We start from the raw sequence: 72,089 nt of genomic DNA on the forward strand, positions 1-72,089 counted from the left end.
ACAGAACTTTCACACTGTAGCCTGTCCAGTCACGAAATTGTTTTTCAAAGCTTCTCTGATGCGCACCATGCCCTCCTGTGCTCTTCTAACCGCCCTGGTGTCTGGCTGCGCATAACCAGCAGCCAGGTGATTTGCCTCAATCTCCCATCCCACCATAAACATCTCCCCCTTACTCTCACAGACATTGTGGAGCTCACAGCAAGCAGTAATAACAGTGGGAATATTGGTTTCACTGAGGTTTAACCGAGTCAGTAAACTGCACCAGCGTACTTTTAAACATCCAAATGCACATTCTACCACCATTCTGCACTTGCTCAGCCTGTAGTTGAACAGCTTCTGACTACTGTCCAGGCTGCCTGTGTATGGCTTCATGAGCCATGGCATTAAGGGGTAGGCTGGGTCCCCAAGGATAACTATAGGCATTTCAACATCCCCAACGATTATTTTCTGGTCTGGGAGTAAAGTCCCTTCCTGAAGTTTTTAAACAGACCAGAGTTCCTGAAGATGCGAGCGTCATGTACCTTTCCCGGCCATCCCACGTTGATGTTGGTGAAACGTCCCTTGTGATCCACCAGTGCTTGCAGCACTATTGAAAAGTACCCCTTGCGGTTTATGTACTCGCCGGCTTGGTGCTCTGGTGCCAAGATAAGGATATGGGTTCCGTCTATGGCTCCACCACAGTTAGGGAATCCCATCCACTATGGCAAAGCCATCCACTATGACCTGCACATTTCCAAGGGTCACTACCTTTGATATCAGCAGATCTTTGATTGCATTGTCTACTTGCATCACAGCAGTCCCCACAGTAGATTTGCCCACTCCAAATTGATTCCCGACTGACCGGTAGCTGTCTGGCATTGCAAGCTTCCACAGGGCTATTGCCACTTGCTTCTCAACTGTGAGGGCTGCTCTCATCTTGGTATTCTTGCACCTCAGGGCAGGGGAAAGCAAGTCACAAAGTTCCATGAAAGTGCCCTTATGCATGCGAAAGTTTTGCAACCATTGGTAATCGTCCCAGACCTGCAACACTATGCGGTCCCACCAGTTTGTGCTTGTTTCCTAAGCCCAGAATCAGCGTTCCACACCATGAATCTGCCCCATTAGTACCATGATGCCCACATTGCCAGGACCCGTACTTTGAGAGAAGTCTGTGTCCATGTCCTCATCACTCACTTCACCGCGCTGACGTCGCCTACTCGCCTGGTATCGCTTTGCCAGGTTCTGGTGCTGCATATACTGCTGGATAATGTGCGTGGTGTTTAATGTGCTCCTAATTGCCAAAGTGATCTCAGCGGGCTCCATGCTTGCCATGGTATGGTGTCTGCACAGAAAAAAGGTGCGGAACAATTGTCTGCCATTGCCCTGATGGAGGGAGGGGCGACTGACAACATGGCTTACAGGATTGGCTTACAGGGAATTAAAATCAACAAAGGGGGTGGCTTTGCGAGAAACTGAATGGCCCCCTCAAGGATAGAACTCAAAACCTCAAGGACAGAACTCAAAACTGGGGTTAGCAGGCTGTTGATTTCACAGAGGGAGGGAGGGAGGAAGGGAGGAGAAAATGAATACAAAACAAATCTGGTCTATTTCTTGTTTTGAGCCACTTCATCTATCTTTATACATCTTGCTGGCAGCAGACTGTGCAGTATGACCACTAGCCATCCTCAACACCTGGGTGCTCGGCAGAAGACGGTGCAGTATGACGACTAGCCATCATCTTCTGCTAGCTGGAGGTTAAAAGACAGTGCACTGCCGGTAGGACTCAATCGCCACGAGACGAAACAAGGGAAATGACCTGGCTGAGTCACTCCCATGTTTGCCCAGGCTCCCGGTTAAAAGAACACCCAGGACTACATCGACGACAGCTACCAGTCATACTGCACTCTCTGCTGCTAAAAGGCAATAAACTGCTGCTGTGTAGTAATGCAGTACCACGTCTGCCAGCACCCAGGGGACATACGGTGACGTTTAGCTGAGTGGGCTCCATGCTTGCCGTGGTATGGCATCTGCACAGGTAACTCAAGAAAAAAGGTGCAAAACGATTGTCTGCCCTTGCCTTCACGGAGGGAGGGAGGGAACGAGGGCCTGACAATATGTATCCAGAACCACCTGCGACAATGTTTTAGCCCCATCAGGCACTGGGATTTCTACCCAGAATTCAAATGGGCGGCGGAGATTGCGGGAGCTGTGGGATAGCCACCCACAGTGCAACGCTCCGGAAGTCGACGGTTGCCTCGGTACTGTGGACACACTTCACCGACTACATGCACTTAGAGCATTTGTGTGGGGACACACACAATCAACTGTATAAAAAGGCTTTCTACAAAACCAACTTCTATAAATTCAACCTAATTTCGTAGTGTAGACATACCCTTAGGACATTTACGACATGCTTATGTTGGGTGTGATGTAGAACTGCATGACAGCAGAGGGAGTTCCCAGAATAAGATTGCCTCAGAAGGTATAATCCCTCTCCCAGCAAACGAGCCAATGAAAGGAATGTACATGCTGTGCTTCAACAGTGGAGTCTGCTCCTTCCTGTGTGTTCAGCCAACTCAGTGGACTGGTAGCAAGATGGGGGAGGGCCCAGCTCAGACTCCACCACATTCCTCAGAGCCCTCTTTGGCTGTCTTGAGCCGCTTTCACCACTGTCACAAAGCAGTCCCTTAACACCACTGAGGACAAAGACTAGGATTTGACTTGCTCTTGCACAGAGAGCATACATAATGAGAGGATTATGGGTAGGCTTCTTGATTTGGCCTACACCTGTGTCATTCTATAACAATTCCATTGAATTCCATTCCAACACTTTTTAGTCAGGATTTCTGCTTCTTTCTCTGTCATGTAGTGCATGCTAAATAAATGTATTTAGAAATTAATGCAATTACCGGCTCACCGGTAACTCAGGCTGGGATTTTCAATGGAGTATAAAGAACTTAAGTGCCTATCACCTACTGAATTTCATTGGGAGTCGGATGCTTGACTTTTTTGAGGCTCCTTTGAAAATCCCAGCCACAGCCACTGTTTAACTGCATGGGTATTCACTGGCTTACAGGACACACACTGATCTCTTTCAGGTTTCAGAGTAGCAGCCGTGTATGTGATTTCAATTAACCATGAATAGCAACATATCCTTTTAATACAGTTCTTCCATAGTCAAAATGTGGGACCAAACGTATGGAGGATTTAAAAGCTGCTCTGAATGTTTTCATGTGTTTCCTTTTTGACAGGAAAAGTGTTTCCAAGGTATGTACACATAGAGCATGTCAGGGTCACCTGTATTCTGGCTCAATATTCAACTAATGAATGCCATTCAAATATTCTGTAGTTTTACAATGGCAGAGGAAGGGCTGTGTAGCTTGGAGCTGTTCATATCAATCCCTGTACATCCAACCTTTAATCTGATCTAAACAAGAGTTTCTTCCTATTTGTCCAACAATAGCTACTGGCCTGTACAGTGACAGCACAGTGGCAGTCTCTGTTGTCATTTCTTTTGGTGCCTTGCAATACTGGGGTTAGATCCTGCTCCCATTCAAGTCAAAGGAAGATTTGCCATTGGCTTCAAGATTAGAGGGCTGATCCAAAGCCCACTGAATTCAAAGGAAGGACTCTTATTGACTTCAGTGGGCTTTGGCTCAGGCCCTAAGCCCCGGTTTACTCTACATTACTTAGAATTAAAGGGGATTTTATATTTGCAGTGCTGATAATATCACTGTGGACTTTGTCAGATGTTTTATGTTCACTTCAGTTATCTTCCGAGAAGCCTGCGACCCATTTTCAGTTAGAAATATTAAGACTGATTCAGTTTTAAGTGTTTTATCAATTATTTGCTCATGAAAAATCTTTTACCTGATAGAACTCTTTTCCCCAGCAAGGTATAATACTTCTTAATTAGGTCATATAGATGTCTGACTACAATTCCTAGTTTTGAAAAATTTCATGCCTTTCCTCTGCCCTGACACTTTTAGATTTTTTTCTGCTTTGCATAATCTTAATTATACTACTTTTGTTTACAAAGATATACAAGAAAAATGACAGTTGTTTCAAATTAAATTTTCTCAATTAAATCAAAGAGATCAGATAAGATTAAGGAAAAAGCTGGCAAAGCGCTGGTCAAAGAGAATGAGCCTGTCCGTGTTAAATAACCTTCAAGTGAAAAAATGCTAAATGATCTCTGTTATGTTATTTATTGAATGAAATCCCATATCATATTTAAGCAAGCAAATAACAGGAAGACCCAGGTTTCACATAAAATAAACATGAAGAGATGATATTTTGTGTGACTATATAAATAAATAATAATGTCTTAGAATTTATACACAGTAAAATAAATACACAGTAAATAAATCAGCAGTTAAAGGTTGGACCTGATTCTGCTCTCACACCACTTTTAAATAAATAGATCTCAATTGACTTCATTGAAATTACTTCCAATTTACCCTGGCTTACAAGCAGAATTAGGTCCCTAGAGCTTGATCCAATGGGTTTTGGATTGCAGCCTTATGGTTCAATTATGACTCAAAAAGTCAGTTCCATGTATGCATGATGAGTATGGGGAAGGCAGAAGAAGTAGACAGTGTGAATGGTGTTGAATGGAGGCCCAGTGTCTGGACTGGGCAGAAAGGGGTACAGTGACTCTAGGGGATATGGGCAGAAAGCACATTTGCTATGTGTCTTTCCTACACCTTTGACCTTCTGCTTCCCCAAAGGCATCCTTCTAGCTGCAAGCTGGTGCCGGGAGACGGTTCTGGGTGCAGGAACACGGCCATGCATTCACTACCCCCAGTTTCACTCCCTGCAGGGTGTTGAGCATTATCGAAAGCACTAAAAGACCCCCTTTGTGCTCAAGAAGCACAGGCAATGTATTATATCTGCCTCGACTAAGATCCAAATGGGGTCCCACATTCCATTCACACAGAACCTCGCCTGCTTTGGGACAATCACAATTTAGTTCTGAGCAAACTGCACCAGTTTGTGTTTCTAGAGAAAGGAAGTGACTCAGGAACCCACAGCAAATAGCCAGATTTGACCAATTAATGAATAAACAAACAAGTAAAATAAAAAGGCACAGATTATATATCACAAAATATATTTTGTTCAACGAGTTGACAAGTGTAGTTCAGTGTTAATTATTCTTGGGAATTCTTCTCAGAATACTGCTTCTGTCAGTGTTCTGTTGCATATTTTATAAAAAGAAATGATGTTTTAGACTCAAATCCTGGAAGTAGCATGTGGGTTGAGTAGCCAGGCTACAGCTTGGGATTCTCTGTTGGAGGAAGAAAGGAAAGGCAGAATCCTCTTCCAGGTGTCAGTAAAGTCACCCTGCTGCCACTTGTGTGGATCCAGGTATATAGCAGTCCTGTAGCCAGTGAGCTCCCCCGCATCAGATGAGATGCACAGCCACAGCTCCATTGTCACCATTTAACCACCTCCTGCCTTGGAAAAGAGCCCTTGCACATACAGGAGATGTGAGTTCCCTGCAAAGAGTTCATGCATCCTGTCCCCATTTTTTACAGTGGAACTGTGGCAATTGGTTTAGGAGTCTCTGTGGCTAGGGACAGGGTCTGTCTCTAAGCCATATGAAACCTTACTACTATGGAAGTTTATGATTTTATGAGTCTGCTGCAGATGGACATGGAAGACTTGCTGGGTAATGGAATTAATATTAACCAGTAGCTCACTGAAACATAAAAACACTTCTAAGTGTAACTGATAGCAGCCAGTTATGCACATTATTCTGGGGACTCAGAACTGAATAGTCATTAAAACCAAGCTTTTGTTTGTTTTGTTTTGTTTCCAACAGGACGAGGAGACGATTTATCTTTACATTTAGGAGTTAGGGAACTCTTCATAGTTAAACTTTTCATTCTCAAAGGAATGGTTTAACACACATACATAACTTCAGCTATGTATGTAACGGAATCTCTATCCTCCATAACTTTGATTATTACTGGTGTACTTGGTGTTGTAAATAATAGTATCTGGGGAGAAGCATCATGTTAGAAAATGTGTTAATTAAACAATTATAACTAACATGATGCTAAAACAGCACTTAGCACTTCCTGTAGACCAGGACAAGTCATGTCTCTGTTTCCAGATCCCTGATTCCACTCAGGAAGTACAAAGCACAATGAAACTGGTTGCAACTGGCCAGCAGAGAATTCCCCTGTTAGAAAACTCCCTGATGGTTTATGTATGTGTTGGCTTTGGACCCACAGCCTGCAATGCCCTCCCACACCCAACACAGCAGAATTACACCCTGTTGAAGCAATCCAATCACGTAAGACAGTTGTGCAACCTCAAGCTCGCTGTTAGCAACTTTCATTGCATTAGGATTGGGGCTAGCCCTGACAATTAGGGAGCTGAATATGGCTCCCCATCCCACTCCCCTTCAACTGCATTGCAGAAGGTGGAGAGAGACTGGCCCAGTGATTCTGAATCTCCACTACCCGTACAGTCATTGACACCCATGCAAAGCGAGGGTAACAGGCATGTAAAATGTGACTATTCTGAGTTGTATGCAGTGTTGTAGCCATGATGGTCCCAGGACACGAGAGAGAGAGAGGATGGGTGAGGTGATATCTTTTATTGGACCGGCTTCCACTGGTGAGAAAGACAAGCTTTTGTGCTTACACAGAGCTGAAGAAGAGCTCTGTGTAAACTCGGAAGCTTGACTCTCTCACCAACAGAAGTTGATCCTATGAAAGATATTATCTCACTATTATTGTCTCTCTCCTATTCTGAAATTGATAAAGTTTGCAATTTGCATTCACTTTACACAGATGTAACTGACTACACAAGCTGCAAGAAGGCCATGGGGGAGTCAAAACCAATTGGAGAAGAGATACGTTTACATGACACTGTGGTTGGGTGATGAGATCCTGACTATGCACTCTTGTGAGTTGCTTCCTGGGTGTGTTGTCACACAGTGCCAACCATCCCATCAGAATGCATTTTAGGACAAGCAATGTCCCCAGCCATCCTCTAATCTCATGTAAAAACTGACAGAGCTAATATCTGAATTGTGTTGGTTAATTCACTTAATTCCTAATTTACAGGTTACTAAAACAGCAGGATGTGTTTCAGCACTAAAAAGATAACATGATATAAAAAGTGAAATACTTTGTTTAAACTATGAATGATGGAATTGCTGAAAAGTAGTTATTCTGCCCTCCCTTGTGATAACTTCAGCAATATTCACATAATACAAAAGGACATATACTGCCTACAATCTGTATGTACAGAACTCACATTGAGATCAACAGGGTTCTGTAGGCACCAAACAGATTCACATTTAAATGACTAGACTCTGCTGCCCTAATTCTGATGTGTCTGGTTATTATTAAAGTAGCATGTACTTTAATCTAAAATATGAAATGTAAAGGCAAATCACCAATGTTAAATACAATCTCTAATTATTGTGGACTGTCCTCATAGAAGTAATTTTGGAAGACTAGAACAGTTTAAGGGTCAAGTCATCCAATCAAATGAGCTTAGTAATGTTGCTGTGGGAATGTAGTCTCATGCAGGGAATTAATACAGAAGGTGCATCCAATTTAGAAAAAATATGTAATTCTTCTCTAAATGTGTATTGTCTGTGGACAGCATGGCCGAATAGCCAATTGCAGGAACTAACTGAGGACATGCAGGTCTCCAGTTAAGTTGACTCTTATATCTTTTTAGTTTTCGGAGTGCTATTTTGCAAAAACAGTAAAATGGGGGGAAAAGGATGGTCGGGTGGAAGTGAGGAAGAAAGAAAAAGAAAATGAAAAAGTAAAAAAAAAGAAATAATATAAATTGAAATATACCAACTTATTGTAACACAACCCATACATTAACATTTTAACACTAATTGAAGAAATAAAAGGAGTACTTGTGGCACCTTAGAGACTAACCAAGTTATTTGAGCATGAGCTTTCGTGAGCTACAGCTCACTTCATCGGATGCATACCGTGGAAACTGCAGAAGACATTATATACACACAGAGACCATGAAACAATACCTTCTCCCACCCCACTGTCCTGCTGGTAATAGCTTATCTAAAGTGATCATCAAGTTGGGCCATTTCCAGCACAAATCCAGGTTTTCTCACCCTTCGCCCCCCCCCCCCCACACACAAACTCACTCTCCTGCTGGTAATAGCCCATCCAAAGTGACCACTCTCCCTACAATGTGCATGGTAATCAAGGTGGGCCATTTCCAGCACAAATCCAGGTTCTCTCACCCCCTCACCCCCCTCCAAAAACCACACACACAAACTCACTCTCCTGCTGGTAATAGCTCATCCAAAGTGACCACTGTCCCTACAATGTGCATGATAATCAAGGTGGGCCATTTCCAGCACAAATCCAGGCTTTCTCACCCCCCCCCCAGCCCCGAAACACACACACACACACAAACTCACTCTCCTGCTGGCAATAGCTCATCCAAACTGACCACTCTCCAAGTTTAAATCCAAGTTGAACCAGAACGTCTGCGGGGGGAGGGGGGGAGGAAAAAACAAGGGGAAATAGGCTACCTTGCATAATGACTTAGCCACTCCCAGTCTCTATTTAAGCCTAAATTAATAGTATCCAATTTTCAAATTAATTCCAATTCAGCAGTTTCTCGCTGGAGTCTGGATTTGAAGTTTTTTTGTTGTAAGATAGCGACCTTAATGTCTGTGATTGCGTGACCAGAGAGATTGAAGTGTTCTCCGACTGGTTTATGAATGTTATAACTCTTGACATCTGATTTGAGAAAACCTGGATTTGTGCTGGAAATGGCCCAACTTGATGATCACTTTAGATAAGCTATTACCAGCAGGACAGTGGGGTGGGAGGAGGTATTGTTTCATGGTCTCTGTGTGTATATAATGTCTTCTGCAGTTTCCACGGTATGCATCCGATGAAGTGAGCTGTAGCTCACGAAAGCTCATGCTCAAATAACTTGGTTAGTCTCTAAGGTGCCACAAGTACTCCTTTTCTTTTTGCGAATACAGACTAACACGGCTGTTACTCTGAAACCTGTCATTACTTGAAGAAAGTATATCATGTCCTAAAACAACCTTTTTCTTTCTGAGGACCCCCCAACATGCTATAAAAACTCCACGGCCCCCTGTGCCTCAATACCTGGTTTTCTGCATATAAAAGCCAGGGCCAGCATTAAGGGGTAGCAAGCAGGGCAACTGCCTGGGGCCCCATGCCAGAGGGGCCCCCGCAAAGCTACATTGCTCAGGCTTTGGCTTCAGCCCCAGGTGGTGGGGCTCAGGGTCCTGGGCTTAAGATCCAGGGGCTTCAGTTTTCTGCCCTGGTCCTCAGGGAGTCTAATGCTGGTGATGCTTGGCAGACCCCCTGAAACGTGCTCGTGGCCCCCCAGAGGGCCCTGGACCTCTGACTGAGAACCAGTGTCCTAGAAGCAACTTGACAATGATGAAACTCCATAGTTTATCTTTGCTATTCAGCATCAGAATAAATACAGTAGCCACAGCAAACTGATATGACTTGGTGTCATGTAGTTTGCAGTGTTGTTGTATCTATGTTGGTCCCAAGATGTGAGAGAGACAAGGTGGGTGAGGTAATATCTTTTACTGGAGCAAATTCTGTTGGTGAAAGAGACAAATTTTCTAGCAACACAGCTCTTCTTCAGGTCTGGAAAAAGTACTCAGAGTGTCACAGCTAAATACAAGGAGAAACAGATTGTTAAACATAAGAAGTTAATCATGTTGCAAAAAACATTCAGAACGAAGTAGGTCATTAACTCTCCTTTGTCCTTTGATGCAGAGGTATCAGAGGGTTACAGGTGTCTGTAAAAAGACATAAAACCATTGTCATGTAGTATTGTCTGTGTTGGGGCAGATTTAAGAGTCAGAGCAAAGTCAGCAAACATGCAGCATGGGATCCAATGGTCATGTCACCTTAGGCTTCTTTAACATAAAAAGTTAAATAAAAAACATAAAATAAGAATCACAGGCCTCAATAAAGGTGGAATCTCACCCCAATTGTTGGCCTGTATATTTCCAATTATTGAAACCTCGCACCACAGAGACACTTTTCCTTGACAAATTGCTCTGTGATGCTGTCCAGCTCCAACTGTGTTGTCTCATCTTTCTCAGTTGCAAGGAGAGCAAAGTTACTCAGCCGTGTCTGTGATAGTGTTGAATGCATGTAGTTTTTGACACATCTTAATGTAGTCACTGCATGTTCAGCAGTAGCCACTCCAACTGGTATGGTGAGGCCATTTTATTTCTTTTGAAGCATCATCAGGAGAACCTGACACTATGAATTCAAGGAGCCATGAACTGCAAATGATAAACTGAACACCTCTGTGTACTTTGTAACACAATATACCTTGAAAGACATAATCTCATGAACCAAGTTTAAAGAAAAATTAGTATTTCCCATGAGTTTAAGATCTTCCTCCTTTGACTCTTCTGAAGTTATATTTTGAAGTTGCCTGGGAAGGAGGAAACCAAATAGAGTAGCTACCTCTTGAAATCACTCATAAAACTGAACCTTAAAAGTGACTTATCAGATGGGAACTTCAAACCTACTTCAGCAAGAAGACTGCTTTGACCTGCTTCAGTGTTGAGTTGCTCATCCACAGTGCCCTTGGTTTTGCTCCTTTTGCGTTCATCTACAGGGTCTTTGGGTTTTTCTGGTTTTAATAGGATCTACGGAATCTTTGGCTTTGTTGGTTTGTAGCTCATCTACAGGTCTTCAGTTGTGCTGGTTTTAAGCAAAGTTTCTCTGGAAATATCATCAACTACTACTACAGGTGCAACTTCAGTGGTGCACAAATCATTTTCCTGATTTAAACCATGAAACAATAACAGATTCATGCTTTCTGAATGGAGGTGCAGTTCTTCACTTTCTACTTCGGTCTGCAGGAGCTGATCAGGAACTTTATAAAATGATCATTTTTGCTGCTTAGGATCTTTGGAGGAAGTTTGTAATAACAAACTCTTTCTTTTCATTTTCTAAAACCAGGTTTGTATTTGTACTTCTGACTTTAATTTCCAGATACCTTCCAATATAAGAATAATTCAGCTGGAAGTATAGGCCTAAATAAAGTGTATTTTTGTGCTACTTAATTTATTCATCAGTAGTGGGGATAATCCTGAAAAAAATGTTGATTTTCTGTGCTGAATCTAGCAGAGATGGGCAGAACTAGAGGGGGGCTGGCTGGGGAGAACGCTTTGGGGCTCGGGAGAGGCAGGAGCAGGTAGATAGATACCCCTCAGTGTCTCATGGCAAAAGGAGGATATGGAGGCTAGCCCCTTTGGCACAGGAACATGCCCAGTGGCTGTGACCCTTGCAGGATGGGGTAGGAAACTTCTACTACTACCAGCCACTGCTGGGCTTGCTCAAATGTTGAGGGATTTTGCCAAGGCATTTCTGGACAGGTGGTGTGGATTCCAGGGGAATTATGGGCAGGGGCAGTCTTCTTCTTCATATAGCTGATGTAAATGTAGAGCAAGAACTATAATTTTATATTCAGATGGTTAAGCCAGATAACTTCATCAGGAGTAGTGCAGTGTATCACCGTGATACCTCCTTCATATTTGTGAATTGGGCATTGAGTTGTTATATGTTCCACGGCCTGTTCTGAGTGACCACAATCGCACACTGGGAGCCTTGAATTTTCCATTTGTGCAACAAGTATCTGCACCTGTCATGATTTGTGTGGTTGAGGCTTAGAGTTGCCCATGATCTTTGCAGGAGGTCAAAGTCAGGGATCTTCTGCGTCAGGTCTTTCACGAGGTGTTTGTGACTTCTTGTGAAAGCCATTCGGCTTTCCAAGCTTCATCAGAGCTGAAGTTGGATTGGCGAAGGTTAAACGTGTGGGTCCCAAAAGGGCTTACGTGACTTCAAGCAGTGGCGAGTGGCAGTGTTGGACACATACAGCCTGTATGTAATTTCATCAACCCTGAGGCAGTAAGGGGGCCCTTGCCATGGTGACTGACTTAGTTATGTGTGAGGGTGGGACCCCAGAATTGAGCAGGGAGAGGGGGAGAGATGGCAGTGGCAGAGGAATAGTGGGTGCAGCTGCTCGGGGGCCCCCGAACTTGTTGGGCCCCCTCAGACTTGGGCACAGTATATATGCCAGGCGCAGACTGCTGTCACCATTATTTGCAGCCTGCTGGAACCTCTAGGAAGAGCAGTGTTGGGGTCCTCACTGCACACATTTGAATGTGCATGGGCAAGTGGCCTCCACAATGGTGGCTATGGCATGGATTCTGATTAGTGAGAATGCCGATGGCAGAGCCTCCAGTTTGGTCGGAGGCCCCTTGTTCCCTCTCACTGCCCAGGCAAATTCAAATGCAGGGAGCAGGAATCGGTGCACTGCTGTTGTTAGCCGCTCTGACTCTAGCTCTGGTGACAGGTGCTGTGATGATTCTCAGCTCTGGCTCCTGCTACAGCAGCTCTGGCTTTGGCGGGAGCTGTGGAGATGGCTCTAGTGGCAGCAGCCCAGGCCAGAGGGAGCAGATGGCATGGCATGGCATGGAGTCGGGGGAGGGAGGCAGAACGTGAGCGGGGGGTGAGTGGGGGAAGTGATAGGTTATTTGAATGTGGGACATATGTGGGGCCCCATAATAAAAAGCTTCAGCAGGGCCCATTGCTTTATTTCTCTGCTACTGGCAGATGGGAGATGGAGAGGTGTCCCAGACCTCATGAGGCCTGGTCAACATCTGCTGACCTTGATGACTGTTCAATCTGCCACTGGTCAGGGTGGCGCAAGGGCATCTTACTATGTAAGCTGTAAGTGAAGGAGAGTGAAGCCACTAGCGAGATGTGCCTGCTTATAGAGCTCATGCCCCTTTGTTCCATTCCAGGTAGAAAGAGGATGAAAATCTGCCTTAAGTGGTCAACTGGGATTCCCCAGTATACGGCAGTCCCAGATCGGCATATAACCTGTGTAACCAGCTCTGCACTAGACCATCTCACCCATTCCTGAAGCAGTTGCAGGCAGCCAAACAGAACTTTAGAGTCACCTTTGCCTTCCCCAACTCACATGTGCTGAGTGATATTCTGCACCATGGATTTTGTTTTAAGTGAGAAGTTTGGGTAATTTAGAGCTGTAGTAAATTCTTGTTTCTGCTATATGTTGCTTTTATTATTAATAATTCTCGACCACTACTACGACTTTATACTTGACTCTTTCATCAAGAATTTCAGATTGTTTAAAAAATATTAATTCTCATGGCTCCCCAAGAAAGATGAGTAGTATTATGAAACAGATAGTTAAACTAAAAGACAGAGAGGTTAAGGCCAGAATTTTCAAAGGTATCCACATTTTTTTGTGTGCTTCAAGACAGATGTGTGAAGTTGGGCATTTCAAAACAGAGCCATTCAAAACAGGTGAACATTTCTGAAAATTTTGGCCTTAATGTCTCAATTAAGGGCAGATGGTGAGTCAGGGACAGAGCTTAGAATGGATCTCAGGAATCTGGACCCTGCAACCTTGTGCTCTAACCACATGTAAAATAATGGTATCATATGTAACAGTCAAATTCCAAATCAATATGACAGATCTATAGGTATTCAAAGGAACTTTTATAGTTGATCTGGATTTAAGCTTATCTATAAATGTGAAAGCACTAAGGAGCAGAAGATTGACAAAACCCAGAGTTAGAAGTAATAGCTTCGGATGCTCCTGATCACCTTCTGCATCAGAAACTCCTAATACGTGTTGGGTTGTGCTACTGCAGCATACTTCCAAGGTGACCATCTGTCAGTTAGCTTTCAGGGAAGATATGGAAATTCTTTCTGCTATCTAAGCTAGGATTTGTTTTTATAAACATCTTTAACTTATCTGAGGACTTTACTGGCTAAATTGTTAATGGGATCAGAAATGTTAGCAATAAGTAAATGGCATGAATTCTCAGCTGATAGAAAAATCATGCAGGGATTGAATAATGAGGGTAAAAGCTATCATGGAAACTTGAATCAAATTTATTAGCAGATGTTCAGTGGTGCAGAAGAATTATATATGCATAATAAAATGCAATGCTAGCTGAGAGCTCTCAATTTCCTTCTTTTCCCAGGAAGTACATTCTAATGGAGGTCTTTTCCCAGAAGCTTTACCCTGTGTTGAATCGTAATTAAGCTATATTGAGAAAACGTTCAAGTGACAATGATTTACAAATGATCAAATTATTTTGGGTTTAGCTTAGGGCTTTACCAACTGGAGTGAGTTCTCTAATATGACCATATGTCTGTTAATAAACTGATTCACATGCAAAATAATTATGGGGATTTTTGAGACAATTAAAAAGATGAGGTGGTTCCTGCAACTTGGTCTCACAAATAAATAAGGACAAGCATGATTAAACTAACTAAAACTTGGCTAATTATCAAAGCTGAACATAATCTCCTCATTAAGTCTGATTATCTGCAAACATAAACCTATCAGCCCTTATGAATGAGGAAACCTTCACTTCACCTGCCTGCCACTGACAAGATGAGTAGTAGTTTATAGTCTCTGTTCAAACCAGTTCAGCAGAAGTAATGAGGGATATGAGATAGGGGAGCTGATATCATGAAAGCTTCACCTCCCCCAAAGCCATTCTGTCATGATCTCCTTCTCTGAGATGCAGTAGCTGTTTCTATTTGTCTCTGACTTTGAGACAGACAATGTCTCATCAGGAAGGCTTTTATTTTAAACAGCAGAATAACATGCGAAGGAGGGTAACCCCCCCTGCACAAGCTAGGAACATAATGAATGGTCTATAAAGAGGGATCCTGTAAGTGCAGAGAAGGGGGATTGCTACAGCACAGGATATTGAAGGTGACGGATAATGGGGAGAAAACATGATCATTTTCTTCCTTTTCTGTTCAGGCTTTATATGTTTGTCTGTCATCATGATACCTAAGTGCCTTCCACAAGAAGTAAACAAAACCATCTCTCTCTCTCCCAACTCTGAGAAGAGGAACAAGCTTAAAGTTATTGGGTGGATTTTCAAGAGCACTTAAGTGGCTTAGGAGCACAACTTCCAATAAAAGTCAATGGGACTTTCACTCCTGAGAGCTTGTCTATACAGTGAGCTGGGCTATAAACCTGCAGCAGGAATGGCTTGTCAGCCAGACAAGTGAGGCACAGCCTAACCAAGAATTCCCAGAAGCTATAAAATATATTTTGCATATTCTTATTTATTTAATTGGTAAATGTATTCAGATATATGGACACATTATGATTTGATTTAAAAGTCACAACACACTCTCTCCAGTAGTGAAATGCAATGCTGGAAAGTTCAATGAACATAAGATGCTCAGATTTAGATGTAGCTAATAGTGCCTCAAGAAGCTGCCTTGTTACCATGGCAATTTACCTGACCCTGGAGTCACTTTGTAAGGGCATTGCTGGGGTAACCACTGCTTGGTGTGGCCATGACAGGACTGTAGCAGTTAAGTCTGGGCTGCAGGGTATTTTCAGGGGGCGGTATGGGGCCTGAACCCTGCACCTCCCCAGCTTCCAGCCTGTCACGGTGGCGCCGTGTGTGTGTGAGAGGACCCACTACTGATGATGGTAGCTCCAACTTCTGGGTCTGCCTGCTTCTTCTTCACTATATTATAATAGCTATTAAATTATACCTTGGACAGGGATGGAGATAACTATTTTGTGATTTGTGTTTCACCTGTCAAAAGTGATGAGTCACCTCTGACCTAGAGTGCTTTAGCTTGCGGCACACTAAGTCACTGTGTGGACCCTTCTACTGTGTAGTGTGCTTTGACCTACTGCAGTGGAAAGCACAATGGAACTTTTAGTGCACGGTAGCCCGATCCCCATAGCTAGTTAGTGGGTGGCAGGCTCCTGAGCTTTAGGTTTGCACCCCAGCTTTCTTCACACTAACTCACTGTATAGACAAGCCCTCAGGAGACAAGTCCCATGGACTTATATTGGCACTTGCTCTCCTAAGTCACTTAAGTGCTTTTGAAAATCCCATCCATTGTAGAGATTTTGTTTTAAATAAATGTATAAGGTATAATCATAGGACTGGAAAAGAGACCTTGAGAAGCCATCTAGTCCAGTCCCCTGCACTCATGACAGGACTAAGTATTATCTAGACCAGTGGTTCTCAAAGCCGGTCCACTGCTTGTTCAGGGAAAGCCCCTGGCACGCTGGACTGGTTTATTTACCTGTTGCATCTGCAGGTTAGGCCGATTGTGGCTCCCACTGGCCAAGGGATGTGCTGGTCGCCCTTCCCACAGCTCCCATTGGCCTGGAGTGGCGAACCACGGCCAGTGGGAGCTGCAATCGGCCTAACCTGTGGATGCAGCAGGTAAACAAACCAGCCTGGCGTGCCAGGGGCTTTCCCTGAACAAGTGGCGGACCGGCTTTGAGAACCACTGCTTCAGACCATCCTTAACAGGTGTTTGTTTAACCTGCTCTTAAAAATCTCCAATAATGTAGCTTCTACAACCTCCCTAATAAATTTATTCCAGTGCTTAACCACTCTAAAAGTTAGGAAGTTTTTCCTAATGTCCTACCTAAACCTCCCTTTCTGCAATTTAAGCCCATTGCTTCTTGTCCTATCCCCAGAGGTTAAGAAGAACATTTTTTCTCCTTCCTCCTTTTAACAACCTTTTATGTTCTTGAAAACTATTATCATGTTCCCTCTCAGCCTTCTCTTCTCCAGACTAAACAAACCCAGTGTTTTCAGTCTTCTCTCATAGGTCATGTTTTCCAGACCTTTAATAATTTTTGTTGCTCTTCTCTGAACTTTCTCCAGTTTGTCCACATCTTTCCTGAAATGTGGTACTCAGAACTGGACATAATACTCCAGTTGAGACCTAATCAGTGCAGAGTAGAGCAGAAGAAATACTTCTTGTGTCTTGCTTACAGCACTCCTCTTAATACATCCCTGAATTATGTTCACTTTTTTTGCAACAGTGTTACACTATTGACTCATATTTAGCTTGTGGTCCACTATGACCCGCAGATCCCTTTCCGCAGTACTCCTTCCAGGAGTGCAACCTATTGTTCCTTCCTAAGTGAAGTACTTTGCATTTGTCCTTATTGAATTTCATCCTATTTACTTCAGACCATTTCTACAGTTTGTCCAGATCATTTTGAATTATAATACTATCCTACTTGCAACCCCTCCCAGCTTTGTATCATCCACAAACTTTATAAGTGTAATCTCTATGCCATTATCTAAATCATTGATGAAGATATTGAACAGAACTAGACCCAGAACTGATCCCTGCAGGACCCACTCATTATGCCCTTCCAGCATGACTGTGAAGCACTGATAACTACTCTCTGGGAATGGTTTTCCAACCAGTTATGCACCCACCTTATAGTAGCTCCATGTAGGCTGTATTTCCTTAGTTTGTTTATGACAACATAGTAGAATACTGATGTGTTTCAGAGGGCTATTGTGGGAAATTTAAGTCAAAGGGATGGGTTTTGCATGGAGTGGGTAGTGGTCATTCTAAATATCTTTCCCTTTAAATAAAGTAGTTCTCTGCACCATAAAGAATTTGGAGGTCATCCAGGGTGAAAAAGATTACTTCAATGTGCTCTTCTGAAAGGTTGAGGTTTTTCTAGCTGTCATCCAGGTTTTATAAGGAAGGGTTCTCTCTCATGCCAGAAGCTAGGAATGGGCAACAGAGAATGGATCACTTGATGATTACCTCTTCTATTCATTCCCTCTGAAGCACCTGGCATTGGCCACTGTCAGAAGATGGGATACTAGGCTAGACGGACCATTGATCTCCCCCAGTACAACCATCCTTATGTTCATGTCTGAGAATGTTAGGTAAAGACAGTGATGTCTGGATTTCAAATGAAACTTAAAAGTGAAGATGTGAAGATTCCTCAGTCAGGCTTCATTTCTACACAAATATGTTAGTGACTGACTTTGAAGGTATTTGATGTCAATAGGAAAGAGTTCTGGAAAAAAATTACAAAGGGCAATAGATAATCTTGTAATGCCATGTCAGCCCTACCAAACCTCACAAGTAGACATTCAGGACTAAATGTTGAACCCAAAGTTATCAAAAATGCATACATTTTTGCACACAGCTTCCTGATAGCACCTCCAAGTCAGAAATTTGTGTGCCCAAATGGCTAGTTATCTGTTTAAATGGTGTCATAAATATAAAGGGAAGGGTAAACCCCTTTAAAATCCCTCCTGGCCAGAAGAAAAATCCTCTCACCTGTAAAGGGTTAAGAAGCTAAAGGTAACCTCACTGGCACCTGACCAAAATGACCAATGAGGAGACAAAATACTTTCAAAAGCTGGGAGGAGGGAGAAAAACAAAGGGTTTGTGACTGTCTGTATGATGCTTTTGCCGGAGACAGAACAGGAATGGAGTCTTAGAATTTAGTAAGTAATCTAGCTAGGTATGTGTTACATTATGATTTCTTTAAATGTCTGAGAAAATAGCTGTGCTGAATAGAATGAATATTCCTGTCTGTGTGTCTTTTTTGTAACTTAAGGTTTTACCTAGAGGGATTCTCTATGTTTTGAATCTAATTACCCTGTAAGGTATCTACCATCCTGATTTTACAGAGGTGATTCCTTTACTTTTATTAAAAGTCTTGTAAGAAAACTTGAATGCTTTTTCATTGTTCTCAGATCCAAGGGTTTGGGTCTGTGGTCACCTATGCAAATTGGTGAGGATTTTTACCAAACCTTCCCCAGGAAGTGGGGTGCAAGGGTTGGGAGGATTCTGGGGGGAAAGATGTGTCCAGACTCCATTTTTTCAGGAACCCAGATAAAGTTTGGTGGTGGCAGTGGAAATCCAAGGGCAAAAGGTAAAATTAATTTGTACCTTGGGGAAGTTTTAACCTAAGCTGGTAAAAGTAAGCTTAGGAGGTTTTCATGCAGGTCCCCACAGCTTTCTGATAGCACCTCCAAGTCAGAAATTTGTGTGCCCAAATGGCTAGTTAGCTGTTTAAATGGCCATCTGTATGTATACATACCTGGTTTTCAAGTGTCTCCATGGCAGTTTCACATGTTGATGGGTCTCTGACTTATAAAAATGTAAAAGCAGAAAGATGGGCAGGTTTTAACATGCAGGCCTCTGTGATGGGACATGCCTCCATCCCACTGACAGTAAACCAAAGGAGCATCTCTGCAGCCCATTGCCAATTCTGTCCACATAGCTATTCAAGGGACACTGTCATAGGACCTAACCACATCATCCACACCATCTGGGGCTCATTCAACTGCACATCTACCGATGTGATATGCCATCATGTGCCAGCAGTGCCCTTCTGTCATGTACATTAGCCAAAGCGGACAGTCTCTATGAAAAAGAATAAATGGACACAAATCAGACATCAAGAACTGTAACATTCAAAAACCTGTAGGAGAGCTCTTTAATCTCCCTGGGCACTCAGTAATTGACTTAAAAGTGGCCATTCTTCAACAAAAAAGCTCCAGAAAGAGACTTCAATGAGAAACTGCAGAACTGGAATCAATTTTCAAACTTGACACCATCAAATTAGGCCTGAATAAAGACTGATAGTGGCTGTGTCACTCCAAAAATAATTTTCCCTCTGTTGATATTCACTCCTTCCTGTCAACTGTTGGGAATGGGCTACATCCACCCTAATTGAATTGGCTTCATTAGCACTGACCCCCCACTTGGTAAGGCAACTCCCATCTTTTCATGTGCTGTATTTTTATATTTTTTCTGTATTTTCACTCCATGCATCTGATGAAGTGGGTTATAGCCCATGAAAATTTATGCCCAAATAAATTTGTTAGTCTCTAAGGTGTCACAAGAACTCCTTGTCATTTTTTTCTCTGCACTCAGGCAGGGCCAATTAGGTGTATCTACAGATCATGCTGTACCTAGAGAAGGGGAGCTTAAAAAGTCAAAACTAGGCACAGTGTGGGTGTGGAGAAGAGTTTGTCAGGAAACCCAATAGCCGCTAGCCTAGTCTAGCCTGAGACAGTGATTAGCCTGCCCTAACCCACCCGCTTTGTTGTGGGGGAGGACATTAGATACTACAGCCCTGACAGAGGCTCTGGATGTCTGCTCTCTGCCAGCACCCTGTAGCTGGAACTGAGAAACTCTGCCGGGGACTGGAAGTAATTAGACCCATCAAAGACCTTCAAGTGAGCTCAACTCCCACTGAGAATAGTAAGCTTGCTCAGGAGCAGGGATTTCTGTCAGGGACCCAGGAGAGAGAGACTGAAAGTGACTACAGTTGAGCTCAGGCTGAGGTTTGGCTTATTACATTTTGGCCTCCATTTTCTGTTTTTTTGGAAACTTAAGGAGTGCAAAGGGTCAAATAAAGAACAAGAGTTTTCCTTTATATGTGACTCAAATCTAACTCAGATTTGTGACAGATATGGCAATTTCCTGCAATATCTTTGGGAGAGTGTACTGTATTAATTTAATGTACCTTTGTGGGTACAGTGTGTCACAGTCTGTCATGGCAGCTCAGTATCAGGTTACTAAACATCTATCATGAAAAGGCTAACATTTACCAGAGGGAAATAGACATTGTAATGTTTCCCAAGATTCCTTTCAAAGGATTTCCAGGGAGAGCTGTGTCTTTAGGATAGCACTCCAATCACAAATAAGCACCGCAGAAAATCTAGTGAAGAAACATTCATCCCAAAGGGGGCCTTTGGAAATTAATTCTCCAGAAGTGAAGAGTAAGCACAAGTGATGCTTGACACCCAACCAACTTCAGTTTTTAAGGATGTGTACTTTGTGTCAGTCAAATTATTGGAGCATTGTTTAAACCAATACATTCCAATGAACATTTTAATTTTGAAGAGTCAATACTGATGAAATAACATTCACTCAAGAAATTCCCATCCAGCATTAATTAACAGGACTATTTAGGAGTAAAAGCCCAGGGCTAGAATTGAAGCAGTAAACCTTCCTTGGGTGCAGACGGGAACACAGATCCGGTGAGATTGCAAACGGACTTCCAAATCTTTCTCCTGTTTCAATGTCATTTCTTGGAGCTTTGTCCAGCAGTGTACCTGGTGAGAGTTCATTCACATCAGTAATAGTGAGAGCTAATGTATTCACAGATAAAGATTTCTCCCAGTTAATACACAAAGGCTAGTATTTTTTAAAAATAATTTGCCATAATAAAGTTTAATGATCCAAAGCCATGTTTTGCAGTCTTGAATCAGGTGAACTCCTGTTGAAGTATATGGCTCATTGCTCGAGTAAGGATTGCAGGATCTAGCCATACATTTCACTTCAGGGAGGGCTTTGACCTTTTGAATTTCAATTTATACTGGTGTTACAATGCGTGGAATAAATCAGCCAATAAGGGGAGTAGGCAGATCATAGAATATCAGGGTTAGGAAGGCACCCTCAGGAGGTCATCTAGTCCAACCCCCTGCTCAAAGCAGGACCAATCCCCAATTTTTGCCCCAGATCCCTACATGACCCTCTCAAGGATTGAACTCACAACACCAGGTTTAGCAGGCCAATGCTCAAACCACTGAGCTATCCCTCCCCTGCCATCATAAAACAAAGAAATGCATGGCTGTCTCCTTTTGGTCTGCTCCTTGTTGGGAACTGCATGAAGTGGGAGTGCAACTGCAGAACCATTGAAGACATTTGTGTGTTGCCCGAATAAAGTCTTTTAATATCTAAAGAAAGCTGCCATGTGTGTGATTTGCGATACAACAGGCAATTGTTTTTCTGTTTACCTATTTTACTACTATCACAATAGTATTTATTTTCTTCATTTGCTTTGTACTTTTCCTTGTGCTGTATATCTTTGAGGGGGTTTTAATTACTAATTATGAAATAGATAAGCTATGTAGCTTAGTTTTATTGATTTGGTTTAAAAGTCTGGTTGGAATAAATATACAAAGAAATGTGTTACACATCTTAGTACCTGAATTTCTAGTGGGTAACCAATGGAATTTACAGCCTGGAATTTGGCATCCAATAAATTCTGCAGCAAGGGGATTAATCATTTCCCTGTTAGAAGGAAAACAGTAAATCTCATGGCTAACATTTAGAATATGAAAAAAAGGTAGATTGAGCAAAAGGCTGCAGCAATTACATAAAAAGTAGAGTAGTCCCATATTCAACATCATATCTGTGCCCTGTGTGATTGTTTCTGGATATTTTCTAGTTGTTTCGCCTCACATGTGGTCCTGTAGCATTTCTGAGAAGTAGAGAGCACCTTTGCAGAATCTTGGAGTACAATAATCATGCTAAAACATATCTAGTTTTCCTTTAGAAAACTAAACAATGTTACAGAGAATATATGTGTAGTATTCCCTATATTAAGTGAAGTTCTGAGTACAGGGAAGTATAGGGAATGCTACAAACACTGTTATCCAAGGCAAAATTGGAAAGTTTATAGGCATGACCAACTTATATTTGTGAGTTGTGGATGGCAACATTGTATGAAGCATGTCCCCAGAACAGCAAAGTACACTGTGTATTAGCGAGGACTGGAGTCTGAGCTAGAATTGTGCTTCAAGTAGAGATGGGGAGGAAATGGTTTTCCTCTCCCACACAAATTTTCAAGTTCTACATTCAGACTAACCAAGACCTTTGGTGTTTCCTCCACCCCCAATAAATCTGAAAGAGTTACTCCAGAATAGCTGGTGGTTATAGCACTCATGTTGGATGTGGAAGACCCAAGTTCAAGTCTGTTATGAAAATTAGGCTGAGTAGAGACTTGAACTTGGGACTCATACATCCCAGTCAAGACAAGCATTCTAATCACTAGACTAACCACTATTCTGGGGGTTCTCTGTCTCCTCTTCTGGCCAGAATTCTACACTAGACTTGAGAAACTTCTCAGCAAAAGTTTCATCAACTGATAAGTTTGGTTTTGATGAATTTGCATTGTCCAACAACTACAACAAAAAATGTTTTTGTTGAAAAAATTCCCAACCACCTGTAGTTGGATGGAATATTTAGGAGCATAAGCCCAGTGGTAGGTGTTGGAGTAGTAAACCTTTCTTGGACTGCAAAATGGAACACAACATAATATTTAAATACCTCAGAGCTTTTATCTTACTGTTTTTACAGGGCTTGGATGAAGTTAGTCCTATGATTGAAAATATTATGTCTGGTAACTCTAGTTAACCTTTCTTTTAGGCCTGGTCTACATTATGAGGTTAGGTCGAATTTAGCCACATTAAGTCAATCTTATAATTAATATGTCTACACAACCAACCCTGTTCCACCAACCTAAAGGGCTCTTAAAATCAACTGCTGTACTTCTCCCCGATGAGGGGAGCAGCTCTAAAATCGACCTTTCTGGGTTGAATTTGGGGTAGTGTAGATGCAGCGCTGTGCAATTCAATGGTATTGGCCTCTGGGAGCTATCCCAGAGTTCTCCAATGTGACCGCTCTGGACAGCACTTTAAACTCTGATGCACTAGCTAGGTACATGACAAAAGCACTGGGAACTTTTGAATTTCATTTCCTGTTTGGTCAGTGTGGTGAGCTCAGCAGAACAGGAGACTATGCAGTCCCAGAATCGCAAATGAGTTCCAGCGTGCAGTGAACGGGAGACACTGGATCTGATCGCAGTATGGAGAGAAGAATCTGTGCAGGCAGAACTCCGATCCAGGAGAAGAAATGCTGATATATATGCCAAAATCGCACAGGGCATGGTGGAAAGAGGCTACACCAGGGATGCACAGCAGTGCTGTATGAAAATTAAGGAGCTCAGGAAAGCCTACCTAAAGACAAAGAAGGCAAATGGTCACTCCGGGTCAGAGCCCCAGACATGTCGCTTCTATCACCAGCTGCATGCAATTCTAGGGGGGACCCTACCAGTACCCCAACACTCTCCATGGATACCTGCAAGGTGGCAGCTTCACACAACATGGATGAGAATTTTGTGGAGGAGGAGGAGGAGAATGTGCAGTAGGCAAGTGGAGAATCTATTCTCCCCGGCAGCCAGGACCTTTTCCTCACCCTGGAGCCAATACCCTCCCAAGGCCTATTGTTCCCGGACTCTGACAGCGGAGAAGGCACCTCTGGTGAGTGTACATTTGTAACAACACTACAGGGGTTAAAAGCAATTGTGTTTAATGTTTGATTTGCCTGGAACAATTGGGATGCATTCGCGGCAGTACAGCTAATGGAAAAGTCTGTTAACGGGTCTGGGGATGGAGCAGGAATCCTCCAGGGACATCTCCATGACGCTGTCCTGGAGATACTCGGAAAGCCTTTGCAGACGGTTTCTGGGGAGGGCTGCCTCATGCCAAGCCAATAGCAAGTGGTCTGGAATCATTGCAGCACAAAACATGGAAGCGAATGGTCCTGGGTTTTGGTTACAGTCATTCAACATTCGGTCTTTATCTTTCCGTGTCAGCCTCAGGAGAGTGATATCATTCATGGTCACCTGGTTGAAATAGGGGAAGTTTTGTAAGGGAACAGAAAGACACTTACTGAAATATCATTTTTAAACAGAGATTTCTGAGATAGAACTGCAGAGGCACCATTGCTTGCAGAACAGACCAGAATCTGCCTAATCTTGGAAAAAAGGCATAAAAACTTCTCCAGAGCGATGAAGTCTCTTTCAGTAGAACTTTCCAGGTAAATCTGACTCCAAAATGTGTATTTCGATCCATTACAATATACACCCATAATGAAAGGCAGACGCCAAAGATCATGATAAACAAACCTAAACCTCAAAGGGTAGACATTTTTTTTTTGGTTTGGAAAAACCCGCAGACATTTGGATATTCAGCTGAATTTGCATCAAGCTTTGATGCATTTCCTGTATCCACCCATCATATCCCTCTACCAAAACAAATACGACTCCCTTCCTTTGATTCCATTTTTCTCTTCTCTGAAATTCCTCTGATCTTCTCTCCTCTCTCCCTTTGAGTACAACAAGCTGTCTAATTGATCCCCAACTTGGATCCTGTGGCTTCCATTTACTTTTCCACTTTCATTGGGGTATTGACAGTGTCATTTTCTATACCCAATAATCTTTTATTTTTTGAAAGTACATTCATTTCTTCTCTACTGAAAAAATCCCTGTGTTACTATAGCTTAGTCAGGAAGGCTAGCATCAGAACACGAATATTTATGTATAACACAACTACCAATATTTTTAAATATTATATATAATATATTAACATTGTACTTCTATAAATTTTTAATCATATACAGACTCATTTCGTGGCCGACACAGGACATACTATAGAGTGAAGGACAATATATGCTATCTATCTATCTATTTAGTCACTTCTACCTTATATCCAACTGGAGGGAGGGATAGCTCAGTGGTTTGTGCATTGGCCTACTAAACCCAGGATTGTGAGTTCAATCGTTGAGGGGGCCATTGAGGGATCTGGGGCAAAAATTGGGGATCGGTCTTGCTTTGAGCAGGGGGTTAGACTAGATGACCTGAGGTCCCTTCCAACCCTGATATTCTATGATTTTTTGGATGTCATCCAAGGCTCTTTGAAATCTTTTCATAGACTTCAATCAGGTTTGGATCAGGATTTCCACCTGTATTCCAGAGACAAACAGGTTATTTATCTAAAAGGGGTTTGTTGTTGTTGTTTTTTTACCCCTTGAAAGCTAACTATTTCTATGAAATCTCTGTTCAGATTACTTGCTAGTAAAAATAGTAAACTTCATCCAGATTACAGCAGCAGTATGCTTCATAGTGCAGTCAGCTTATTTTCTCATGTATGTCATAAAAGTGTTTAATACAGACGAAGTCTGATGTGGGTTATGGTTATGATTGGATATATTTCCCAATCGGTGGGGCTTAATATTTCAAACATTTCTCCTCACTTGGCTGAAACTTCAAATTTAAACTTGTATTTAAATTGTCAGCTTGGAAATCTTGTTTTAACCTATCAAAATAGGACTATGATAAACATTTCACCCCTAGTAATATAGAAGCAAAACCACAATCTGTAGTTTGCACTATGACAGATGCTTTTCCTCCCACCTGTCCAACGCTGTAGGCATAAAGATGTCATATAAAATACAATTTTACTGCAGTTTTTTGAGTGACTTGATCTCATTCCATTTTGCGGGAAGGAGAGTGGGGGACCCATAAACCTCTGAAATTGCTGAGATATTTATAGTAAATTGGAGAATCAGCTGCTGATTATGAGTGGTTATTTTTAAGAACATTTTTAGCCACTTTATAGAGGATTACATTGTGATGTTAAAAGAAAAGGAGGACTTGTGGCACCTTAGAGACTAACAAATTTATTTGAGCATAAGCTTTCGTGAGCTACAGCTCACTTCATCGGATGTAGCTCATGAAAGCTTATGCTCAAATAAATTTGTTAGTCTCTAAGGTGCCACAAGTCATCCTTTTTCTTTTCGCGGATACAGACTAACACGGCTGCTACTCTGAAACCTGTCATTGTGATATTACTGTGTCATAGCAATGGGAAAGTGACACCGGGATACAATACGGTACATTTCACTACATAGGAAGCCCAGAATCAGGATGTCCATCTTTCTGGGACCTCTCCCAAGAAACTGATTTAGCCTAATGAGAGTGAATGGTAATAACTGCTATTTATTTCAGGACAGATTAGCATAATTTCTGTTTAATGGGGACACATTTGGATGTGCCAAGTGCTTAAGTGATGCTTTAACAGGTGCGAATTTCTGAATTCTAGTCTTTTAATATGGAAACTGCAAAATAAATATTAACCCTTAGGACACTGGCTAATCCTTAAAGGCCAGCTAATTATACACTTATTCAGATTGAGATATTAATTAATTATTATAATTGCATCTATTAATATAGAACCCAGGAGCCCTAGTCATGGAGCAGGACCCCACTGAGCTGTACCTTACTCAGTGATAAGCCCCACTGGTTTCAATTAATCCGCTCACAGATTACGTAAATTCTTAGGGTTTTAACTCCTCAGGCATGGCGAGTTCTTAAAGTCTGAGGAGATCTGCAGTCGCCATATTTCTAGGAAGGGGGCATTTCTGTGGCTGGGGAAGAGAGGCCTGGTTCGCTCTTACAGATTAATAGATTCACCAAGTTTTAAGGCTAGTAGGGACCTCTGCAAAACACAGACCAAAGACCTTCACCCAGTAATTTTTGAATCAAGTCCATAAATTCTGTTTCAGTGATAGAATATCTTTTAAAAATCATCCAGTCTTGGCTTAAAGACTGAAGATGAAGGTAAGTTATTCTAATGATTAATTACCCACAAAGTTCAAAATAGTTATTTCTAGTCTGAGTTTGTCTAGCTTCAGTTTCCAACCATTGGATTTCATTATGCATTTTCTCATTATGCCAGATTCTTTTGCTATCAGAAATTTACTCCATATGCAGGTACTTATAGACATGGTCAAGTCACCTCTGTACCTTCACTTGGATAAACAAAATAAATTGAGCTTCTTTAGTCTCTCACTATAAATCGGGTTTTCCAGACCTTTAATCAATCTTGTAGCTCTTTTTTGAACCCTTTCCACGTTCAAAGGGTTATTTACCATGTCACCTAAATCCTTTCCAGAATCACTGCTTTCTAGGATACAGTTCCCCATTTTATACTTCTGACCTAAACTCTTTGTTCTTGAGGTCTGAATGATGATGATGTAACGCTTCTGGTCAGAGTTAGTCATGATAAGACCCATCACCATGTGTGACATACTGTACCTCAAAATAGCACCATGTACCCATATAGTCCGCTCTGTTATATGGTTATGATACTTTGTACAAAGAATACCTTGTAAGGTATCATAGGAAAAGTCATGATTTGCTGAAACTCACTGGTCTCTCAAAATATGTATATCATCATTATATATGGAGTTATAAGATGTTGCTATATGGTTGTTATTGAAATATGTTGTGAGTCTGGGAGACGGCCACAGCTAGTTCTCCAGTGGTAACAAGGGAGGTGGCCCACACCCAGATGGGTGTTAAGTGACCATCACCAGTCATTGGCCAGAAGGGGACTGTAAAAAAGAGATTTACAATTGAAAATGAGACAATTGCTAGAAGTCCACACAATAGGAATTACTCAACTCTCTGATTCATCAAGGCACCTCAAGACACCTGATGTTTGACTCCATTTTTGAGCCAGTATTTTCCAGGCACATGAACTGAAAGTATAAACCAGGGTATAGTGGCATCATGAGTCTACATCTCTCTTCCTCCAATTCAACACCTGGAAACAAAATCTTTTGGAAGACAAAGAGAAGCCTCCTTGAACTGGGGAGAAGGGATGATCCTAGCTAGAATGCTTTCTAGCTAGTATGAACTGTGAACTGAATTCTGTCTGCAACATCCAGTAGGGTGAGAAAAACTGTTTGATTCAAATCTTGTGTGGTCTGATAAAGTTTAGAATTTAGACTGTAATCTTATCTTTTATTTCTTATGTAACAGACTCTGACCTCTATGCCTAACACTTACAATCACTTAAAACCTATCTTTCTGTAGTTAGAAACTTATTTTAATGTTTTATCCTTACCAGTGAGTTTGTCTAAAGTGCTTGGGAATCTGCTTGGATTACAAAGGATGGTGTATGTCCACTATCCTTTGATGAAATGGCAAACTAATTAATGAGCCTGCATCATTCAAGAGAAGGTCATGAGCAGTGTAATATGGTACATTTCTGGGGTGCAAGGCTGGGGGGATTTGTTGGTGTTTCCCTGTGTATTGTTCATGAGTGGTGTAGAGAAGATTAATACAATTTAGCTGTGTGTTCCTGCATGTTGTTGACTGAGTGATCTTAGCACCTGGAGAGGTTTGCTACTTGTCACTAGCAAAGCACTGTGAGAGACAGCCCAGGCTGGAGAGCTAAGGGGGCATAATAGTCCCACAGTTCCATATTGTACCCTAGGGATCTGTCACACTCTGCCATTAGGGAATCTGCCTGTTTTTCTGCTCTACCATGACTCCCTTGGTGCCCTGTATATGACTTGTTCTGCATGAAGGGGAGCAGCATAGGCTAGCATCTGATGGGAAGGCTTTGGTTAGGGTGGCACAGAAAGAGGCATGGAATCAAGGACCAGCATTCTGGTGGGGAGTAAGCAGGTGGGCAAGTAGGAAGAGGTTATCCTTCCTATTTGGGGGAGTCCACTAGCTGCAAATTTGGCATTTTGGGAGATGGCTGTGTGGAGAGGACAGGGCTAGCATTCATCATCATTGCTGGCCCATGTGGTAGAAGATCTGTGCTGAGCAGTCACTTTGGGTTTCTGTTGTTTTACCTGTTCTATATCTAGCAAGTTATTCATATGCTTTGCTTATAAAGATATTTGAAGAAGAAGTAGGGGCATGCCTTTCAATACATTGACTGGGCTGTAGAATTTTTTGGAAGGACAAAAGAAGAAGAAAAAATATTTTGATGACATTGGGATTTTTCTCCTATTTAAAAATGGTTGGCAGGTATACTTGTTGCATTCCTCACTCATGGCTATTTAGGGCTAGATTCTGCACTTCAGCTGTGCTAAAGTAAATGTGGAAGGATTGTGTAGCTTCAGGTTCACTGAGAATTCCTCATAAGGGCTGCAAGAATGCATACCCTAGTGGATTGGAGGCATCACTCTTAAATGCAGTGCCCTATACTATCCTCTCCAGCAATGTGGTAGATGCAAAAAAGGAAGGCAGAGCCACATCCCCCCACGTTCAGTCCACCCTACCTCTTTCAGGCACCTCACATACATCAGGCTGCTAGGAGAGAGAAGGGATCATGCTCCTTTTTGGGACTGTGGTCAAACCCTGCACAAGGATACGTAAGCAGGGGACCTCTTTGTGCTCTCCCTGCATCTTGCAAACTGGTACAGGTATAGCTAGAATCTGGCCCTTAGTGTTTGCCTTTGCAAATAACCTTTGATACTAATCGTGATCGTTTGCTTTCTGAACATTAAATACTGTATTGCCTTTGCAGGGTTGGACACCTGTGCCATACATTCAGCTATCCAAGACAAGTGAGAAGTTGCTGGCTCTGAAGAAAAGCTGAGAGAATGTCATAGGGGAAAATAAATGACTCTTTTTGTTGAAATTTAGCTCCAGTACACACAGTGATGCAGTACTGGGAATATGGCCGCTATTGTGGCTTGAAAGATGATGCATTTGCATGAGCAGAATAATATTTTTCTGTCCTCGAACCTTCCTAGCCCAGACGATAATACAGAAGTCAGGAAATCACCAATAATGTGAAATGTAGGGTTTTTTTTTAATGTTATATTCTTTCTTTACTTTTTTTTACTGTAAATCTAAGAAAGTGCCATAGACAGGACTGGAGGCGTGCACGCTACACACACACACACAATTTTTAAAAAAAAATATTGTTTGAAAGATTCTCTTGGATGTTAAGATTTCAGCTCTTTTCCCTTTTACCTTGAGTTGTTATAATGTAAATTGCACATGGTATTGTATAAGTCTTGTAGGGCTAGATTGTGTGACTCACACCACACCCCCACACAAGGAAATACGAACTCCCTCTTACAACCCTACTTGGTGTACTCAGACCTTGGGTCCAGGCATGCAGACTACATACCTGATTACTCTCTTCCCAGAACAAGTGGGTAGGAAATAGCTGGGGAGGGCTCGTGAATGGGAGGAGTCAAGAATTCACACTCTCCACTTGCTGATAAGTGAAACTGAGCTGTCACTGGGAAGGGGGTGCTGAAGTTTGTACAGACCAGCAGCAAATTATTACTGCGCCTGACTGCAAGGAGCAAGCAAGGGAGGAATCATGATTCAGAGGGCTGTCAAGGCTTCCTGGGGTTACACCTGGTGTGGTGCATTTTACACATCACCCCATACTCAGGGCTGTGCCTAAAACCAACTCTATCTCTGAGACATTTTTTTTTTAAGTTTTAAGAATTATTTTGAATGCTAATAGCTGGAGCCTTTTGAATACCTACAGCCTGCATCTGAGGCATGTTACAGGAAGATATATCCAGCATTGATTAGCTTTTTTTTCTTCAAGAGCCAAACCCTGAAGGCCATGGGAGCTGAGGGCACTCAGCACCACACAGACATTGCTCAGTACCTCACAGGATTGTGTCCCAAGTGAACAAGTCTTCATTTACATTTTTGAAGAGGGAAAATATGGAGTGCAGCAGGTCAATCCAAAGATCTGTCAGCTGTCTCGCCATAATACATCTACAATAAACAGGTTAGAAAAAATATTTTTTCCTTTTCAACACTCAGTGAAAAATGTCAATGAAGATTGTACTATAATCTTTTAAACTAAGAAAAAACTCCACAGCCCTCTCTTCTGGCTTTCTGTTGTGAGACCTGCTTAATGAGAAGGGATGAAGAAGCTCTAAAGGCAAGTAACACATTGTCTGAAGCTGCTGATTGTTTTTGCCCATGGGGTTAAGGCAGCAAGCATAAATTTCCGCACAGATCCATAGATGTCTAGGATTTAGGATGTAGAGAAGTCCAGTATAGTCATGTTACATATATAAAAAAACTTGTTTATGATCCAAAACGTATTAAACATGCATTGCCAGCAAGTGAAGAGGCTCAGAATCAGAATCTGATAAAACTGAAAAGATCAGAAGGGAGGCTTAAAATGAGGGTGAATCAATACATTAAATTATGCTAAACTATAATGGAAAAAAAAAAGAATGTAGTGCAAAATGCAGGTTTTTTTAAACCCTTTTATTTGCATCTGAAAAATGTAAATAGGATTAAAAGCATTATAAAATATTAGTTTTCAGATCATCCCTTTTCTTCATGGATGAAATTCAGCCCTTCTACCTTTCCTAGTCTGCACAAAGTTGGAGTAAATATTTTAGGGGCATAACCAAGAGTTTGTGGGAAATGTGGTTTTGTATCCAACCCATAGGCAGGACACAGGCCATCTCCCCTATGGTTATTCTATCTTCCCCGGACTGAAAATACAAGTGGTTGTCCCATTCACTTGATCCTAGTCTGTGAAAGTCAATGGGAGTCTTTGCATTGACTCCAGTGGGCTTAGGTTTAGATCCTCTATGGAGGGATTCCTGACCACTCAATCCATCTAAGCAAGGTGAATCTTCCATCACAACTCCCATCTGCATTGCCGCACAGAGGGCGCAAAGTCATTCCCACAGCACTTGCTTCTCCTGTGAAGCCCCTGCACACATGTGTAACACTAAGGGTCTGTGACATGAAGGCCTTTGTGTGGGCCTTAGCCAATGGAGAATTGAATTCTGTTGGTTCACTACACAGAGCTGATGATCAAAGCCAAAGACAAATGTCTCTTACTGTGGGACTTCCTCATATTACTTTGTTTTGGATGCTGCTGTCTGAAAAATGACACATCCCAATTCAGAGTTTTATTTGTCAATGACTGTTCTCTTTTGTTTATCTGCTTCAGAGGTACAGCACCAGTGGTAAGTTTTTGGCTATATTTGATATGAAGGTACATTGGCAAGTTTCTGTGCTGCAAGTTATACCACTTTTATTAAAACGCTGGAATTAAACCGCTGCTGCGTGTCCACACTGTGCTCCTTGTGATGCTGGAGCGCATCCACATTAGCAGCTCTTGCAACGGCAAAGACAGCAGTGCACTGTGGTAGCTATCCCACTGTGCAACTGGTCACAGGATGCTTTGGGAAGTGTTTGCAATGCCTCATAGGCAGGCACAGCGTTACATGATGCAGGTTTCCCAATCCCATCGTTCCATGGGCATCCTACTACATAGCCAGCTGCTTTTCAACTGAAGCGGGTGTGTGTGTGTGTGTGTGTAACAGGAAATGTGTGTGTGTGTGTGTATGGAGCGGGGAGAGAGAGACAGTGTGTTTTGGGGGACATAGAGTATGTCAGCATGCTCTCGTGTAAGTTCAGACAGCAGCAAGAAGCAACCAGTCCTGAGGCAAGCAGTGGGGGAAACCCCGACATCAGCCCCTGCCTCACTCCCTGGGCTCTCTGCACAACAATCTCTCTCTCTCACACACACACATTCACACACACACAGACACCTGCCTCTGTGTTTAACAGCAGGAGCATTCCCCATTAATGGTTTGCTCTGTGTCCCAGAGCAGATCAGCACAGCACTCAATGGCTGTCAGAAACGGTGTTTTGAAAGGGGAGGGGCGCATGTCTCCAGGGCAGCCGAGCTCAAAACAATGAGCAGAGCGGTCATTTGAGGCATTATGGGACAACTCCAGAGGCCAATTACAGCACAGAAAGCAATCAGGTGTCTACACTGGCAATAGAGAGCTGGAGCCTCTGCACAAACAGCCTTACAACTCCCGTCACAGTGGGTTTTTTTCAGCGCTGCAACTGAGGAGTTTCTGCGCACAAAGTGGCTTGGCAGTGTGTACATGTCTGCAGTTTGAGCGCAAAAAGCTGCTTTACTGTGTAGAAATAAGCTCTCAGATAACAAGTTTGATGACAGCCAATTATCCACATCCGTTGTTGGTTTATTATCCTTACCTTTATGTTGGGGACATGTGCAGTTTGTGTATGGCATGTGTTCAGTCACACAAAGTGAGTATGCATGATAGGATGGGAAATAATCTGTAACCAAGCTTTTCATCTTGAGGTGTCAGACTGGACAAGGAGGCAGTCTTACCAACTCTTGCAATTTTATTGCAAGTCATCTGATTATGTGAGCATCTCTTCTTTCATTTGTTTTTTTTTAAAAAGTAAACTGCTATTCCTCATAGCTGTAGTTTGAAATAGTGAATTCAAAGGCTAAAATAACCTAGAAGGCAAATAAAATGTACCTGGAATTAACCGTTTAAAAAAAATCAGATTTTTTTTAAGACAATCTCATGATTTTTGGGAGGCATGACTCATTATCTTTCAATTCTAGGGGGTTGATAATACCAAGGAAATATTCTTCAGCAACAGTAGTTTGGTGAAAATGTTTCGTATGTTTGTTAAAAATGTTAGTGATACCTTATTGAAAGGCATGCTGTCAACTTTTAATGTTTTTTTTTCCTTTCTATAAACTATAATACTTTTTGGAAATATGCTGGAATATTCAGGTGTGTGCACTTCTGCATGTATCAGATGAACATGTGCAGGTCACCATTTGTGTGTGCATTTGAACATGTGTTTGTGCTAATCTCAGCTTTTGCATACATGCATCAGGATATCAGATAGTTTATGACAATTTTGGCCATAATTGCTTTCACTGCCAGCCATGTGCTTTTCCATTTTTCAAACACCAGTATTACTTGGAGTTTTACATCCTGCCAATGAATATGGCCCGCCTCAATTACTTACTCTCATGAGTGTGAACCGGCAATACTTTTCCGAAGCACTATGTTAGAGTGAAAAAATTGTATCGTAGGGGGAGCTGAAACATACAGCTCTTACTGCCATCTGTCACCATTCTCAGTCTAACCTTATATTTATTTTTTGACCATAGGAAATGGTTGTAGTAATGTATTCCAACATTTAAATAACTAGGAACACATAAGGAAAGTATAGGCCATTGTTTGAAACAATGGCCCCATAAGCAAACGCTTTCAGCCAGGTAGACATACCTGTGTCATGTTGCTGAATCTGTACTTTTTCACTGAATAAAAAAGGTTCAGATGAAAATTGTCACCTTCTGTAAAAATAAGCCTATTAGTTCCTGTCCACTCAAAGGAAGGGTTTATAGGCTCTTCTTCCTGCCTGAGGCACCATTCTGCACCATTCTAGCAAATGGTCCAGATCTCCTCCTCTTGGGATTAAAGTAGAACTGGAATTTTTGGGCCTTGCACTGACTGCCTCTTTGGGACTGAGAAATTCACCCTCCCCCCCCCCCCCCCCCCGAACACCTTCATATCTGTATGAAGGAAAGGCAATGGGATCCCAGCAATGGTGCTGGGACCAGGTTAACAGGCTGTGTGTGTGTCAAGGTTCCTCCCCCACTCTGAACTCTAGGGTACAGATGTGGGGACCTGCATGAAAAACCTCCTAAGCTTATCTTTACCAGCTTAGGTCAAAACTTCCCCAAGGTACAAAATATCCACCCGTTGTCCTTGGACTGGCCGCTACCACCACCAAACTAATACTGGTTACTGGGGAAGAGCTGTTTGGACGCGTCCTTCCCCCCAAAATACTTCCCAAAACCTTGCACCCCACTTCCTGGACAAGGTTTGGTAAAAAGCCTCACCAATTTGCCTAGGTGACTACAGACCCAGACCCTTGGATCTTAAGAACAATGAACAATCCTCCCAACACTTGCACCCCCCCTTTCCTGGGAAATGTTGGATAAAAAGCCTCACCAATTTGCATAGTTGACCACAGACCCAAACCCTTGGATCTGAGAACAATGAAAAAGCATTCAGTTTTTTACAAGAAGACTTTTAATAAAAAATAGAAGTAAATAGAAATAAAGAAATCCCCCCTGTAAAATCAGGATGGTAGATATCTTACAGGGTAATTAGATTCAAAAACATAGAGAACCCCTCTAGGCAAAACCTTAAGTTACAAAAAAGATACACAGACAGAAATAGTTATTCTATTCAGCACAATTCTTTTCTCAGCCATTTAAAGAAATCATAATCTAACACGTACCTAGCTAGATTACTTACTAAAAGTTCTAAGGCTCCATTCCTGGTCTATCCCTGGCAGAAACCAGCATACAGACAGACACAGACCCTTTGTTTCTCTCCCTCCTCCCAGCTTTTGAAAGTATCTTGTCTCCTCATTGGTCATTTTGGTCAGGTGCCAGCGAGGTTACCTTTAGCTTCTTAACCCTTTACAGGTGAGAGGAGCTTTCCCCTGGCCAGGAGGGATTTCAAAGGGGTTTACCCTTCCCTTTATATTTATGACAGTGTGGAAGGGGGCAGTTAAGGGATTCATCGCCCTCACCCCCTGCCCAGGTGGTCCAGATTAAAGAACAAAGTATAAACAGCACTGGATGAGCTCCCAAATGTGTTACTAAGGCTATGTCTCCACTACGCAGCTTTTAGCAACACGGCTGTGCTGTGCCGCTAAAAGGCGTGCGATGTAGCCACTGTTTGTCGCCTCTCCTGCTGACAAAAAACTTCCACCCCCAATGAGCAGGGTTAGCGTTGTCAGCAGGAGAGCACTCCTGCCAAGAAAGCGCTGTTCACACCAGCACTTGTTGTCGGCAAAAGTTTTGTCTTCGGGTGTGTGTGTGTGTTTTTAACACCTCTGAAAAACAAAAGTTTTGTTGTTCAGTTGCCAGTGTAGACATAGCCTACGTGAAGTTGCAACCTAGTTAAACCACATTCCTGGTGTCTTATCTTTCTTCCCACGATGGCCAGGAGAATTCAGCACATTGTTTTTTCTGGTTTTATAAAAAGAAAACGCATACTATGTGCACGCACGCACACACACAAACCCTCTTACATCTTCAGTTTAAAAGAAATAATTGTTTCAGGAGATAAATATAGTTATTTTAACCCATTCAATATTTATCCCTCTCTTATTAATATATGCTTGCATCAATGGAAATTCTGATGTGTTAAATTGATACAATAAGTAATCTAGTTTAATTATTTAATTTGATTCAATATTTAATTTGCTTTAATAAAAGCGGTCTTGCATAAATGTATGTATTTAATTGATATATACATATATATATTAGGATGGCATAATTTTGAATAGATTAAATATTTAATATAGAGTACTTCTTTAAATTATTCAGTATTCAGACTAGATAACAGTTCTACTCCCTCAAAGTAGTGGGAATACAAATGTCATACAATAATAATAATGTATTTCCACTCAAATATATGAAACAATATCATTGGTTCATTTCCAGTCAAACCAAACACTCTTTCCTTAATGGAATTTACCACGAGGTGGTATATCAACAAAGAGGTGAGAGACAGCATGGTGCTAATACTCAGTGCACATAAATGGACAATTAGAATATTCAGAATGTTACAGTGCTCAAAATGAATTTAAAAAACTGCCTCAGCTTTCTTCAGTCTTGTATGAGCAGGTAAATGTGCAAGATTTGTAATTACTGGCAATTCAGTGTTATGAAGGAGGTACAAAATAACAATTCACAATTTAAGTTTCTAACCCGAGGATGCAATACAAATTGAGTCTGCATCATGATAAAATCATCAGGAAAACTGGTAATATTGTAGGCTCCAGTTCAGCGAAGTGCTTAAGCACATGTTTCACTTTGAGCATGCGAGTAATCCAAATTGAAGTAAATGAGACTTAAATGTAAGCACGCACTTAAATTCTTTGCAGAGCAGGGATGGGATTACTCTCATGTTTAAGGCTGTGTTTTGCTGAATCTGGGCCTACATGACTCTATTTCCCTGAACCCTTAGGCCCCTTTTAATCATATCTCACTCTCTCCTTTCTCAGAAAAGGTTCCCAATTATGTCCAGGGGAGTTTTGCCCCAGTTAGGACTGCTGAACAGGTCTCAAGGGCAAGAGTAATTATGGGGAAGAGCACTAGCAAATCTCCTCTCTCACAATAACCTCATTAGCTAAATCTTTGATCTGTTGTAGGCTTCCTCAAGTTTCTTATTTAGGTTCTTCATAGTGAAAAATAAAGCTACATGATCTGAAGCCATAACAAAAATTTTCAGCCCCATAATTAGGAGTAAGTCAAGTGCCTTTCTTAAAGTCAATAGATAATAATGTCCTGTGCCACAAGGAAGGCAGAGTACTACAAACCAAGTGTACCTTGCTTGATAGAACGGGTAAAAGCCATTTGTAGTGTGGGAGGGGAAAAATAGATTCCTTGTCCAATTAAAAGTTGGGAAATTGAATATAAGTTTTTTCCCCCACACACACACTCAAGTCACTTTCTAGAGTATTAAAGCATGATATCAGTGAAGTTACACTGTATAAATCTGGAGTGAACACAGTGGTAAACCAGGCCTTTTGTCTTTTAGCCTGTAAGTTAATCAAAAGGCTTCAGCATGCAAAGTATATAGTCAGCATTTAATGAATATTACCACTAATAAAAAATAGTTATAAGAGTTTGCCTGGCTCATACAAACACAAGGGAATCAGTGGGATTCCGTGTGGTATGAGGGTCTACCTGCGTGGATCTCTTTATAAGAATGAGGTCTTGGATATCAAAAATGAAAACAACAAATAATATATATAATGAACCCAGCAATCCATAGATCAGTTTTGACCTTGTTGTGTTGTGATGCAAATGAATTACTTTATACTTAATAGGAACAATGTGTTTCTTTAATATGAAGGCAGCATGAGATTAATGATGCCCATAGCTGTTCATATTTCTTGCTTTTAAGTACCTTGGTTTGTAAATGATGTGATAGGAAGTTACATTAAGGTCGCTTAGAATCCTTAACTATGTTTTTAAATGATTTTGTTTTGTTTTTGTTTTGGAGTATTGAAAGGACGAGAAACCATTATGTTATTAAAAAATGGCAGAGATTTCTTCTCTGAAAAATGACTACAGCATTTTTGGCTTTCAGAAATGGGTTGCTACATTGGAGTGGTAAAATGGATTTGTTCTTGTAATTTTATTCTTTTACGGGAGAAAGAAATGTTCCCCTTTTATGGTTATACTGACTTACAAAAAAAATGACATGATGATGAACAAGTTTTAGAAGCAAAACTCAATCAACTCTAGAAAACAAAATATTTTGTTCAGAAAGAAGAATCAATTTAAAACTAATTTTTCAGGTTCTTGTTGTCAGTGAAATGGTATTTTTAATAACAGTAACCAAAACCAAATATCCCTCTTGTTATATAAACCAACAGTTTTCTCTATAGAAATCACTTTTCAATTGTTAACAATGGCAAAGTGGGGTTTTAAAAGACCACAGTCACTAAAATGACACTTACTAAGAATAAATAAAATAGAAGTCATAAAAAGAGAATAGCTTTGACATTACAGATTGTATGCAATGGATGTTACAATTGAAAAAAAAACCCCAACAATGCACAATGAAAATATTTGCCCTGGAAATCTGGTTCTATCTTCTCCACACATGACAGTCAATGGGAAAAATAGACTCAATCTAACGGAAAAGTTTTAGAAAAGTTTAGTTTCCTCCCCTCGTTTGAACCTTAATTTGGATCAATGGGGATATTGAAAGAATGGAGAAAATTTCATTAGTGAGAGAGAGAATCAATGTGATATTGATGAAAAGTTGGCTATAAAGCAACTGCCAGTAAGGGCTAAGAAAACATGAAAGGTTACGGACCTCTCACCACATTGAGATGACAAGGAGAAATGATGTTTACAATGCCCTGTTCAATGAAGTGGCATGGTGTTCCCCACAATCATAATATCTGTTATAACAATGGTTCACTCACTTGTTTTATTCAGTAGATCCTGTAAGTAAGATAAAGCTCCCCTTGTGATCTCACTCCCTTTCCAGCATCCCAAACCCAACACTGCTTAGTGTTCACAATATTTCACTCAGCAGTCTACCTTAAAGTGCTCTTGGGTCCTCTGATGGCCCATGGACCACAATTTAAAAGCCACTACACTGCCCAGAATTTTCAAATGCCTCTCAACAATCTTAGAGAAAAAGAAATGGATCTGGGAGGTGGAGGAGGAAAGCACAATACGCTGTGTAATATGCAGGCTATATTAACTTTGTTTTGTGAGTCATTTGCAATTTCATGCTTTCACTGAATTTTAAGTTGTATCAAATCGCAAGCTTGCGGCTAAAGCCTTGCAGTTATGGGTTTTAGGAGTGGTAATCTAAAACAGCTGAAAAATGGTCTGGGCTGAGATAGTGCATCTGAAACATCATACATCAGATCTGTACAGTTGCATTGATTAGAAACTTCAGTTCATTCAGTCACTACCACTTAGTGTGCACTTCCCCGCAGTAAGGTTTAGTCCCTGGTCTTAGAAAGCATGTCTTCTAAAATTGAAACAGATTTAACATTTCTAATTGGTACACATTACCTTTTTAATCTTGATCATCACAGACTAAAACTGAAAATATAAGAAAAAGAAAAAAATGACTTGAGAGCAAATCCATCCCTGGTTTCTTTTGAATTTCTCCTTAAACTGCCATGTAGAACTTTGTATGTCCATATTCCTGACTATTTCACAAAAAGGACTAAAGTTCCAGGTGGGAGAATATTCCCCTAGTTTTGGGCTGTAACCAGACATGCCAAACCCATGGGGAAAAAAGCAGAAATTGGGCTTGTTTTTGGTTTAATTGGCTTGTGAGTTGCTTGTTGGCTAGTTTTTGGCTTTTAGCTTGTTGTTTGTTGTAGCTTGTTGCTTCTTTTTTTTTTTTTGATCGGCTCGTGCCGAGCAGGGGCAAGGTGGGGGGAGAGAGTCAGGGGTGCACAGCATGCCCACCACAGTCCCAGACTGCATGCAGGGGGAATCAAGTCACATAGAGTGTTGCGGTTCTTTGGGATTGGCTTTTTTTGGCCTTGTTTTGAAATGGGATTGGCTTGATTTTTGGCTTATTGTAAAAGTTGGGGTGCTTATTTACCATGTGAAAGTTGGCAACTGTGGTTGTAACTCATGCCAGTGAGTCAGACTCCGCTGGCAGCATGTTGAAGCCACCATTAATGAAAAGATGATTTAACAATTAAATTAACTTCATGAATCTTCTTTACATAAAGCCTGAAGTAGGTTAGTGTAGGAGCAATCATAATATCTGATTAGTTTAACTTTTTGCTAATGGATTAATTCAATTTATGACAAAAGAAGCATTTAATTGTCCGGTTTTGGTAGCCTTAAATCTATATAAACATGAAATACAGTCTCCTTGACAAATGAGATTACTAGAAACTTAATGGAAAAATCTTATTTGCTACCACAGCGGTGACATGAAGAATTGCAGCCTTTAGCTGTGGGTTACTAAGCTCTTAATAACGAGAGAAAGATACTCCATCTTCACCTATAGACACAATTACAGTGCACAAAAATAGCTGCCAAGGCGTCTACAAAAAATATTCATGACAGTGTGAAAAATATTGATTTTTAAAAGCCAAGAAATGAAATCTCTTCGAAACTGTTCAATTTAATCCAGCTATTATATTCCAAAAGAAACTGAGGCAAGCGTAAAGCATTTCACCGAAATCCCAGCTTTAAAATAAATAAATAAAAAATCCTCACAGAAGCAGCAAAAACAAAAAATCCAAAATGTGCCATAAAGGGATGCAGCTCCTGGGTGACCAGGTTAAATGCAAGCAATGAGTAAGGAGTTTGAATTACATTCAAACATTGTGCACCCACTCACTCCCTTTTTTCTTTTCCTCTCAGTGTTACACTGAGAGAAATGGCTATGCGTGTGTTCCCCTGTTGTGCAATGGCACAGCATTTTTGCTCTGAGCTGCTAAACATGTCACATGACAGCACCTCACACGGCTTCTGATCTATTATAGTAATCGCATGTTGGATTTGAACTCCGCTTCCGAGACATTACAAATGTCAAATAATGGCAAAGCACACTGATCCTGAGTCTTGATGCTTGTGACGTGATAGTGACTTTACTTTCTGTCCTTCCTGTATTGGTATGGTGCTGCAATGTTTGAATTGCAAACACTGGAAGAAAATATTGAGAGCTAAACAAAACACTACTTTATTGCAAATAAAAAAAATTATGGAAACATTCCCATTGAATGTATAAGGTTAAATAAAATCTAAACGTATATCTATGGAGGTCTATATCTATAGCTGGCTTTCCATGACACTAACACTCCTAAATGCATAAAACTCATTATGGGATTTAGTTGCTTATGAAACTTTTACCCAATGTTCCTTTAACTACAGCACTATTTGTTTCTTGTTGTAATATATCTTGATTGCTGCCTTATTAACTGCTTGACTGTGAAAGGAAGAAAATTGAATAGGGAGCAGGGAAGAGTCATCTTAAGGAAAAAAAATAAACCTAAATAACATTTGCTACCATACAGCGAGTAAAAAAAAATAAAAATTACTTATCTCTGCATTTGAATCTTCTCAGGTTCGTTTCAGTATGGCTTAACTAGCTGCACTCTGCTTTAGCCTAGAGGGTAATGATTTCACCGAGACTTGCACTCACATTAATTACTGCCAGTGTAGTGCAGTATTAAATTGGTGTTGAACCGTTAGAAACTGAATACATGCTTTTTTTAAAAAAAAAAAATTAAAATGTACTGGAAGATAAATGTCTACAATGTCAGCTGTGGAGTTATATTCACATACCGTGGTCTGAAAATACTTACAAGATCACATTAAATAAAGCTGTGACTGCAAGAGAAGATATGCTGCACATGATCTTCTTAGGATGTTCCCTACTATTACTCTTTGGAAAACGTGACATAGTGGAAGACTGTTTTAATTGAAAACAATATTTTATTTTTAAAACCCTGTTTAATTCATGCTGTTAGAGGCAGTCACATCATTTTTCAACCAATATCAGCTCCATGCATCTAAACAAAAACATACAAGTGCCAAAGATTAACATTAAATAAATTTATGTTAAACCAACATTTTTAGGTGAATCAGTGCCAGTTAACAATAGAGAATTCATTATGGAAATGGAGTATGATTTCAGCGAGACAACTTCTCAAGTGAGGTTTAATTCATGTCAACATGGAGCCCATACAAAACACAGGTGGCAGAAAATCACTAAGTAGTGTGTCGCCCTGTGCAGGACCTTTGTACAGGGGTGAATTTTACCCTGGGTGAATATTCCAATATAACATCATGTAAAATGGAATTGAATTAATTCAATTGTTATCCTGATGTATGTCATGGCAAAACTGTGGCAGGTGCTCTACAGATACTGGGAAGTCAGTGGAACAGATCCTCAGTTGGTGTAAACTGCTGTAGCTCCACTAGTTACAATGATTTACACCAGGTGAAGATTTGGCTCAAGTTCTGTGCTGTGAATAATATTATATATGATGCAGCTCCAGGGAGATTCGCCCTTGAAAGCAGAAATCCTAATTGTGTACTCCTTACTCCAGGTCCAGTTCTGCAACCTTTTCTTTCATTGGATGCTAATGTATTCTCTCATGTGAGTAGTCCTACTGAACTCAGTGGGATGTCTCGCCTGAATAAGTACTGCTGAGTGTGAAGAAGGGCTGCAGAAGTTGCCCCTCAGATAGTACACCACCTTACTGTTTAATCAGGGCTAAATCCTATTCTTGTTGAAGTTATTTGGCATTTACAGTGTTGCTAATTCACAATTTTATTACAAGTTTTGCAATATGTGATACTTTTGTTTAAACCCCCAACTCTAGGACTCATGTGATTACTTAAGAATCTCAACCTTCATTTAAAAGCAAAATAAAGAAAGAAAGAAAAAACCCAAATAAATAATATAAAAAAATACAGCCTTGATTGTTCTAAAGCTTGAAAATGTGACCCTTAAACACTCAAATCCCAGAAGGCAAATAAAAAGAATGCCAAATATATTATTTGTAAAACATCTAATGATTTTTAAGATGATCTCATGATTTGGGGGCCTGATTCCCTATTTTCAACATCTGCAACTGGTATTACTGTCTACAGTTAACTTTAATGGCTGCAGAACTGTGCATATGGTAGCATAGGGCATCAGTATTAGGCACAGCATACCCAGAAAAGAAAAGGAGTACTTGTGGCACCTTAGAGACTAACCAATTTATTTGAGCATAAGCTTTCGTGAGCTACAGCTCACTTCATCGGATGCATACTGTGGAAAGTGTAGAAGATCTTTTATACACACAAAGCATGAAAAAATACCTCTCCCCACCCTACTCTCCTGCTGGCAATAGCTTATCTAAAGTGATCACTCTCCTTACAATGTGTATGATAATCAAGTTGCGCCATTTCCAGCACAAATCCAGGTTTTCTCACCCCCTCCCCACCACACACACAAACCCACTTTCCTGCTGGTAATAGCTTATCTAAAGTGACCACTCTCCTTACAATGTGTATGATAATCAAGACAGGACAGGCCTAACAAAGAAAATAACAGAACGCCACTAGCCGTCACCTTCAGCCCCCAACTAAAACCCCTCCAACGTATTATTAAGGATCTACAACCTATCCTGAAGGATGACCCAACACTCTCACAAATCCTGGGAGACAGGCCAGTCCTTGCCTACAGACAGCCCCGCAACCTGAAGCAAATACTCACCAGCAACCACATACCACACAACAGAACCACTAACCCAGGAACCTATCCTTGCAACAAAGCCCATTGCCAACTGTGCCCACATATCTATTCAGGGAAACCATCACAGGGCCTAATAACATCACCCACACTATCAGAGGCTCGTTCACCTTCACATCCACCAATGTGATATATGCCATCATGTGCCAGCAATGCCCCTCTGACATGTACATTGGTCAAACCGGGCAGTCTCTAAGTAAAAGAATAAATGGACACAAATCAGATGTCAAGAATTATAACATTCATAAACCAGTCGGAGAACACTTCAATCTCTCTGGTCACGCGATTACAGACATGAAAGTTGCAATTCTTTAACAAAAAAACTTCAAATCCAGACTCCAGCGAGAAACTGTTGAATTGGAATTCATTTGCAAATTGGATACAATTAACTTAGGCTTGACTAGAGACTGGGAGTGGCTAAGTCATTATGCAAGGTAATCTATTTCCCCTTGTTTTTTCCTAACACCCCCCCCCAGACGTTCTTGTTAAACCCTGGATTTGTGCTGGAAACGGCCCACCTTGATTATCATACACATTGTAAGGAGAGTGGTCACTTTAGATAAGCTATTACCAGCAGGAGAGTGGGGTGGGAGGAGGTATTTTTTCATGCTTTGTGTGTATAAAAGATCTTCTACACTTTCCACAGTATGCATCCGATGAAGTGAGCTGTAGCTCACGAAAGCTTATGCTCAAATAAATTGGTTAGTCTCTAAGGTGCCACAAGTACTCCTTTTCTTTTTGCGAATACAGACTAACACAGCTGTTACTCTGAAACATACCCAGAAAGTGTCACTTGTGTGGCTCCATGGATGGAATGTCATACTGTACTGTCTTACCTGTAAATTTTTGCAATTATTTTAACAAGACTGGGGGATTTCACCGGCACATTTTTCGTAGGAGTCCTCCCTGCCATACCAACAACACATATCAAAACATGAATACCAGCCTGATGAATATTTATGTCTGATGAATAGTTTTAACATTTTCACAGCTGGACCCTGACTGAGCAATCACCGCAGCAGCGTGAGAATAATATATGTTAAATGCAAGCTATTTATAGCCTCTATTTTTAAAATGTAATTGGAAAATGAATGCTGATAGCTATGGACCAAATGCTGCAGTCTTTATTACAGGGAGTACTCCATGAGCAAGCACTAAGTACGTACTAGGAAATCTGGCCCACAATGACTCTGCTTATTTAAAGAAGCACATTTTTGTCAATAACATCGCATTTCAGCTATAACCAATATCACCACACAGTCCTATATAAGATATTTTTTATTCATATCCATCTTAATGTATATAGTCAGGTAAAATGATAACTCTACCCCTAAGAAGAAAAGGAGGACTTGTGGCACCTTAGAGACTAACAAATTTATTTGAGCATAAGCTTTCGTGAGCTACAGCTCACTTCATCGGATGCATAACCTAATTTGTTTTAATATATAGTTAAAGCATACATTTTACTTGAATTACAGTGCTCAATTTTCAGTGCAGTATCTCTCGTACATGAGAGAACAGCTGTATTCATCAGAAACAATTAGCATTTTAGTGTTATATATATATACATTGAAGTGATTTGTAGAAAATTATTAAACAAATGAGTGACCCACAGGAGCAGATAGCGCTAGTTTTGTCTCATAAACAATCAAAAATTCTTCAATTTAAATTATTTATACTAATTTCAAAATTACAACCCTTAACAAGTCTAGCAGTAGCTGTGCCGGTCCCAGGATATCAGAGAGAGAAGGTGGGTTAGGTAATGTATTTTATCGGATCAACTTCTGTTTGTCAGAGAGACAAGCTTTCAAGCTACACAGGACTCTTCTTCAGATCTGGGATAGGTACTAAGACTATGGCTATACTAGAGATAGCTTATTCACCCTACCGTGAATGACATAAGTTATACCGATGTAAATGGTAGTGTAGACATAGCCTTCGATTGCCACAGGTAAATACAAGATCGAACAGATAGCATAGCATAAGGGACCATTCAAAGTGAAATGTGCTAACTACTTTGTTACCATTAGAACCTAGATTTTTCTCTTACCAAATTCTGGCTGAAAAACACTATTCTGTTGACAGCTTTTGCAATCAGGCCATTGAGAATACTCCATTGAGAATTAATCTATGTAATAAAGGCAGATCAGGAAGCACAGCCTGTTATTTAAATTGCTAGAAACTTCCTATTAGAAGACCCTGTTTTCAGTTGCTTATAATTTTGTACTGGGACCAGTACTATTCAACATATTCATAAATGATCTGGAAAAATGGGTAAACGGTGAGGTGGCAAAAGTTGCAGATGATACAAAACTACTCAAGATAGTTGAGTCCCAGGCAGAGTATGAAGAGCTACAAAGGGATCTCACAAAACTGGGTAACTGGGTGATTGGGCAACAAAACGGCAGATGAAATTCAGTGTTGATAAATACAGAGTAATGCACATTGGAAAACATAATCCCAACTATACGTATAAAATTATGGGGTCTAATTTAGCTGTTACCACTCAAGAGAGAGATCCTGGAGTCGTTTTGGATGAAAACATCCCCTCGATGTGCAACACAGTCAAAAAAGCAAACAGAATGTTGGGAATCATTAAGAAAGGGATAGATAATAAGACAGAAAATACCATATTGCCTCTCTATAAATCCATGGTACACCCACATTTTAAATACTGTGTGCAGATGTGGTCACCCCATCTCAAAAAATTTATTGGAATTGGAAAAGGTTAAGAAAAGGGCAACAAAAATAATTAGGGGTATGGAATGGCTTCCATATGAGGAGCAATTAATAAGATTGGGACTTCTCAGCTTGGAAAAGAGACAACTAAGGGGGGATATGATAAAGGGCTATAAAATCATGACTGGTGTGGAGAAAGTAAATAAGGAAGTGTTATTTACTCCTGCTCATAACACAAGAACTAGGGGTCACCAAATAAAATTAATAGGCAGCAGGTTTAAACCAAATAAAGGGAAGTATTTCTTCACACAACATACAGTCAACCGGTGGAACTCTTTGCCAGAGGATGTTGTGAAAGCCAAGACTATAACAGGCTTCAAAAAAGAACGAGAGACATTCATGGAGGATAGATCCATCAATGGCTATTAGCCAAGATGGGATGGGATGGTGTCCCTAGTTTCTGTTTGCCAGAAACTGGGAATGGGCAATAGGGGATGGATCACTTGATAATTATCTGTTCTGTTTATTCCTTCTGGGGCATCTGGCATTGGCCACTGTCCGAAGACAAGATACTGTGCTAGGTGGATATTTGGTTGATCCAGTGTGGCCGTTCCTATATTGTAATGCCAAACTTTAACTGTTTGGGCTGAAATTTTCTAAGTTGTGTGTCTGCCTCAGGCTGATTTTTTTGGGGAAATTTTCATCCTGAGGCATGCACACAACATAGACAATTCTTTTGGTTGAAATGTTCCAGAAAATTTCAGCTTGAGGCAGACACCCAACTTTTCTTCTGAAGCTCTGTTGCCCTCATGTTTTGGAGCAGGGACTTGAAATTTGGCTGGGGAGTGACTTTGTGTCAAGGATGTGTCTTTTGCCATCACTGTTAAAATCTGACCGACGTTAGTTTATCTATAAACTTTTGAAAAATCAAATGTTGCACATGGTCAGTATGGATTTGCCGGAGCTGTATCACTTAATTCCCATGTTCAATTCTATTTATTGTGTGGTATGGTGTTAGTGCTTGAATGCTGTGTGCATATGCATGTACACATGCAAAATTGTGCATTTGCCAATGGGTGGCAATGCCACTGAAAATGTGGTGCATAATGTTTTCAGATCCTCATCAATACCAAGCAGAAGCAAAGGCTTTGATTAGTGTTTGAAACTTCCATATCAGAATCATAACATCAAAAGAATTAGGGAGGAAGTGGGGACAAGCCAATGTGGCTTTGTGAATGATTCAAAAGTCATACAAAAATATTAACACTTCTGCTATTTTTTAATACAATGTAGGTTGCCCAATTAACTATTTTACTAAGCCGAGAATTCCTCAACAATGTGTCTCTAGAGGACCTTCGGCACCTTAACTAGTTAAACAATTAAAATATACTAATGCATGGTAATGCCAGAGAGGAAAATTAGATATATTTATATCTTTTTAACATGCAATATTCCCTCTCTCAAAACCTTGACAAAACATAAGGTATCAAAACAGTAAATTGGATAAAACTAAAGTAAAATTGAAATAAAATTAAGTCTTCTCTCCTGTCTTGAATCAGAAAAGAAATAAACAAAAATTTGATTTCAAGCTAATGTATGGCTTATGAATCAGGCCAAAAGTGCATATGAGAAAAACTCAGTAGATAGAGATGCAAAAAAAAAAAAAAAAAACAATACCGGTTCAAATGATGCTTGAGTATTGCAGTAGCTCTACCCAATTAACTCAAATGATGGCCAGTTTTGAGCTCTCTTACAATGAAATAGTAAAAGAAAAAAGGCTTTTATCAGGCTGCCAAATTATGCTCTATTATAAGGCAGATTAGCAATTCATAACTGCCCTATAGATTGCTCAAGATGGGAGTATTCACATGAATTTTTTCCTATGTATTTTATCAACAGATTGATTCCTTTTACAGGAAAAAAAACCAAACAAAGCAAAATAAATCAAAAACCTCTCTAACTTCAGAGTGCTATTGAGGGAAATGAGAAGTGATGAAATATCTTTTATCTGCAACTATGATGCTGCTACTTTTCCTTGTCTGTACAGATTCCCCTTCCTGCCCTTAATGTTATCTTTCTCCTAATACTACATTTATTCTGGTCTATGCACTTAGCTGTTCATTTCAAAACTTACATTTGAGGTCTGTCAGAAAACACAGGACAGTAGCAAGATGCAGATGTGAATAACTAATACCTCTTTGTGATCCAGTTCCTTAGGTTGCACTTTCGTCTCTGAGTCCAATATGTTTTGAATTGGCTGATGAACTGGTATGGTGAGTTGATGCAAGCTGAAGACTTCTGAGAGTAAATGAAACAAAACAAATTTACTTCTAAAGAAAGAGCTGGTATCCTAAGTATAACTGAGGCCCGCTCCACAGGCAGCATAACAAATAATCTGTTTTTGTTTTCTTTTTTTCATCATCTCTACATTTTAGCCCAGAGGGTTTAACTCGAGAATAAGCTATCAAGTTGTAGGGAGATGAAGAATGAAGGTCACTGTAGGGAGATGAAGAATGAAGGTCACAACCTTTCTATTTTATCTTTCTATTACTCTCAGGCTAAAACTAGCTCCTTGGATAATGCCAATTTCTGCAAGAATTTATTTCCACTGATCTTTCCTCTTCTGCTCTTATAATGAGCTGTGTTCAAGAGCATGTAAGCATCTAATGTACATGCACAGAAATGTCTTCAAGTGAGGACAATCTAGCTGTTGCTGCCTTTAAGCTAACTGTAGACACCAGGAATCCTGAAGTGCACATAATCAAAAGAGATCATTTACTACATTTTTATAGCTTTAAGTGATGATTAAAAAGGGCAGTACAGAACTTCTTTAAGAGTCCCCATAACATTAGGGCTAAAGAGGCCTATACCAGTATCCTAACCTGTTGGGGTGGGAAGAGGTCCCATGAGTCACAGCTCTGTAAAGCTCCATTGCACTTTGCATAATAGTCAGTATACCAACTCCAAATTTGTAATTACCTGTACACCTGTACAGAACAACTGCTGCTTTTCACAGTATGCACTGTTATTACTGATGCGGTGTTTGGGAAATGAAGAAACGTCTAAACAGCCCGATTTTGGCAGACCATTCACACAGATTTTTACAATAAAAAAAGACAGATATACAGAGAAATACTTATAATGCTCTTTTTTTACTCCATTTGTAGTGGTTTAGGAGAAGAGAAGGTTTTGCATAGATATCTCTAAAGATGTTAGCAAACAAAAAACAAAACAAAACAAAAAATCTACCACACACACCATAATCCAAACAATCAATCAAAATCCCAAAACAACATCAATCTCACAAGCACTTTATATGGGACCTAATCAAGCCCACCTCTTCTATGAGCTGAATGATGGGATGGAGATATAGCAAGGTCTCTGTGGGAAGGGGAAAAGGCTCTGACATCATCTTCCCTCCCTCGGATCCCACTGAATTTCATCTTGACAATTGCTTTTCTGGGATTTAGGGTGGGACCAAGATCTGGAAGCAGTGGGTCCAGGAACTGCCCTTTCTCCACCTCATTACTGCTGGGTAACCCTGCACCTTTCTGTCTGGAAATCCCATTGGGAGTTAATGTTGTTGTTCAACAAACATAATGTATTGTGTGCATCTCTGTGTGTGATCATATTATTTTGTAATGACATATCCAAGAAAGATGATGGGGCCTACTGCAAGTAAGGGAAATCTCCATTAACTCTAAAGATAAAGGCTTGTATTCTAGTTTTAATTCTGTTGGACTCTGTCTAATTTACCTAATGCCTGTGGTTGTTGTCTGCAGCCCATGATTAGTGAGACTGAGGACTTGGCCCATGGTGGTCCAGCTTCAGGAGGGCCTGGTACTGTAATGTTTAGTAAGTTCAAAGGAGGCAGATTTGTTGAGAGAAGGCCACAGTCCATTTTCTTACCTGTATGAGTACTAAGAACAGTCTGAAACGGCCCAGGCTTCAAGGGGTATCCACTGTAGCTCACTAGCATTAGATAATATCATTAACCTAGTCAGCCACTCCTATGCTAGTAACTCAATACCTGTCTTCACAGGGGCCAGCTAGGCAGTGCAGAGGAGCCAGGACTCCCAACTTGATTTCTCTGCCTTTGCAGTTCTTGGGTTTCCTTTCTCAGTTTCACTTCCTGCCAGTATGGCACTCCCCCCACCTGCTGAGGGGGTGATTCCACAATGTCTTTATGGTCCGGAAGAATTTCTCAGGTGTTCTCAGCGGGGTTCCTTAGCTACAACCAATGGATTCTTTGTGCAGTGGAGTTAGTATAATAGCAAACTATCAGATCCCCTATTTCTTGAATTACAAAAAAATAAGTAATTCACAGATCCATTATTATTTGCTGAAGCTTATTAAAACCCACTTGTAGCGAGGGGGTGTGGCCTCCTCCCTCCCAGACAGGCTGAGGAATAGCCGCGACTGCACCCTGGAGAGCAGAGCTGGGACACCCATGCCTGCCCCGCTGGAAGCAGAGGGGTGGGACAGGAACCGAAAATATAAAAAGTGGGCACAGGAGCCGACAGAGGAGCAGGCTGTTTCCCACCCGCTGCTGGAGCTCAGACCCAATGGCATCTACTACAGTGTCCAAGACCTGGAGGAACTGCCAGAAGATGATGTCAGTTGCCAGAGACACCAAGAAGCTGTTGGGGCAGCCTTTGGTTGTTTACCTCGGTGAGATGAACGATGACTCTAGGACCCAGGTAACCCTATCCCGAATGGGAGTGTAGGAAGTAGCCCAGGGGAGCCGAATATAGTTTGGCTGCGTTGCTGACTGACAGAAAGCCAGTGTGTTGTGGCCGGATTTCCCCACAGTCCCAGTGGTGGACCACTTGGCCGCTGTTAGGGCCCTGGGCTGGGAGGCGGTGGAGTCGGATTGGCCTCCATCCCCGTACCCCTTGCCATTCCACCTCTGAGTGGTAGGCTCCCCACTCTAGGTCAAGAGGCCTGCATCTGTTGGCGGTCCACCAGAGCCAGAGCTGTTTGCTGCCCTGTCCTGTTTGAGGACTGGGCACAATAGACTCATTGCCTCTCTGTCCTGAATACAAGCCAGAGCCTCCTACCTGGTTGCTGCCTTGCCGTGCCTGAGAGCTGGGGCTTATAGACATTTGAGCTCTGTCCAGACTGCAGGCCAGAGCCCCCCCTAACGATTTGCTGTCCCACCCTGTCTGTGGGCCTGGGCCGAGAGACTCATTACTGCTCTGCCCTGAGTGCAGGCCAGGGCTCTCTGAGGGGTTGGGCACCAAGGTGACTGTCTGCTCTACCCCACCAAGTGGCAGGAGCCCCTGTGTTTATTCCCCCTGAATTGTGCCCCTCCAGAGGCCTTGTAGCAAGGGAGCATGGCACACAGACAGCCAGAAGGACAGCCATAACCTCCCTACACCACTACAGACATGTACGCATTCTTAGTTGGATTTAGATTGTGAGAAACTAGGAATTCTTTTGGGTGTTGTTCTGCTTCAAACCCTATCACAGATCAAAACTTCAACACGAAATGTCCTCCTTTTCACAGAAATCAAGACGTAAACAGTTATTTGGATGTAAATTAGGTTCCATGATAATGCTAAAAGCAACAGCTACAAATATTTGATCAAATTCCGTAAATAACCAGGTTTTCCAAACTTTTCTAACAAGCAGCATCCAGTTGCTATTAAAAACTATTATGAAAATTTGCACTGTATCACTGGAGATATAATCTCTATGGTAATTTTCTGAAAGTTGCAAAACTGCAGGAAATGTTTTTATTAAAATCAAGCCAGACTAAAAGGCTCCTTAAAATCAGCCACCTAGCACAACAGTAATGATTATGTTTGCTTTGAAGTGGGGGAAAAAACAGGTTTTACATGGCTGAGTGTCAGATTTTCTGTGACTTCTGCTATTTATGCCCTGAGAGTTTGATTCAAGAGTTTTCCAGTTGCCTGTAAGTATTTACCATGTAAATCTGAAATTGCAGCACGGAAAGATGCAATAAGCTGAAAGTGTCCTTGATATAAAATATTATTATGCTCAGGGTTTGACAATCACACCATCTCCTTAAATCTATTGGGCCTGGCAGCTGCTTTCCATTCAGTCTAAACGAGGGAACAATTAAATCCCCTTTGCTTATTGATAGCTGAAACAATGGAAAATCAACACCCAAGGACTAGACCACATACAAACCTGCCAGTGTCTGGGCCATGTGGTCGAAAGGTATGTCTACACTGCAATTAAAAACCTGTGGATTATGGGACTTGGGCTAAGGGGTTGTTAAATTGTGATATAGATGCTCTGACTCAGGCTGCAGTCCAAACTCTGGGACCCTCCCACCTTCCAGGGTGCGATAGCCCAGGCTCCAGCCTGAGCCCAAATGTCTGCACCACAATTAAAGAGCCCCTTAGCCCAAGCCCCATGACACTGACACTGTCCAGCTGTGAGTTTTTAATTGAGGTGTATACATATTCTACCGGGCTTTCTGGGGTCTAATAACAAATGCAGCTGTACGGCTCTTTGTGTGGGAGAGCTGCAGCCGAAGCACCATAGATGCAGCCAGAAGGCAGGAGGAAGGCTAGGCACAGCTACAGATCCAATTGTAGCATAATCTTGAGAAAAGCTAAGACAGGGAGGAAAGAGGCTTGGAACTGTGAGCAAAGAAACTGTCTCCTGTTTGATTCCTACTGTGTCCTGGGAAACAGGACTTTATGTACATGTTTGTAAATAAACAGGATTGCATCAAAGAAATACCTGACACTGATTTCTACTCTTAATGGAAACAACCTGTAAGTCCCTGATTTTTAGCTAACTACTTGGGTCACAAGGGGAACAATATAAACATTCAGTTAAAAGTACAGGAACTAATTTATTTCTGTTCTCACACTGAGACATTGTTCATGACCATCATTCAAGTGGATTGCAGTTAAGATTATGGGGCGAGCCTTAATCCTTGGGTATGGCCATAATGCATTGAGCACGTTGGGGTGTGGGGTGCAAAGATGGGGTAAAGCTTTCTTTTGTGGTGCCCTGATCCTATTGCTGTTCTGTGCGTGCTGTTGATCTCTGTTAGAATAGCTTGAAGCCCTGACTCTATCCCGACCTGGCTTCTCTGGGACAATAAGCACTTCCTCCTTCCCTGTCTATTAAGCACTTGCTGAGAAATTATGGCTGTGTCCTGTGTTCCTTTCCACCTCTCCCACCACTGGCTCATGCATACAGGGGCAGCAGTAACCTGTTTCTAAAAGATTAGTATTCAAAAGAGAGCTTTCTTCCACAAACAATATCTGACATCATTGCCTGATGGCTAGACCAAGTGAAGTTTGCATGTTAATCCTGAGCTGTCACTTCTTTGTGTCATGTGCAGGGCCACCCCTGTAGGCCATCCGTGCTAGTTGTCCATGTCTTAAATGTCACTCCTCTCCAATCATAGTTCCATAGATTCTAAGGCCAGAAGGGACCATTGTGATCATGTAATCTGAGTTCCTATATAACATGGGCCATAGGACTTCCTCAAAATAATTCCTACACCATATCTTTTAGAAAAACATCCAAACATGGAAGCAAACAATCTCACATTATGGGCATAACAGCACTCCATCCACTGGACCCATCTCCACTGATGTCTGGATTTGTGGAACTGGCATATAATATTTCATTGTGTCCTGCTATAACACGGCATCCAATAATTATATATCATTAATAATATTAAATTAAATAGCAGCTCAATGGTATTTCACACCTTGGACCAGGAAGTGTACCATACACCAGTCTTGCATCAGCCAGAGCAGTCACTTGAAAAATCGGTTTTCATTTCTACTCAAAGAACTTTTCAGACTGGGCATCCTTCACAGTGCATTTATGAGGGCTGCCTGCAAGAAAAGCACAGCAATCCAGCATCATTAAGTAGAATCCATTATGAATTAATGTGTTTCAAACTGTCGACAGAACATATATTTATTCACACAGAGGCATGATATGGATGTTTCTTTGTCAAGCTTGGATTTGTAGATAGAGTCTGCTCCTGAAAACACTTCTGAGATTAGTTCTTACTGCTGCAAATAGTCCTAGTGACTTCCATGGAGTTACTCACAGCAGTAAACACCGCTGGGAAGATGTTCAAAAGCAACTGAAGGATTTAGGTGCTCAAATCCCATTGATTTTCAGTGGAACTTGTGCTCCTAAATCCGTTAGGATTTTAGAAAATCTCTACCATAATGAGTAGTATGTGTTTGGAGGATCTGGCCCAAACACTGCTGGTAAAGGATTAACATCATATCGGGAATTTACATGCTAATAATGAGTGGCTGTCTAAGTCTTTCATATACTCGCCACATGAACCCTGATACATGGTAACCACACATATGCACAAAACTGATTTCTTAAAATGTGCATGTGATTAATATTATTAATTGTGTTGCAGTAGTACCTAGAGGCCCCAACCAAGTTTAAACCCCATTGTGCTATGTGCTGTAGAAACAGTAAGAGGCAGTCCCTGTTCTGAAAGCCCTGCAGTCTAAATAGACAAGACTAGGGGGAAACAGAGAGGCACATTGTCTTGTCCAGATTACTGGAGGTGAGTGGCAGATTTGGCTGTAGCACTCAGATCTTCTGAAGCCTCGACCAGTGCCCTATCCACTAAACATCACAGCCTCTCTTGTATGAATCTACCTCTTGATTCTTCATAATGGCCAGGTGCCATTTCTTGTGCTTAGGTAAGACTTTCCAAGTGTGCTAACATCAGTTTAACCTTTAGTAGCATTTACATACACTATGCCTTTAAAAAAAAAAAGTGGGGGCCACAACAAAGGCAAGCCAATACCATTTGTTATGCTTTGTTTTTCAGAGTCACAGTGGCAAACGGGCTGTATCCATTAACCTTTTTGCAAAGAGCAGAAGGCAAGCTAGTTAACATTTGACAGCTTTACAGAGTCGATTGACTTCTAAAGAAAAATTCACCAGTACGCAGTGTTCTCTGTATTCCTGTCTGTTTCAGAGAATTTGTCACAGGTCCAGCTATTATAATCTTCATGTTTTACTCTCCCAGCTTCCCATATTCTCTTAGTAAACACAAACAGAAGTATCATGATGATTTATTTAGTACATGAGTTTTAATTTGTACAATGGTGGGGATGAACTTGAGCTGTTAGCTAATAGTATATGCTGTTCAGAAAACATGCATTTTCTTGTTATGGTTTTAAGTAGTAGTTGATAAGGATTCCAGCAGATTGCTAGGTGTTACTAACTTACCTTTACATTCTTTGCATGAAAAGGTTAATGGTTACAACATGTCCTTCTCTGACCTTAGAAGGCATCCAGAAGGCTCCCAAAATTACAGGAAGATTATAAATGATGATGGTATCACAAAGTGTCTGTGCAAGGAAGGACAAGGATGCAGCTTCTATAATGATAACTCTGTGACAGATGCCCAAAGGGGAAAAGGGTGAGAGCAGCTCCCAATCTTCAGTGTAATCAATCACTGGGCATTCTCACTGGCATATAATTAATAGCCTGGGATCTCATAGAATGACTGTCCCTTACATAGGACTTAAGCAAAGCTTCAATGTAGTCCAGCGCTCCTAGTATATAACTGATATTTCTATAATAAGGGAAAGAACAAGAGGGGAAAAAGCACATTCTTTATCTCAGGTAAGTATAACTTATCTTTGCCTCCATCCTGCCTAGACACAGTAATGCTAGACTGGGCTACAGTGTTATGTTAAAATGTAATTATTTAAATTAAACCTGAATATAACAGAACTGAAGTGTGACCAGCTACAAAACACATATTCAGGGTAGAGCAGGAAGGTAGAAAGGGTAGGGTAGAGACTGGTGGATATGTAGCTAACCAACCAGGTATTAGAAAACATAAGCGGCATGCTTCCAGAGCTGGATTTACACCTTACGCACCCCTAGGCACAGCATCTTCAGTGCCCCCGCTGCCTACAGCTGACCTTTGTGTTTTCCATAAAAAATGAAATGAAAAGAAATATAAACAAATCCTCCCCAGGAAAGCACTAGACCCTCCACCACACACGGAGCTCCCAGCCCAAGCTGGGGTGAAGCCCACCTGCCCCAGGTGAGGTGCAAGGGGGGACTGTACCTCTCCCTACAGCAAGTGATCCCCAGGTGTCTTCTATCCCTCCCACAGGGTGGCACAGCAGCTGTGCTCTGGCTCTGCCTGTGCAAGTGAATGGGGAACCTGAGTTGGGCACCTGCGTTCCCTATACAATGAATGGGAAGAAAGGTGACCCCAAAAACCAGCACGCTAGGCAGGTCATCTAAGCTAACCAGACCAGAAGGATATGTGCTAAGCCTGGGCTTCAGGGAGGCACGTATCTCTGTTAGCGATCCACAAAAAGGAACCCACTACCTGGAGTCAGGCTTAGGCATTGAAGGTGTTCCTTGTGAGAATGAGTTAGGTGCCTGCCTTGCTCCATACAAAACAGCCGGAGGAGGTGCCCACCTTATACCTTTCAGCTCAGTGGTTCAAGCATTTTCCTGAGAAGTGTTACGAATTACACCTGGTAGGACACGCATACAACTGCTGTGAATTATACCTTGTAGGACACGCACACAAATGCTACGAATTACACCTGGTAGGACACGCACACAAATGCTGCGAATTATACCTGATAGGACACGCACACTAGTGCTACGAATTACACCTGATAGGACACGCACACCAATGCTACGAATTACACCTGGTAGGACACGCACACCAATGCTGCGAATTATACCTGATAGGTCACGCACAGTTCGAATCTAGGCTGAGGCACAGAAACAAAGTCCACAACTGCAGAGTTCCCAAAAGACACTAAGTTTATTACGCTCGAGCGTGGTGCCCCCCTGCTAGCCAGGAGGGGACCCTGAATGCAGATTATTAGCAAAGCATGTTGCCCTCGTGCATCGGAAACCTTAGCCAATAAACAAACCCTTGTCTTATCTACCACCTATCCCTGGTTGGTGCATTCCTCGTGCTATACCAGTATGTTAATTACACAGCATGGTCCTAAAGCTATGCATCAGTAACTTTTATTATCAGAATGGGAGGCCTCACATCAAGGCCAAGAGACAGGGAGTTAGAGACTGACAAAAAACAGATACTGGGAGTCAAGGCAGGCTGGAGACAAGGAGGAGGATTTTCACAGGGATTCAGTATCTAAGGATCACTCCTCCTGGTGTATGATGTGCTGGCATTTAAACAATGGTGGGCCCCAAACCAAAATGGAGTCACATGTGCTAACTTTTCCTTAATAGAAGTAAGTGACCCTTGTTCAGATCCTTTCTCCTCCTCTAGCAGAGAGTGGATAATTGAACCAGGGTCTCCCATATCCAAGGCAAGCACTCTAACCACTGGCTAAAAGAAATAAGGGGAGAGGGGAGGCGGTGAGCTGGCATGGCTATAATCACCTCCTCCTCTGGCCAGATCTTTGAATGGAGCCTGATCTGGTATGTGGCCTCTGAGGATGCTTACCAGATCAGGCCTGGGTGTGTATCCCACACAGAATGTGAAGGGGTTAATGTGGGCCTGCAAGAGAGAGAAAAAGCCAGGCTTAACTAATAATGAAGCTTTCCTGGGAGGGAGGGAGGGTGGAGGCTGGGTGATGATCATAAAGCTAAGAAGTTTCTAGCAGAAAGAAGCTGGAACTGGATCTGGAATGCATGCCCAGCAGCACTGGTGGTCATTTTTTCAGATTAAATCTCAGTCTTTATAATGATAAAAAGTGATTTAATCAATGAAATTGTATTTGTAATAACAGGGTTAGTAGATATGTGGATGCATGTAGCATGTAGTGAATATCAGGATAACAGGGAACAAAATGGTGGCCAAAGCAACTAAAAGCGTTGTAAGACATGGAAATATTAACATAGAAATACCTTTGATTAAAACATGTTCAAAAGTCTAGTACGAAAAATTTAAAAGAGGAATGGCAAAAAAATTGGATTAATGAAAAAGGGGAAGAAGATCTTTTTGAATTCTGCTTTAGAGTTGAGGAAAACAACATACTTCAGGTTCTGGGTAGAAAAAACTAAGTGATTTTGTTTAGAGTACTAGCTGGCTATTGTGGCTTAGACAAAAATCTTTTTTGAATAAATAGACACAAAGATGGACTATGTGCACTCCGTAAAGTGGAAGAAACAAGTGATTACCTTTTATGGGTATGTAAGGACTTTGATAAAGAATGGTAAAAGCTTTCTGAGGAATTCAAACGTCTTCAGGTAACAAAAGTTGTATTATGTTATTTAGTAAAACTATGGGGGAAGTGGAGTAGTATTGAGTAGTATTAGAAAGGCATTGTTACATTACCTAAAGCACACAGGGCACAGTGAGAAAATATAAACCACTAAGTAATTAGGAATTATAGTTGGCTGCTATAGACTATTCAGTCAAGACTGCTTTGCCATTAAAAGAAAAAAAAAAGAAAAAGTAAATAAAAGAAAGCGGCTTCAAGGACAGAATCTTCAGTCACTCTCAGGGGATAGAAGAGGTAGAAAACTGTCCTGTGTGTCAGCAAGAAGTCTGAGGGAGTAGACTTTGGCTGCCAGTTACAGGGTCCCTGGGCTGAAACACAGTATACAGGGAGGGCCCAGGTTCCCCTACCAGCCACCGAGGAAGGTGGGGTGAAACTCCCTGAGATAAAAGGTGTAAGGACCACAGAGCCCAAAGACAGAAAGAAGACCTGCTGTAAGGTCACTGGACTACAGTTGGGTTGGATTCTGTTATCCTGGAAGGAGTAGACTAAAGTGTGACCTGGCTGGAGAGGCCAAGTTGCAAGAAGAGACACCATCACAGCGACTGAGTGACTGTCAGAAGCCGACGTCATATGGGGAGAGAGCTTCTACACCATGCCTGGCCAGAAGGAGGTGCTCCTGTGGTGACTGAACCCCTTAACAAGGCCCCACATGAAATTTAAGCAGATGAATGCATATTTTCCCAGATTCATGGATCGTTCTAGGTCAGAGGCAGGAGACAGACATCCAGATGCACAGTCTGAGGCAGCAGTGCACATGCCTAGAGGCAGAACTTAGGTACCTACAAGGTTTGGCAGGAGTTTTGTGGAGCCAAAACAGGGACTTACACAAATAAGTCTGGGGTTTAGGTGCCTAAGTATGCATGTGGATCTGGACCTTAGAAAATCTGTAAATTTCTACTTGCACACTTTTCTCCCAGTTCTGCCACTGGTGGGTAACTCTGTGGTTCATCAATTAGTATTTCTGTGGCAGGAGGTTTGTCCCCTAGGTTCAGAGGTTTTGGGAAACCCACAGTGGGCAGAAACTTCCATATTGAGACTTAGAATTTCTATACAGCTGCCTTGACTCCTCGGTGTCCGAAGTACCACAGTAATTAGCTGGACCTAGACTTTTCTTTGGTTGGGGAAACAAGAATAGTGACTAAACTAAGCTATTCTTTGACTTCACATCTCCAGTGTAACTCCACCTTTTCAAAGCCATAAAATTCAACCCCAAAGAAGGATCTGTTGCTTCCCACATTGCTCTCTCCTCCAACACACACAATGCATTTGGCCTCTATCTTGATGCCTTTTGCTATTCTCTATTCCTTATAGAAGAAGATAGAATGTGGTAAGAATATGATTGGTATAGTCCAGGGATCGGCAACCTTTGGCACACGACCTGTCAGGGAAAGCCGCTGGCAGGCCGGGCCGGTTTGTTTACCTGCAGTGTCTGCAGGTTCAGCCAATCACAGCTCCCACTGGCTGTGGTTCGCCGTTCCAGGCCAATGGGGGCTGTGGGAAGCGGCATGGGCCAATGGATGACATGTCAGCAAAGATGCCAGTTAATGTCAACTGTGGTGGTAGGCTATGTCCTAAAGACATTTGTCCAATAGGGAATAGTGTGGAACCATCAATTAATTTCACAGATGCCAATGAAGAGATAACAGTTGGCTACCAGTACCAGTCTGTACTGCATTTTAACCAGTAACCTTTCCATGAGACATACAGGTCTCAGAAAGAAATATTTGTTATCCTGTATAGAGCTTTCCAGTTCATATCCTTTCCAGTGCTCTCCACATTTACTTGTGCTGAGCACCCGCTTTTCACATTTCTACTTTTTCTGATATTTTAAATACCAAAATCCATAAGCTAAAATTACTGATAAAAAAGTATTCTAGAAGATGAAAGAGAGAAATCCACCTTGATATGGCTTAATTACATATGTAGGCCTCCTCCTCTGGTGTATCAGTACTGTTACCCCAGAATTTGACATTCCTGTGTGTACCCCAGAACTTGACAGTACTTCAGTCAGCCATTTCATATGTTCAGTCACTGACAACTGAAAACCAAAAATCACATAGCTAGAAATAATCTTAGGCCTTTGTAAAACAAGATCAGACAGCCACATACTTGCAGTTTGTTAATCAAAATAAAATAAAAAAAATATAAAAACGTAAGTGAATAGCAACCTTAGTTTTAGGTGCCCCTAATACATTAGTAAAAATTATTATGCTAACCAACTAGAAATCATAACCAACTAGGTTATGTGTTTTGATAAAACTAGCTATTAAAAAAAATTAGGTAAAAGTAAACACCTTGGAGCAGTCCAAACAAGCTTTCCTCAGACAAAAAGCTGACGTTTAAACTCCCCATCAGCTGGATGGAAAGAGGGCCCTTTAAAGTGCAGCTGGTAACCGCTTGAAACCATCTCAGGCTGTGAGTAACTATATCTATAATGTCCTAAACCTACTGAGTATGTGTATGCTTAATATCTATTAAATAGTAGTTTTAAACAAAAGCACGCTTGCTTGTATGGATGTGCCATGTTTGTCTTTCTTCCACAGGACAGAAACGACTTTGTCTGTACAAAGTGCAAGCTGGTCTCCATATTGGAAGAGAAGATTGAAGGTCTGGAGCAACAGATAACGACCCTGCGTTGCATACGAGAAACGGAGGATTTTCTGGACAAAAGTCAGGATATGCTTCTATGGGCACAAAGCTCTAAAGATTTAGAGCAGGTTGCACAGCGGAGCCAAGAGGCCAGTGAAGAAGCTTGGCAACATGTAACCTCCAGAAGAAGAAGGGGGAATGTCCAGGTTCCAGCAACGCAGACACAGGTAACTAACCGCTTTCATGTTCTCTCCACAGGTACCATTGCGGAGAGTGGACCAGATGATATGTCTGGGGGGAGAAAGCAGAAGGAGACTCCGCTGGTTGGAAGGCATGAGATGCACTGTCCTGAGATGGGGGGTTCCACGACCACCACTCCCAAGAGAAGGAGGCGGGTGGTGGTGGTCGGGGACTCTCTCCTCCGGGGGACTGAGTCATCTATCTGCCGCCCTGACTGGGAAAACCAAGAAGTCTGCTGCTTGCCGGGGGCTAAGATTCACGATGTGATGGAGAGGCTGCCGAGACTCATCAAGCCCTCGGATCGCTACCCCTTCCTGCTTCTCCACGTGGGCACCAATGGTACTGCCAAGAATGATTTTGAGCGGATCACTGTGGACTACGTGGCTCTGGGAAGAAGGATAAAGGAGTTTGAGGCGCAAGTGGTGTTCTCGTCCATCCTCCCCGTGGAAGGAAAAGGCCTGGGTAGGGACCGTCGAATCGTGGAAGTCAACGAATGGCTACGCAGGTGGTGTCGGAGAGAAGGCTTTGGATTCTTTGACCATGGGATGGTGTTCCATGAAGGAGGAGTGCTGGGCAGAGACGGGCTCCACCTTACGAAGAGAGGGAAGAGCATCTTTGTGAGCAGGCTGGCTAACCTAGTGAGGAGGGCTTTAAACTAGGTTCACCGGGGGAAGGAGACCAAAGCCCTGAGGTAAGTGGGAAAGCAGGATACCGGGAGGAAGCACAGGCAGGAATGTCTGTGAGGGGAGGGCTCCTGCCTCATACTGAGAATGAGGGGCGATCAGCAGGTTATCTCAAGTGCTTATATACGAATGCACAAAGTCTTGGAAACAAGCAGGGAGAACTGGAGGTCCTGGTGATGTCAAGGAATTATGACGTGATTGGAATAACAGAGACTTGGTGGGATAACTCACATGACTGGAGTACTGTCATGGATGGTTATAAACTGTTCAGGAAGGACAGGCAGGGCAGAAAAGATGGGGGAGTAGCACTGTATGTAAGGGAGCAGTATGACTGCTCAGAGCTCTGGTACGAAACTGCAGAAAAACCTGAGTGTCTCTGGATTAAGTTTAGAAGTGTGAGCAACAAGAGTGATGTAGTGGTGGGAGTCTGCTATAGACCACCGGACCAGGGGGATGAGGTGGATGAGGCTTTCTTCCGGCAGCTAGCAGAAGCTACTAGATCGCACGCCCTGGTTCTCATGGGTGACTTCAATTTTCCTGATATCTGCTGGGAGAGCAATACAGCGGTGCATAGACAATCCAGGAAGTTTTTGGAAAGCGTAGGGGACAATTTCCTGTTGCAAGTGCTAGAGGAGCCAACTGGGGGGGAGCTTTTCTTGACCTGCTGCTCACAAACCGGGAAGAATTAGTAGGGGAAGCAAAAGTGGATGGGAATCTGGGAGGCAGTGACCATGAGTTGGTTGAGTTCAGGATCCTGACACAGGTAAGAAAGGTAAGCAACAGGATACGGACCCTGGACTTCAGGAAAGCAGACTTCAACTCCCTCAGGGAACGGATGGGTAGGATCCCCTGGGGGACTAACATGAAGGGGAAAGGAGTCCAGGAGAGCTGGCTGTATTTCAAGGAATCCCTGTTGAGGTTACAGGGACAAACCATCCCGATATGTCGAAAGAATAGTAAATATGGCAGGCGACCAGCTTGGCTTAATGGTGAAATCCTAGCGGATCTTAAACATAAAAATGAAGCTTACAAAAAGTGGAAGGTTGGACATATGACCAGGGAAGAGTATAAAAATATTGCTCGGGCATGTAGGAATGAAATCAGGAGGGCCAAATCGCACCTGGAGCTGCAGCTAGCGAGAGATGTCAAGAGTAACAAGAAGGGTTTCTTCAGGTATGTTGGCAACAAGAAGAAAGCCAAGGAAAGTGTGGGCCCCTTAATGAATGAGGGAGGCAACCTAGTGACAGAGGATGTGGAAAAAGCTAATGTACTCTATGCTTTTTTTGCCTCTGTCTTCACTAACAAGGTCAGCTCCCAGACTGCTGCGCTGGGCATCACAACATGGGGAATAGATGGCCAGCCCTCTGTGGAGAAAGAGGTGGTTAGGGACTATTTAGAAAAGCTGGACGTGCACAAGTCCAAGGGCCGGACAAGTTGCATCCGAGAGTGCTAAAGGAATCGGCGGCTGTGATTGCAGAGCCACTGGCCATTATCTTTGAAAACTCGTGGCGAACGGGGGAAGTCCCAGATGACTGGAAAAAGGCTAATGTAGTGCCAATATTTAAAAAAGGGAAGAAGGAGGATCCTGGGAACTACAGGCCAGTCATCCTCACCTCAGACCCCGAAAAAATCATGGAGCAGGTCCTCAAAGAATCAATCCTGAAGCACTTACATGAGAGGAAAGTGATCAGGAACAGTCAGCATGGATTCACCAAGGGAAGGTCATGCCTGACTAATCTAATCGCCTTCTATGATGAGATTACTGGTTCTGTGGATGAAGGGAAAGCAGTGGATGTATTGTTTCTTGACTTTAGCAAAGCTTTTGACACGGTCTCCCACAGTATTCTTGTCAGCAAGTTAAAGAAGTATGGGCTGGATGAATGCACTATAAGGTGGGTAGAAAGTTGGCTAAATTGTCAGGCTCAACGGGTGGTGATCAATGGCTCCATGTCTAGTTGGCAGCCGGTGTCAAGTGGAGTGCCCCAGGGGTCGGTGCTGGGGCCAGTTTTGTTCAATATCTTCATAAATGATCTGGAGGATGGTGTGGATTGCACTCTCAGCAAATTTGCGGATGATACTAAACTGGGAGGAGTGGTAGATACGCTGGAGGGCAGGGATAGGATACAGAGGGACCTAGACAAATTGGAGGATTGGGCCAAAAGAAATCTGATGAGGTTCAATAAGGATAAGTGCAGGGTTCTGCACTTAGGACGGAAGAACCCAATGCACAGCTACAGACTAGGAACCGAATGGCTAGGCAGCAGTTCTGCGGAAAAGGACCTAGGGGTGACAGTGAACGAGAAGCTGGATATGAGTCAGCAGTGTGCCCTTGTTGCCAAGAAGGCCAATGGCATTTTGGGATATATAAGTAGGGGCATAGCGAGCAGATCGAGGGACGTGATCGTCCCCCTCTATTCAACATTGGTGAGGCCTCATCTGGAGTACTGTGTCCAGTTTTGGGCCCCACACTACAAGAAGGATGTGGATAAATTGGAGAGAGTCCAGCGAAGGGCAACAAAAATGATTAAAGGTCTGGAACACATGACTTATGAGGAGAGGCTGAGGGAACTGGGATTGTTTAGTCTGCAGAAGAGAAGAATGAGGGGGGATTTGATAGCTGCTTTCAACTACCTGAGAGGTGGTTCCAGAGAGGATGGTTCTAGACTATTCTCAGTGGTAGAAGAGGACAGGACAAGGAGTAATGGTTTCAAGTTGCAGTGGGGGAGGTTTAGGTTGGATATTAGGAAAAACGTTTTCACTAGGAGGGTGGTGGAACACTGGAATGCGTTACCTAGGGAGGTGGTAGAATCTCCTTCCTTAGAAGTTTTTAAGGTCAGGCTTGACAAAGCCCTGGCTGGGATGATTTAGTTGGGGATTGGTCCTGCTTTGAACAGGGGTTGGACTAGATGACCTCCTGAGGTCCTTTCCAACCCTGATATTCTATGATTCTATGATTCTGTGATTCTATGTATCAATCATTTATCAGATGAAAGTGCTGCGTTCTCATTAATTTATTCCTGACACTGCCAAAAAGAAACAGTTAAGTTACCACTGTTTTTGGTTCTGAAAACTGTATGTAACAGATTTGGTGAGCCAGCCAGGAATGGTGGAGAGGAAGGGGACAATTGATATGAATGGCTTGTTTGGCATAGGGGAGGGGGACACTGAGCAGAATTACAAACCTGCAATTTTTCGTGTTGTAGTCCCCAGTTGATTTACAGATGCATTCCATTACTGATTCTGGGCTCAGGCTAATAAGCCTGATTGAGTAAAAAAATATGTCAGAAGGAAAGGGAACATCTGGAAAGTTAAAGATAGTGTTGGAAAACAGCTTGATTGATTTTGTACAGGAGCATGGTAATGATTTTTGGAAGCTTGGAGCTTTTACCGGCCCCAGAGCATTCCTGCAGCTCTGTAAGCAATGGGAAACCTGGGTTAGTGTGGGAATGTGGATGGCAGAGACAGTTTTATTCTGAATTGTCAGAATAAGACCCAGGCAGGTCACAGGGAATGTAAAATACAAAGCTGTGCTCTCAGAGCCATGTTGGTAGAGGAAAAGGGAATAATGGCTGCCATCAGAAGGAGTCATAACCTGGGAAGGGGGGAGGAAGTCCTTGGATCTTGACTCATAACCTTCTCATTATGAGTATGAAAGGGATGATCCCCATGAATTTCCTTTTCCTTTGGGCTCTTCTGGGCAGTCCCCATATGGTTTCTTGCTTGAAACAGTGGAAAAGCTGCAGACACCAACTCCCATAGACCCCAAAGTGAGGAAGATTGGTCCCCAAGAGGGGTAACCAAGGAGGGGAAGAATTTGTAGGGGTTAGAGCCACAGGGAAATTGGTTGGCCCATTAAAATGGAGCAGTCTTGGGATGGCTGGCAAGGATAGTTGGCACCTCTGGTCTCACTCCAGTAGATATGGCATCAACTCCCACTCTCCTCTGGGAGCCAGGATAGGGGCTGACAACATGACAACATGACCCTGACTGGCCATCAGGAGATATCCGTCTGTCTTTTTGGGAGTGGTGAGCATTAAATGGTTGGGGTGTGTATTCTGTTGATTTCTTGACATGTACATGTTTCAGGATATTAGCTGTGTGAAGGCTCTTTCACTGAGACAAGGCCCTGCAGACCCATAGAGCCCTGAGTCCACTGGGAATGGGTGTGTGCCTGGAACCCACAGAGGGGTAAAGTTGGGTCCCTTGTGCCCTGAGTACCCACAAAGAAGGGTAGGGGGTGGGAGTCTTAAATTGTGCAGGCAACTTAGGTCAATTAGCAAAATGACCACCCCAGACACCAAAAAAGGGGACCAGAAGGGGTGGGGGCTAGCTCAGGAGCCCACCCTTCTTGCTAAGTGGGCAGCAGAATGAGGTCCATCTCCCTGGGGACAGGATGCCTTACAGGAAATGGAGGCACTTGAGACCACTTGTAAGAGGTTTGAAGTACACTGTAATGACAGGAAGCCAAAACCAGACAAAGATGTGATAAAAGCAGCATTAGGGAAAGCTGCCAGTATTCTTTCAAGTTTGGTGTTACTCCAGAAAAGGCAGCTATGTTGCAGGGATTGTACTTGGTGGCTAAGTCTTTACCAGCAAAATGTAACACCTTAAAAAATTAATGCAAAAAGCATAAGAATCAGCTCAGTGATGCTGTAGAAAAATAGTACTCTAAGTGAGAGAATAGGAGGTTTAAGATCACAAAACCATGTTGCCAGTAAAATTTTAAAAGCTATAGTACAGGGGTCGGTAACCTTTGGCACACGGCCTATCAGGGTAATCCAGTGGTGAGCCGCGAGACATTTTGTTTACATTGACCATCTGCAGGCATGAGCCCCCGCAGTTTCCAGTGGCTGCAGTTCACTGATGGGCCGCGTGCCGAAGGTTGACGACCCCTGCTGTAGCAGCAAAAAATAGTATAAAAAAGTTAAAATATGATAAGATTGCAAAAATCCTAGTTACAGGCCCTGATCCCAGAAGCAGAATAGGTATCCAAAGGATGTAAAAGCAAATCTGAAAGAAACAATTGATGGGCTTTGGAGCCAAGGGGTTTTAGTGGAACAATCAAACCCAATAATGCTGCCCTGAGGCTGGTCCTTAAAAGTAATGACAGGACTTCAAGGCTAGTGGTAGATTTTTGAGCCTGCTAACGGTGATGAGATGATGGCCTCCTTTGTAGGAGGGTCCAGTGGTTTTCAGTTTTGGATTTGGCCAAGGTTTTCTCTGCTATCCCTTTACATTGGGACAGCAATTACAAATTTGCTTTTACCTTTTAAGAAAAGCAGTTGTGTTTTGCCAGGGTCCCCCATAGGCTGAAAAAATGCCCCTATTATTTGTCATGTCTGTGCAGTTAAAAAGTAAAATAAAATGCCTAAAAAGACAGTGTAATTTTTTATGTTAATAATATCCTAGTTTGCATTCAGACAAAAAATAATTGAAAGTATTGGATAGGTTGTAAAAAACAAACAAACCTCAAAGCAGTCCAAAAAAACTTTTCTTAAAACAAAAAAAACTAACATTTTTAAACTCCCCATAAGACTTTTTAAAAAAGCCCCTAAAAGTTCAGCTAATAATCACTCAAAACCATTTCAAACTATAAATATATCTAAAATATCTGTACCTCTGTGGCTCTTTAGCAATACATTTAATTATGGTAAAGAAAACTCTCCAATTTCAAACTACCCTTGCTTCTTTGTTTTCTTACAGGAGATGTTTTCCTCCAGTCTTTACATAGGCTATATCTACACTACCACTTACATCAGCAAAACTTATGTCACTCAGGAGTGTGACTATTCCACTCCCATGAGCGACATAAGTTATACTGGCTTAAGTGGTAGTGTGCACAGTGCTATACCGGTGGGAGATCCCACCAACATAGCTACCACCGCTTGTTGGGAAAAACACCTCCCCAAGTAAACTTAGCCCAGTTAATGAAAGACAACAAAGACTTTCTGGAACCATTGAATCAACCTATATCTCCATATGTTTTATATTGTCACAGGGCACTAACCCAGCTGGACTTGTCAGTATGAGGGACACTGAACATTACGAGGGTTCACAATGTGCAGTATAACTCTGTAGAAATACAGTGTCCGATAGCCCTACTTTTTATTTTTTTCATGTGGTGAGCTTGTTTACTTGGATGAACATTGGGCTGCAAGTAAAGCTTGTGGTTTAAGGGCTCAAGTAACAGGCCTCTTAAAAGACTTTCTTAAATATTTCCCTATCTGCAAGATATACCCACGCTATGCATCTTTATATATATACCTGTGTATTCAGAATATCCATCTTCCTGAAATGTTGCTTGGAGGCATGTGGCTTGAAAGCTGAAACTATTACATGACCTTTCACAGTGAGCAAAATGCCTCCAGGTACAGGAAACCACTCTATTGGTGCACGACATTGTCTGTACCTGTATATTGCATGGGGTAGGTAACACTTCATTATCTGTTTCATTTTATTTTTAATAAAGAACTAGATCATGACATTACTGTCTAGCCCCTGAACCAGCCTGGAGTAAAGACTGTGACATGAACATTTGCTGCTCTGGGGAGGGAGTAAACTAGAGTTGGTAGGAACATTTTTGGCTCAGATTTTTTGGTAAAATATGCTGTTTGATCTAAGCCAAAATATTACATGTATTACATGGGAACTTGCCATTCCCAGCAACGTTTTTAAGGGGAAGATTTCTGACTTGCAGGGTGGACTCTCTGCTGAGAGAAAGAGAGAGACCCAAGTTAAAAACCTGACCGTTTTGATCTAAAAATGGGTGTTTCCGCACAATTCCATTTTGCAAAAAACATTTGAAAGGTTTTGTTTTCATACCAATGTGGAGTGAAAACAAAATGTGAAACCTCAGAAGTTTTTGTGAAATGGAATTGTAGTTCTCTGGTCACCAGTAGAGTAAATTGCACTGGATTTTCAACTGGCTCAGCATGTGACTTCCCAGTGTACTGATGGGGGCTAGGTGGGGCTAGGTCAAGCTTTCATCCCCCACCTGCCCACTTGTGTGAGAGGCAGATATAGAGGCTCTAAACAGGCTTTGACATGCTGAAAATCAGAAGTGGTGATATGGACAAGGGAATAAGGAGGTGACTTATCCCCCATTACTCCCTTGCTCTTGTGCGGGTGTGCAGGTGGGACCATAGGCAAGAAGTGCTGAGAAACTGATAATGGCCAGATGATTTGGGGGGGGGGGGTAGTTAATGCTCAACCATTGTTAATTACAATACATTTAAATAAAATTGCTATCACATACCATAATCAATGATCTGTTAAAAAAAAAGATATACAATAGCTAAAATCTTGTAGTGGAGAAAGAAGATGTGCTGTCCCTTTAGAAGCCAGCTGCGTTCGAGGGAAGAACACTTATCATCCCCAGGTAATTTATACCCACCACCAGATTCTGGAAGAAATGCCAAGGAGTTTGCCAGCTACACTTGAATATGAATGTTTTCTTGAAATATGTAACCTGGGCAACTGAATGCAACTGTTGCATTGTTGAAGTGAGTGATGAGTTGTTTCTTCCTAAATCTCAAAGGAAAACATATGTGGATAAATATTCACAGGGTCAACATATCATTTTTAATGTGAAAATCAGTTGAACGGACAGTGTTCCACTGTCACTGTGCACACATTACAGATTTCACATGAGCAAAGGCTTATGCATCTGTGGTGGCTGGTCACAGTCTGTCAGCACTTTCTCTAGCGGTGGAAGAGCTCTGCTGAAGGGTTGTGCAGTGTCAGGGCCAGGCAGCTTCCAGCACCTACTCCTAAGCTTGGAGTGGAGGTTAACAACTTTGCAAATGCTGTTTCCTGCTCAATCCTTCCTGCTCAGACGTCCTTGTGCAGGATGCAGCTCCTTGTGCTGTCCAGCTTGCATTGATGAGATCATTGATATCAAGTAAATTCTTGATTCCTGAAGCCAAGGCATACTAAGGACACTTTTCATTACTGTTATCGAGTGCACAAGAGGAGAGATTATGCATTGCACCTACGAAGGACAGATGCCTTCAAAACTTCAAGCGAACAGTGTTCCAATTAGCTTCTCAAAGCGTTTCCCTTTTCCTGTTTGTAGCATCTCTATCTTGTTTCACCTGAGTTTGAGGCAAATGCTTTTTGTCATAATTTGAAACTTGTCCAGGTATAACTCTTTAATTGTGAACTAGTAGAATTTTGAGCCAGCAGCCAACTGTTTTCATCCAAAGTTTCCCAGTTTTAGCAGCTTAATCTTGGATGAAAACTTCATAATGCATCTCGGTCTTTTTCCTACAAATTCTATTGGCCATGGCATGAGCTTCAATATTATAAACTAAATGTAATTCACTTTAGTGAATTTGCTCAACTCTGATTAGGAAATAGATATGGAAATCCTAACACATGGCACCTGAGGTAGGATATCAACAATTTATTCAGAATAATACATTAAACACAATTATTCAGACAGTGAGTTATTTAATTAGAGAGCCATAATAACCACCTTTTGAGATCTAAACATTAAGCACTTCATAGTGCAGCAAAGCGATGAAGAGGTTTATGAGGAAAATAGCATTCTTTCATAGGCCAATTGGGGAAAAAAATAATTGGCCCATCTTTCAACTGGCAAATAATCCAGTTTACCTGCGATCAAAGCACAGCAGTGTGGCGATTCAGGAGGGTAAAACTTGTTAATGTGCCAAGGAATGCTATTTTTTTCCCTGTCTAAACACTGTGTAATTGATAGGTGTCAGCCTGCAGAGTTTCAGTTACCAAGCTCTGTCAAGGTACTTTACTTGCTAGATTTATAAATGTTGCTTCTAACCTTATATATTATTTCTAGTAAAAGAAACACATACTATATCTTTTTCTTTATTAAATTACTTCAGGTGCCTGTTGCCTCCCATGGGCTATAGTATTTCTGTCATTCAGATGTTAAAAAAGAAAGTGGCAAATAGAACTCAAATCTCGTGATGAAAGGTCTGTTTGATTCATCTCTCGGGCATTGCCCTGTACTTGCTGCTTTATGAAGCTCCTTCCCCAACCTTCATCTGTTTTTGACTTTTTGGATTATAAACTCTTCTGATCAGGGAAGGGATGGGGTTCCTCTGTGTTTGGAAGGCACTAGGCACATTATGGATACTAATGAAGTCATTCGTTAATCTAGTATGAGTTAGCCTTTTGACAGTGCTCTGCCAGTCAAGGTACATTGTGCTGCCTTTTTCTGATCCAGTTCCATACACAGCAACTGATTTTCCCTGTTGGTCGTTTTGAAGATTTTTCTCATTTGCTCATTACTCTGTGTGTGTGTGTGTGTGTGTGTGTGAGAGAGAGAGAGAAAACAAACCAACAAATAAATGAAGGACCAGACTACTGTAACACTTTGCTCACAGTGGGATCCTCCAAAGTGTTGAGACTCTGGCCTTGATCCAGCAAGACACTGAATCATATGCTTATCTTTAAGCAAGTGAGTAGTCCCATTGACTTCAGTGGGACTAGTCACATGTTTAAATTTAAGCACGTGCTTTATTGGTTCAGAGCCCGAATGCTCAGCAACATGAAGGGGATCAAGCCTCTGAGTTGTACCTTGCTTCTCAAGATGTCCCACTGGAATGACTATAACTTTATTCCAATGTATAAAATAATGACACTGCATGGAGATGACCATTGCAGAGAACCAGAGAGGGATTCAGAAAGAGAATGACCTGTATTAGGGACTGATCTGAAGCCAATGGGAATCTCTCCATTTATTTCAATGGACTTTGTCTCAGTCCCGTAGAAAACTGTGGAACTTAAATTAAACAATGACTTTTAAAAATCCCATTAAAAGT

At 41.8% G+C, this 72,089-nt stretch overlaps 1 long non-coding RNA gene across 1 annotated transcript; it reads right to left on the bottom strand.

Annotated features, from left to right (window-relative positions):
* Positions 1 to 23,988: 23,988 nt before the first annotated feature.
* LOC311517494 lies at positions 23,989 to 54,328 on the bottom strand. Its single transcript, XR_014710722.1, has 3 exons — positions 54,259 to 54,328; positions 48,748 to 48,851; positions 23,989 to 24,294 (listed from the first exon to the last, which is right to left on the bottom strand). It is a non-coding gene; the product is annotated as an uncharacterized lncRNA (long non-coding RNA).
* Positions 54,329 to 72,089: the final 17,761 nt, after the last annotated feature.

This window comes from Lepidochelys olivacea, assembly GCF_965140295.1.
Source record: "Lepidochelys olivacea isolate rLepOli2 genome assembly, chromosome: 3".
NCBI classification, from domain to species: domain Eukaryota; kingdom Metazoa; phylum Chordata; order Testudines; family Cheloniidae; genus Lepidochelys; species Lepidochelys olivacea.